Source organism: Oreochromis aureus, linkage group 17 (assembly GCF_013358895.1).
Source record: "Oreochromis aureus strain Israel breed Guangdong linkage group 17, ZZ_aureus, whole genome shotgun sequence".
NCBI lineage: Eukaryota > Metazoa > Chordata > Actinopteri > Cichliformes > Cichlidae > Oreochromis > Oreochromis aureus.
The window spans coordinates 20,004,243-20,075,764 of NC_052958.1; the positions used below are offsets into that span (position 1 = coordinate 20,004,243).

The window sequence follows — 71,522 nt, forward strand, 5'->3', positions numbered from 1 at the left end:
CTATTTGAATGTATCTGTATACATACACAGCTAAATATAAGTAAGCAGGATAACCTGACATAAAGATCAGATTTTGGATGATAAAGATCTCAAATCTTTAGTCACTTTAGAGGCATGATGGTCAAAACAAACAAAACAAAACAAAACAAACAACTGCAGAAAAATAGAAATGAAGCAATACATAATTATACACCTTTGTTTTTAGTAGACTTTGTATCCTAAATAGTGAATATAGTATATATAGTATAGTAAAATACAGTAAACTTCAAGTCTTCATAAATTAGAATATTTACATTTGACTTATTCCCAGAAAATGCAAACCAAGCTCTTGCTATAGGCTATAGGCTATAGGTATTATATAGAGACTGCAGAGCCCATAGTAATGGGCCATATACTCCATACTCCTGAAGGATCCTCCAGTGGACAAACCAAGAAGTTGATACCTTCAAAAAAGTGCACAAAATACATGTAGACTGGTTGAGCAAACTTGTTTCAAACCAAGACTTGAGTTTCGAGGTTTAATGTGCTTCTTTAGTCACTTCTTTGTTGACATGGAGGTATGCTTTGAGTCACTGTCGTGATGGAAGTCCCAACTAATACCCATCCTCAGTGTTCTGGTTGAAGGAAAGAAGTCTTCTGTCTGATGGTTTCCTTCATCTCTGGTGTGTTTAGGTGTGTTCTACTCTATGTGCTTGACAGGTTATGTTCAAAGAAGTGTGAGTTTAACCACATTTCCATGAAGCACATCCTACTATACTCGTATCCATTCTGGGTCTTAATTAAGGCTCCAGGCTTTTTCATCTTTCGCAAGTACCACATGTGCCCCATGTGCCCCATGATATCTGGAAAGCTTGCATGTTTTTCTATCCATTAAGTTAGGCTCTGCAGCCTTTCCATGCTTTGTGATAGGCTCCAACAGCCCACTACAGACTTAGCATGACCATGACATATATATTTCAGTGCTAGTATTAAATTTTAGTATTTCTGGCTTCACTGTGTTTCGTTCTGATCAGAATAATTTTTCCTTGTTTTTCACAGTGTGGACACCTGTGGATGCATTCAGAGAAGCTATGAAAGTAAGACTGAACCTCTGTCTGATTATTTCATTTCTGAAAGCTGGACTTCTTGTGTTGTTCAGGTATTAAAAGCTAAAATAAAATGTGGTGTCTTGCCAAATGAGCAAATGATAAAGCACAAAATATACATAAAGGGCCTTCATTCTTGACAAATTGAATTACAAAAAAAGCAATTCAAACCTTAGGGAGAAAACATTTCTGAGTGCATCAGCAACTACAGTGGCTTGTCTTCTTCTATTACATTGCTTAGAGCCCACTCACAAATGCACAGCTGAAATGGTCCAAACACACACACACACACACACACACACACACACACACACACACACACACACACACACACACACACACACACACACACACACACACACACACACACACACACACCCCTCCTCCCCATTTTCCACCTGGGTACATACATTAAAATTAAAAATTCAGTTATAATATATAAATTTGCTTCATATGTTCATTGATCTTTTAGCAGATAGTCATCTGCAGAAGTTCTTAGACGAACACAAGGTCAGTCTGAGGAGGAGATGTAAACGTGTGACTGAAGGAGCAGGAAGTGGAACCCTATTTAACAGGATCTTCACTGAGCTCTACATCACAGAAGGACAGAGTGAAGAGGTTCATACCCAACATGAGGTGTGGCAGCTGGAGTCAGTTTCCATGAACAAGACCACCAATGACACTCCAGTCAGCTGTCATGACATTTTTAAAGCTTTGCCTGACCAACAGAGACCCATCAGAGTGGTTCTGACGAATGGCATTGCCGGCATTGGAAAAACTTTCTTAGTGCAGAAGTTCACTCTGGACTGGGCTGAAGGTTTGGAGAACCAACATGTCAGTGTGGTGATTCTGCTTTCATTCAGGGAGCTGAACCTGATCAGAGATGAGAAGTACAGTCTTCTAGAGCTGCTTCATGTTTTCCATCCAACATTACAGAAGGTCACAGCAGAGCAGCTCACTGTCTGCAAACTTTTGTTCATCTTTGATGGCCTGGATGAAAGCAGACTTTCATTGGATTTCACTAAAGGGAAGCTTGTGTCTGATGTCACACAGAAGTCATCAGTCAATGAGCTGCTGACAAACCTCATCGAGGGGAATCTGCTTTCCTCTGCTCTCATCTGGATAACTTCCCGACCTGCAGCAGCCAGTCAGATCCCTCCTACATATATTGACAGGGTAACAGAAGTACGAGGCTTCACTGACACCCAGAAGGAGGAGTACTTCAGGAGGAGATTCAGTGATGAAGAGCTGTCCAGCAGAATCATCTCCCACATGAAGACATCCAGGAGCCTCCACATCATGTGTAGAATCCCAGTCTTCTGCTGTTTTACTGCTACAGTTCTGGAGCACATGTTGACCACAGAGCAGAGAAGAGAGCTGCCCAAGACCCTGACTGACATGTACTCACACTTCCTGCTTGTTCAGACAAAGACACAGAAGCACAAGTACCATGAGGGACGTGAGACGAGTCCACAGGAGCTGATGGAGGCTGACAGTGAAGTTCTTTTGAAGCTGGGGAGGCTGGCCTTTGAAAATCTGGAGAAAGGAAACATCATGTTCTACCGAGAAGACCTGGAGCTGTGTGGTCTGGATGTCACAGAGGCCTCAGTGTACTCAGGAGTTTGTACAGAGATCTTCATACGAGACTGTGTGATATTCCAGAAATCAGTCTATTGCTTTGTTCATCTGAGCATTCAGGAGTTTCTGGCTGCAGTCTACATGTTTCACTGTCATACTAACAGAAAAACAGAAGTGCTGAAGCAGTTTCTAGGGAATGGTGAACATGTTTATTGTGGTGACATCTCATCTTTAGATGTCTTTCTGAGCAGAGTCATACAGAAATCCCTCCAAATTAAAAATGGACACCTGGACCTGTTGGTGCGATTCCTTTATGGTCTCTCTCTGGAGTCCAACCAGAGACTCTTAGGAGGTCTGCTAGGCCAGACAGAGAGCACTCCAGAAATTATACAGCGAATCATCAGCAACCTTTGCAAGATAACCAATGAGAATACCTCTCCTGACAGATGCATCAACATCTTCCATTGTCTGATGGAGATGAAGGAACTCACAGTACATCAGGAGATTTTGGAGTTTCTGAAGTCCAAAAACAGATCAGAGAAGGAGCTTTCTGAGATCCACTGCTCAGCTCTGGCCTACATGCTGCAGATGTCAGAGAAGGTTTTGGATGAGTTTGTCCTGAAGAAGTATAACACATCAGATGAGGGACGAAGGAGACTGATTCCTGCTGTGAGGAACTGTAAAAAGGCTCAGTGAGTAAATATCTGATTAAGATTGTGAATCAATGTACATTTGTAGTTAAGGTGTTCAAAATGTCTTACTATAATGCTCTCATTGTTCTTTTTCATTATTCCACTTTTTTATTGCAAATAATACATTGGTTAGATTTTGTCACAGATGCTGTTGAGCTGCTATGAAAATGTTGTTTGTTTCTTATGAAAGAATTACTGTAAAAATGCATTGTAATGATGCATCACTGTTTGCTTACAAACTCTAACTAATTCAGACCAGAGTAAATAGAGTAAATGTGAAATTTCCCTAAAATCTGCAGGTCTGAGAGAGACTGAGGAGAATTATTATTTCATGTTACACACGTTAACACAAATCTTTATCCTAATGAGGACACAGTTGCCATCGTATTTTAGTGTTTGTGTTTTTGGTGTTAATGTTTAAGCACAGCATCAAAAATAAAAACCAAAGATGAAATCTTGTCCAAAGAGACTTAAAATCAGCATAATGATTGTACTTTCGGAGCAGGCGCACCTAGAAATCGAGGCTACAATGCTACAAGCCTAACTGTTCATCCATGCTATTGTTACTTGTTGAACTCAGCCTCTGGCTGCAGCTAATGTCGCTCTGGAAATATGTTATCTCTGTCTGGATGCAGTTTGCAACATTGTGCTCTTTTCCTTTTGTTCAATGACATCTTACTTTGGAAGATGCACAAAACACTAGTTCTTTATAATAAATTGTTCTGTAATATGTGTCATCACAGACTCTCTGGCTGTAAACTGTCAGAGACTCACTATGAAATCGTGGCCTCAGCTCTCATGTCCAACCCCTCCCATCTGACAGAGCTGAACCTGAATGGAAACAAACTGCAGGATTTAGAGGCAAAAAACATTTTTGCTGCTCTGGAGAGTCCAAACTGCAGACTGGAGACTCTGAGGTCAGTTCACTGATTACTATTTCTGAAGATATTTCAATAAATTGAACTGTAAAGCTTTCTCCTTATAACCTGACTCGAGCACGGTCAGATGGAATGACCCATCTTTTTCCAGTTCCTTTATGGTATCTTGGTTTTGGGTATCCAGGACTCGAATTTCGGCACCAGATTGTGCACATAGCTTAATTGGTAAAATCCTACACTCTACACTACCTGATGCAATGCCATGTGTCAGCTTGTCTTGCCTTTAGTTTCTTCATGTTGTTTTCTGCACTAACCGCTTCCATACAGATCTCTATACTCAGACACTGAGAAAATATATAAACAAGGGGAAGATTAGGGAAGTGGAGACAGCTGGGAAACACGGTGGAACAAATTAGACATACCAAGGAAAGGGAAGCAAACTGAACGTTATACACAAGAGACAAGGACTATCAAAAGGAAAGAGGAAACCTGACAGACACAGAGTACTCAAAAATATTTTGTTTTCTGAATGACATATTTTATTTTCTGGGGTGCTGGAATTTTTAAAATTAAATTCAATTAAATTAAAATTTAATTCAATACTCAGATGTTTTTTTTAAATGTATCTATCACAAATTACAGAAAAAGATTTTTATGTTAAGACCAGTGAAATATTCAGGCTTTCAACTCAGTCAATAGTTTTAAATATATAAATGTTTAATCATTAACTCAAAGTTTAGTGTGCAAAATAAAGGCCTGAAAGTGAATTGACAGACCAACCAAAAAAATATCTTGAAAGGTGTTCTGTATGTATGAGTATGCACCAGGAGGACAACAGATAAGAACTAAAACTGGCTTGATAAACATGTTTGATAAATAAGCTGCCACTCCTCCCTCTCAGCCTGTGCTTTTTTATTCTAGGGTCTACCTTATAATATAAAGCGCCTTGAGGTGACTATTGTTGTGGTTTGGCTCTGTATAAATAAAATCGAATTGAACTGAACTAAATTTGAGGATTCTGAAAGTTAGTGACACTCAGTAGTACTGATCTATCTAAACTAAAATATTCATCATACTGTAACCAGGTTTCTGTAAGGCAGAATAAATCAATATGTTGAACAATCATTAAATCATTTACTCACAGTAACTTAGAGCGATCTAATGTTTAATAGTCCACATTTAATTGTTTTAGTCTCTGAATCATTTTAGGGTGTTATATTATTCTTTTTTATTATGCTGATTTTTGGTTTGTTTGATGATGACCGGCGAGCAGACACAGTCTCTTTGGGGATGGGGTTTCTCGAGGATAACATAAAGACAGAAACTTCAGAGAGGTGTGTGAGACTGCAACTCTCTTTCCTGGTACCAACTCAGGATAGTCACTTTGTTATTAATTTGACCAAATGATCAAATGATGTGATAGAAATGATGTCCTTTATATCTAAAGTAGTGTGGAGGTAAGCATCAACGACACAGAGGTCTCAGTTCTCACTCCTTCTTTATTCGTCTCTCACATCAACTGCTCATATCGCGCCACAAAACAGAGGAACACACTTCCTCAACACTGGGTGTGAGTGGAGCCCTCTAGTGGTCCACCACACATGCCCCCCCCGAACACCGAGCAGAACTAGTCCAGGACCCGGGGCTTAAGGAAACGGCCGGAACGGCTGAACCGGGGACTGACAGAGGGCAACCCAGCCCGGAAACGAGGCTGGCACTGGCGGTCAGAAAAAGCTGCAGACGACTCGGACTCCGTTGATTGCGGGTCGCTCCTGGGGGAAAAAACAGAATCCATCAGCCCGGTGGCAGGTGGGCGGCCGCGGCGAGGGGCCTGGGCCGGGACCACCTGATCCTCATGCATAACATGTGCAGGCTTAAGTCTGTCAACAGAGACAACCTCCTGCCGACCGCCAAAGTCCAAAATGAAATGTTTGTTGCCTGGTTTAAGAACCCTGTATGGCCCGTCATATGGGGGACGCAGCGGAGTCCTATGGGCATCGTGCCTGACGAAAACAAAACGAGCAGAGTCCAACGAACTCGGAACAAAAGTGTCAGGCAGGCAGTGGTGCACAGGACCAGTTCAGCCGGGGAAGCCCCGAGGTCTTCTTTAACCGCGCTACGCAATCCCAGCAAAACCCACGGAAGACGGTCGACCCAGTCGCCACCTGTCAAGGAAGCCCGGAGCGCAGCCTTAAGAGACCGGTGAAACCGTTCGCACATCCCGTTAGCTTGCGGGTGGTATGCTGTGGTGCGGTGGACCTTGACCCCCAGGCCGTCAGCCATGGCAGACCAAAGCTCAAAAACGAACTGGGGGCCCCTGTCTGAGGTAATGTCAGCAGGGGGACCGAAACGTGAAACCCACGTCGACAAAAATGCTCTGGCCACCGTCGCCGCTGTCGTGGATGCCAGGGGTACCGCCTCCAGCCACCTGGTCGTGCGGTCCACCACAGTAGGATGAATGCCATCTTTCCTAACAGTTTTTCCACAGAAACTTTCACAATTGTCTATGAAACCCATGTCTATTATTTTTTTTCACATAGGACTAGGTAGGTGTGTATAATATTGTTTGAATAATAGGTCGGGGTAATATTAAAACTAAAGCGATCATTTAAAATCACTTTAAATTTAAAGTATGACAAATATGCAATTTTAAAAAAAATAAATCAGGAAGAGGTCAAACACCTTTTCATGTTACATTTATAATATCACTCTGACCAAACATGAGTGTAAAAGTGAAAGTGAAAGAAAGACAGATACTAAGTACACATTAGATTGAGAGAAGGTAAAAACATGCTATTATATTAATGTGTTTTATTCCTGATTCAGTTTGGAGGGCTGCAGTTTGTCAGCGATCAGCCATGTTGCTCTATTCTCTGCTCTGAAATCAAACCCCTACCATCTGAAAGATCTGGACCTGAGCTACAACAACAACCTGGATGATTCAGGACTGAAACAGCTGTGTTGTTTTCTGGAAAGTCCACACTGTAGACTGGAGTCTCTGAGGTTAGGTCACTTACTCTCTGTTACTATTATATATTTCATTATTAATTCATTTCCATCGTGTAGCATCCATCCAAAAACCAATGTTTTATTTGAATATAAATTGGTCTGTAGTCACTAAAGACTAGTGTTGGGCACATATATTGAAGTGAATGGCCACTGTTAGTTAATAAAGTAAATAAATGTTTCATATGCCTGCTAAACAGTCACATCGGTGCACAGAAGATTCCCTGAACTTCACATTACCAACCTTTCCACATCTAATTTGTTTATTATCGTTTTATTCGTTACTTAGATTGGAGCTCAGCGGTTTGTCGCCAGAAAGCAGTGTTGCTCTGGTCTCAGCTCTGAAGTCTAACCCCTCCCATTTGAAAAAATTGGACCTGACTCATAATGACCTGCAGGATTCAGGAGTGAAACAACTATATGGTTTTCTGGAGAGTTCAAACTGTAGACTGGACACTCTGAGGTCAGTTTACCTATTCTGTGACTACTGAAAAACCAAAATTTGATAGACTTCCATCAGTTCCATGTATAAATGATCAAAATTTAGGTTATCTACATGTTTTATTCTCTATTTAGACTGGAGCTCTGCAGTTTTTCAGAGATTGGCTGTTCTTCTCTGGTTTCTGCTCTTAAGTCCAATCCCTCCCATCTGAAACACCTGGACTTGGGTGGAAACGAGATTCAGGATTCTGGAGTGAAGCAGCTGTGCAGTTTTCTGGAGATTCCTCTATGTAGATTGGAGACTCTGATGTCAGTTTGCTTACTGTCTGCTATTACTAAATCTTTTAATTTATGTGTATAGTATAGTTAACTTCTTTCTTTAAAGTTGAAAAAATTGTTTTGATAATGATTTATGAGTAAGAAAATCTTACTGATGAGGGCATAGTGTGGTATATGTGCAAATTTAAAAACTGTCCATATGTGGCTGGATTGTATTTGATTTTATCCACATTTGTAATTCTTTGTTCAGTCTGTGGTGCTGCAGTTTGTCAGAGATCAGCTGTGCTACTCTGGTCTCTGCTTTAAGGGCCAACCCCTCCAATCTGAAATGTCTGGATTTGGGTGTAAATAAGCTGCAAGATTCAGGAGTGAAGCATCTCTGTGGTTTTCTGGAGATTCCTCTCTGTAGACTGGAGACTCTGAGGTCGGTTCACTTTCTGTAATTCTGTAATACATAATTACATTATGGATACACACAGACACAAAGAAATTCAGAAATTAGGGATTGCTCATTTAATAATGATAAACTCATGTTTAGCTAAATCAGAATCGTTAGAATCTTTTTTTTGTCATTATGCCAAAAACACACTGATATTATATGCTGTTCTATTCAGTGCAAAGAAAAACAAGGAAAGCAAAGAAAGCAATCTAACTATTCATAACAATAAAGAAATATAAAATAAAAGTTTCTAATAAATAAATACAGTATAAGCATGATTAAATATGTACATATTTAATATGTACATATATGTGTGTGCTTGAATCATTCTTGATTGCACAAGTTAGAGAAAAGGACATACAACCCTAACAACATACAACATACAACTGTTAGAGTTGTTTCAGCGGGTGGGAGTGCAATCATGGGTGAAGTATAGAGTATACAGTAGTGGACTTAGCACACATCCCTGTTTCAAGTTTATGTTGGGGCTGAGTGGTGGGAAGAGGTGAGACCCTACTGTGACTCTCTGTGGGTGGTCTCTGAGGAAGTCCCTAATGCAGAGGCAAGTGAAGTGTGGGAGGCTAACGTTGATTAGTTTTGTTATCAGTCTGTTAGGGATGATTTTGTTGAATGCCAAGCTGACATCGATGAAAAGAAGCCTGGCATAACTGTCCTTGTATTCCAGATGGGTCAGGGTTCTGTTTAGAGCTGTGGCTATGGCATCGTCTGTTGATCTCTTATCCCTGCATGCAATCTGGTGGTTGTCGAATGTGGGTGGAAGTGCTTAGATGATGTAACTTCTGGCCAGTTTGTCAAAAGAAGCAGTTCATGTTCTCCTCTAGCACAGTGTCACCATCCACAGCATTGGGTCTGGGTTTGTAGTTAACAAGTCAGCCACACCCGATTCAAGTTGTTGCTGTGGAGGTGGTCCTCAGTTTTATTATTATAATCCAGCTTGGCCTATCTGATGCCCTTTTTTAGATTTGCTCTGGCTGAACTGTACAGTTCCACATGACCAGACCTGAAGGGAGTTTCCTCAGCAGGGTCCTAACTGCACTTGCCATCCAAACTTTTGGTTGGCATACACCCAGATGCAGTGGTGATGGTTTCTGTGCAGTACTAGATGTAGCAGAGTACAGATGTGGTGTAACATAAATAAGGATATTTGGTCCAACTAGCCCAGATGGGGTGTTGTTATGGTGCTGTATCCCTGTTTAATGTTGGGGTAGACTTTATTCAGTAGCTTTTCCCACGTGTAGTACAGTTTACATGCTGACGAAAATTGGGGAAGTAACCTGAACGCATTTGATATAATTATCACTGATTATATGTACATGTTTAATTGTTTATCCAGACTGAGGCGCTGCAATTTGTCAGTGATCAGCTGTGCTGCACTGGTCTCTGCTCTGAGGTCCAATCCTTCACATCTAAGAATCCTGAACCTGAGTGACAACAACCTGAAGGATTCAGACGTTAAGCAACTGTCTAAACTTGTGAGGAGTCCACAGTATAAACTGGAGACCCTGAGGTCAGTAAAATTTGAGTGGTATTGTACTAAACACAGTTATTATGAAAGGTCAACACATATGTAATCCAACTTTTCTTGTAAATCTGCATCATCCAAGTGTTGGCTTTCCTCAGTGAAACTATGAGAGACGAAAACAGTCAACCAGTGTGATAAGACAATTGAATTCAATTCATTTTTATTTATATAGCACCAAATCACAACAGCAGGCACCTCAGTATACCTTATATTCAACCTGATATCATAGCAAAGCGTGTAATAGACACGCTGGACCACTGTGTCCATTTCACACTTTGCCTTTCCAAAGCGTCAAATATATATACACACGCAAGTTGATTGCAGGTTGCATTACCAGCAGGGGGATATAATATATTTAAAGCAATAAACAAATGAAGTACATTCCATCAATCCATCAGTCGGCAGAAATTGTTAAGTTAGGTGGCTAATAGGTATTTACTTATAAATGTGTCAATAATGTCTTTTTAAATGCTTTACTGTGATTATTTTCATGTTGACTTTTAAAACACATCTTAAAACCCATTTTTATTCTTTGGCTTTTGATCTCAGTGAGACTTAGTTTGTCTTGTAATATAATTAGTTATTAACTAACTAATTAATAATTTTTTTTTTAATTTGGTTTTTATTTATATATTGTGTAAATGTTATTATTTAGTTCCAATCTACAGCGCTTTGCGTCCGCTGTGGTTGTTTTAAAGTGCTTTATCAATAAAAATGATGATGATGATGGCTTGATATATATTTTGCAGCCTACTGCAGCTTCTGCAAGCATGTCCATTTCATGCTTAGGAGAGGCAAAGTGATGAATGGACACAATGGACCAAAGCGTCTATTACATGTTTTGCCGTGATGCTGGGTTGTTATATTGTAGGGTAGAGACCCTGTGATTAAGGGTACTTAAGTTGTTTTTAGCCCTTTTTATTGTGAGCATGTGTTTGAGTTGTTGTAAAGATGATTGCTGTTGTTGTGTTCAAGTCTAAAGGACATAAACTTGGATTCTAGCTGACAGTCTTATAAGATTTAAAGAAACAATGGTCCTCATTCATCAGACTGTGGGAGCATTGAATCTTTTTGTTCTAAAAGAAGCCTGCAGACTGTTGTTCAGAGAACCACTGTTACATTTAATAATCTAGTATCTACATCTAGTCTTCATACAGAGCAGAAGTTCTTTTGAAGTCCAGAGTTACATTTGCATTTTTCCCCATCAGTGGCTTCATCTAGATATATTCGGTGACAGTCTGCATGTTTATTTATTAGCTGATGAGATGTTCATCAATGCGCAGAAACTCTTTGTTTCATTGAAACAGAAAGAAACTCATCATTAAAGTGCAACAAAGTATTAAAGATTCTCATCAGTTCATTTCCAATGTGAATTTGAGTGGAACAAACATGATGCTAAAATTCTGTGTGAAGTTCTCAGTGTTGGGAAGGTTACTTTTAAAATGTATTCCACTACAGAATACTGAATACATGCCCTAAAATGTATTCTGTAACGTATTCCGTTACGTTACTCAATGAGAGTAACGTATTCTGAATACTTTGGAATACTTAATATATTATCATGCTGTTTACAACTACATGAATGTCCTATTGCTGTGATTTATTACTGTTACTGAAGGTACGTAGTACGAAAACGTAGTAAAGGGACCTCTGGCTAACACGTCCGTTCCCTGTCGGGCTGGTAGCCGAAAACTAGCTTTACTTTGTTGTCTGGGTCAACTTTGCTTGCGGGAGACAGAGAGGCGTTGAAAGGCTGCTCCAACGGAACTTTTTTTTTCCGGAGGAAAACACGAACACAGTGTACAGTTGAGTCTTAATAGCTTACTTACAAATGGGCTCCTCAGGCACTCTTCTTGGCTGCAGTGGTTATTATTATATTTACATGCTTCCAGCTCCCGTTTTTGCTCCGTGACAGCTCGGACTTTTCCTTTCTCTCCCTCCCTCGCTCACAGACACATAATGGGTATGGCAGCCCATTCTCGCTGCAGCACGGACTACACTGCCCATCAGGCTACATGCTTTAGAGCTATGCCTGTAGCATTCTGCCTTTTAGCTTAGCACAACAACAACAACAAAAAAGCTCTCTCACCCAGGAAACACGCAGAGAGAGAGCGCGTCACCCTGTAACCATGGCAACCGTAACGCTGCCGCCTGGAACAACAGAATGTAGCTGTCAAACAAACCCAAACAATCCTGACCCGCGACAATATGAAACAGGAAAGTACCGCCGTGTATTCCATTTATTTCAACAAAGTAACTGTATTCTGAATACCACCTTTTTAAACGGTAACTGTAACGGAATACAGTTACTCATATTTTGTATTCTGAATACGTAACGGCGGTACATGTATTCCGTTACTCCCCAACACTGGAAGTTCTATATATTTACTCCAACATCTGAACATGAGAGCTGAGAGGACAGTGGTTACGCTGCCCATTTGCTCCTCTGCTGCATGTTTTACTGGCTGTGCTTCATCATTGAAGCGAATAAACTGAGTTTCAGTAAACAGAATATTCATCTCTGTTTCTTCTCTTTTTACAGCTGGCAATGATGATCTTGGCAATGGTGACAGTGTATAATGTAAGTGGATGAGCTGTGTTCTGATGATCCCAAGAAACTGAAGCAGCAGCAGCAGCGTGTGTGTTACTAGGAGGTGATATGGAGAGTTAAGCTTCATCCAAAGAGAAGTCGAGGTGACTGATAGTGCTGGAGAGTGAACTCTTCTAAGAGTCTTCTAAGTCTATTCTTCTGACAGCTGCACTGAAGAAAAGACACATCAAGGGGGAAAGGGACACATTCATTATTATTATTATTATTATTATTATTATTATTATTATTATTATTATTATTATTAATAATAATAATAATAATAAGAAGAAGAAGAAGAAGAAGAAGAAGAAGGAGAAGAAGAAATATTGCTATTACCAATAATCAATTTATATAAAAATGAATGAAAAAAATATCAATACTGAGCCTTTTAATGAAGGACACTGTAAATACTGGTGTAAGTATATGCTCATATTATTAGATATTATTCTTTTTATTTTGTTGCTTTTCAAATAAGTACTTTCAGTTTAACTTCATTTTAAATGTTATTCAGCTTTTGCTTTATATTCTGTGCTATAAATAAATCTATGATGACACTACCACACTTCAAACCAGCTATTTAAACACAACAATGAGTTAGATAGATTTTTTTTTTTTAAAAAAAAGTAAGAGTTCATTGTATTATGTTTTCACTAACTGACAGCTTAAATGCCATTCTGACACAATCATTTTCGTCCATGGTGGCGGAAGCTACCCCTTCAGTAGCTCTTGTTTGCGTTATATTTTTTTTTTTTTTTTTTTTTTTTTTTTTTTTTTTTGTCTGTCCCATTTGGTTCTTAAGCCGTCAGAATTGTTGTCTGAAGACCAACAAGGATACCAAATGGATTTATTTTGCCAAATGGATCATCATGGCATTGCCGTATTGGTCCATTTGATCAAACTTTGTTGTTATTATTTATTTTATTTTCAGTTGTTACAGATGGGACAGACATGACTGGGGGATAGGAAAGGGAGAAAGAAAGAGAGGAAGGAAAAGAAAAACAGAAGGAAAAGGGACAGTGAGAAAGGGCACTTATAAAGACAAAGAGAAAGAAAAAAAAATCTCTTGGATCACCTGTTGAGAGAAAAGAAGAAAAGACAAGCAAAAAAAAACCAAACAAAAACAAAGCAACATACTAAACACAACACCATCACGTTAATCTAGCTGAGTGTGAACAGCAGTAAATACTAAATATTGAAAGTTGTTGTGCAGCACATGGGACAGACAGCGCACAATGTGCTTTGAAGTAGCAGCTAAGAAAGGTGTAGTTTATGTCTCACGAACAGTGAACACCCGTGTGCACACCTGTGTGGATCAACGCGCTTGTATATACAAAAGGTTTCCCCATGTAACGGTCTGCTAGAGGGTGTGGAGGCCCATAGCCCCGTCCCCAGGGCATGAAGCAGGCATGGAGGAGATCCAGGCTCCAGACATCCAGAGGACCCAGAGTGCGAGAGCCCAAGGAGCACCACCGAGGGGCATCCGTGCCACCTTCCTGGGAAGGGCTGAGGAGATCCCCAGACGAGGGGTCACCCAGTAGCCACGGAGCAGAAGCCAGAGGGGCTGCACTGGCGTGCCCGCCGGCTCTGCCGGCAGCCAGCTGTGCCAGAGTGAACCGAGTTGCAGGCCCGAGGCCGGAGGCCCGAGGGCCCCTTGCCCGGAAGAGGCCTGACCGGCGACAGGCATCGGGCCCCGCCAAGTAGCCACGGGAGTGAGCCGGTGCATACCTGAGCGCCCAGCCCGGACACCAAGAACCACCAATGCACCAACCCCTGAGGGCATCAGCTACCAGCAGGGAGTGTGGTGAGGGGAGATAGGCCTCCACACTTGAGGGCCTGGGAGTACCCAGGGAGGTGGAGTCTAAGACCCGACCTGACATATAGACACAGACAAACAGGCACACACAGACATAAACATGCTTTCCCACCCTCATGCACACATATACAAACACTCAGCACTCACCCAACGTAGGGATAGACATATATAGACATGTACACACAATCATACTCCCCAAACATACTCTATGCCCCGGGTCCAGGTACCCTCGCCCCCAGAGGGGAAACGGCACCAGACCCAAGAGATGTGACCCTTTCCCCCGGGGTGGAGGCAAGCAGACCGCCCCAGGCTCCGCAGCAGCAGGGAGACCAATCGTTTGCGTTATATTCTTTATTGTCATTACATTTAACCTGATGGAGCAAGAAGATGGTAATAATTCCATTCAGTTCAAATCAATTTTATTTATACAGTGCCGAACTACAACAACAGTCGCCTCAAGGCGCTTTATATTGTAAGGTAGACCCTACAATAATACATAATTAGAAAAACCCAACAACCATATGATCCCCTGTGAGCAAGCATTTTGGCGACAGTGGGAAGGAAAAACTCCCTTTAACAGGAAGAAGCCTCCAGAAGAACCAGGCTCAGGGTGGGGCGGCCATCTGCCTCAACTGGTTGGGGTGAGAGGAGGAAGACAGGATAAAAGACATGCTGTGGAAGACAGCCAAAGATTAACAACAAGTATGATTCAATGCAGAGAGGGCTGTTTGGTACTTTTAGTCTTCCACTTCTTTGGAAAGCTGGTTCTATATACTTTGTTTAAAAAAAAACAACAAATCAATGATTTCAATGGGAAAAAATCATCCAGGGTATCTGCACTGATGTGGACTGGGTAATGTGTTAGGAATGAAAGGATGTCACATTGTTTGATGGAAATGAAAAAGTAAGTAAGTAAAACTTTATTTATATAGCACCTTTCAAGATAAAAATCACAAAGTGCTTCACAGACGCTAAAACATAAAAATAAAAATCAACCAAAAGTAAGTTTAAAAAGATTTTTTTTGCCGTTTTTAAAAAGCGACCACTGAGTCCACAGATCTCTACCTCAAAGGGAGAGAGTTCCATAGTCTAGGAGCCACAGTGACAAAAGTTCTGTCGCCTTGTACAAATTTTTTAGGAGCACAAACAAGGACTTCAGTCTTGTCCTCATTTAGTTGAAGAAAGTTTCCAGCCATCCAACCTCTAATGGAGGCTATGCACCTATGCAAAATCTGTAGCTTGGAAACATCTTGGGGCTTAAAGGAGATATATAACTGAATATCATCTAGCAGTGATATGAAATGTCCTTAAAAGTGTGCAATAAGTGCTGAAGAGGAAGTAAATACAACAAAAACAATAAAGGTCCCAAAACTTAACCTTGTGGCACACCATAGGCAAGAAAAATAGAAGAGGAACTGTACTTAGAGGTAGCCACAGAAAAGGATTGTTCATGCAAATAAGATTCGAACCAGTCCAAAGCAGCCCCTGAAATATCCACCCAGTATCTCAGCCTATCTAGCAGAATATGATGGTCCACAGTATCAAAGGCAGAGGTCAGGTCCAAAATCAACAAAACGGAGCATTCTCCTGCATCACATCTCATCAAAATATCATTGGAGACTCTAAGAATTGCAGTTTCAGTAGAGTGAGCTCTACGAAAACCAGATTGGAATTTATCCGGAATGTTGTATTAATCTAAAACAGCTATAAGCTGCTTAGTCACAACCTTTTCTAAAATCTTAGCAATGAACGGTAATTTTGAAATTGGTCTGTAGCTACTGAGAAGAGAAGCATCAAGCTTAGGTTTTTTAACAGTGGGTGAGTAACAGCATTCTTACAATAAACGGGGACCTGACCAGAAATTAGTGAGGTATTGATACCTGTAAGCACACAGGGACCGATAGACTGAAAGACATTTTTAAACAAAGATCCAGGTAAAATATCAAGAGAGCAGGAGGATGCTCTCATCGAATCAACTAACTTGACCAGCTCTGGTAAGAACACAGGTAAAAATCTTTCTAAAATTACACGCTTAGCTTGAGTTGGAGCTGACAACAGAGACACAGAAGGAGAGATCTTGTTCCTCATGTTACTGACTTTTTCAGTGAAGAAAGAAAGAAATTTTTCACAATCTTCATTTGATGAAATTGGGACAGCAGGTGGAGCAGGAGCAACAATATCACTAATAGTGTTGAATAGTACCTTGGGGTTACCTCTGATCTTAGACACATAGTCTGAGAAATAGGCAGCCCTCGCATCTCGAACTGAAGTGTTAAAAGAGACTAAAAGGTCCTTTAAATGAAGGAGATGGACATGCAAACGCGTTTTCCTCCATAAACGCTCAACCATACGGCAGCATCGCTTTAAAAAGCAATTGCTGTCATTTTTCCAGGGGAACGACTTTGAAACCGGAACTAGTCTAGTTTTGACAGGACAAACATTGTCTAAATAGAAAGACAATGATTATTAAAAAGATTTGTTAAAAGATGAACATCGTTATAAGGAGATAAAACTAAATTAAAAGCATCAGAAAATTTAACAGCAGTAGAGGAATTTAAGATGCGAGAGCTAACCACATGTGGAATAGGAGAGAGGGACAGATGAAAAGACAGGTTAAAAAGAATACAATGATGGTCTGAAATAAAAATGTCCTCAGTACAAATAAAATCAATGTTTAAACCTAAAGTAAAAACAAGGTCCAGTGTGTGTCCTTTGGTATGTGTGGGACCAGACACATGCTGTGCAAAATGAAAAGAATCCACGACGCTAAGGAAACCTCTGGATAAGAGGACAGAGTCATCATCAATGTGTATATTAAAATCCCCGACTATAACCAGTCTGGACAGCTTCAAGGTCAAGGATAAAAAGTCACTGAACTCCTTAAAAAGCATGCTGTTTATGCCAGGTGGATGATACACTACAGCACAGTAAAACGGATCTTTATTTCCAATTCTAACCAGCTGTAGTTCAAACGATGAAAAATGTCCGACCATTACTGAGCGACAGTGAAACCAGCTTCCAAACATGGCAGCGAGACCTCCTCCTTGACCCAATGTCCGAGGCTGGCTGATGAAGGAGAACCCACTCGGGCAAAGTTCAATGAGGGATGGATAGTCACCATCACGCTGAAAGAATAAAATCGTTCAGCAAGAACATTTTATTATTCATTGATCGGGCGTTAAAAAGTGCCACGCTCAGCGAAGTAGAAGTCATAATATTAACAGAAGCAGCCTGATTTGGGGACGTAGAAACAGAGGGTTTGATCCGCAACGCTCATAAATTCCACTCACCACGGGGATGGAAGGCCAAACAACCGGAGAGTCTGGATGAACACTCCTGAGGTAGCGCCGTCTCATAGATCCAGGCACAGCTAGTCCCTGCTTCCAGAACAGTCTAAGTTTCACCTGGACACCTGCTCTTTTTCCTGTCCTCCTCCGTGATTGCGTGGACCCAGAAAGGCGCCACTGATGACACCTAACAAAGAGCCAGACACCGGTGTCGGCAGCGGAGGATGGAAAATACCGCAGGAGGATGAGGCATCTTCATTTAACATAAAGGATTGAATGGATAACAGCGTCAGGCGATCATAGACAAGGGCAGCCAACACATTAGTGACAAAAAGCGAAAGCAAAAAGGCCGAGAAAAACAGCACAGAGAAACTACAGCCGGCAGCGGCAAAGCCAAACACAGGCGCCATCATACCGGAACCGGAAGTGGTCTGTTATAACCCCCCAAAAGATCAACCTTCAGAGGGCTGAATTTCAAAAAGACTCCTGAAATCAAAGTGATGCAACAAAATAATGCAACAGACTAAAAATTTCATTGCGGGAACTCAGAATGTTCCCGCAGTGAAATACTCAGTAGGTTCTACTGCCCCCACATGCTTCTATGCATGCCTGATAATGTCAGGGCATGCTCCTAATCAGATGATGTATAGTGCTGTGAGGATCTCCTCCCAAGTCTGGACCAGGGAATCACTGAGCTCCTTGACAGACTGAGGTACAGCCTGGTGCCATTGGATGGACCGAAACATAACGTCCCAGAGGAGTTCTATTGGATGTAGGTCAGGTAAATGTGGGGGGCCAGTCAGTGGTATCAATTGCTTCATCCGCCATGAACTGACTGTTACAGGCCGCCACAAGGCCAGGCATTGTTGTGCACCAGGAGGAACCCGGGACCTACTGCATGAGAGTAGGATCTAAAAATAGGTCCATCCTGATCCCTAACGGTAGAGTCCTGCTGCCTAGTCTGTAGGGTGTCTGTGTGTGGCTCCATGGATATGACTCCTACGACCACTGGGGGCCAGTGTTGGACCTGACAATTCTGGTATTCTATGCTAATTGGGCTTGAGAGTGAGCACAGTGCCCAGTCTACACTGCTTGTTATGAAGTTTGTATCTGATTTGGAAGTCATATTCTAGCTCTTGCAGTGCTCATCCCATTCTTCCTTGCACAAAGGAGTAGATACCATCCTGCTGATGGTCTAAGGGCCTTCTACAACCCTATCCAGCTCTCCTAGACTAACTGCCTGTCACCTGGATTCTCCTCTAAGCTCTTAAGACTGTGCTGAGACACAGCAAACCTTCTGGCAACGGCACGTATTGTTGATGTGCCATCCTGGAGGAGTTGGACTACCTATGTAAACTCCAGGTATCATCTCATCCCCCCAGCAGTGACATTGAGCCTAGCCAAATGCAAAACTAGTAAAAACAAAAAACAGTCAGAAAAGATGAGGAGGAAAAACGACTCAGTGGCCTCCGCTTGTAAAACCATTCCTGCTCTGGTGGTTGTCTCATTGTTGTCTCTGTATTGCACCAAAGCAGCTGAACTGATTAACAACCCCCTCTACTACCTAACCAACCAGGTCAATAATCCAGAAGTTTAATTGGCTGGATGCTAAACTCTGATTAAAAAGTGTTCCTAATTTTTTTTGAGCCCTGTATATAAAAGGAGAGGCTTCCAGTTGGATAAATTAGTAAATGTCTATTTGTGGTAATCTTCTTTATAAAGAAATGTTTCCGTGTGGAATTAACATTTTACTTTCAAATGTTTTTCTTTGAGGGTTTTAGTCACTAAGGATGATTAGAAACAAGCTCAGATTAAAGAATTTAATTTTACAAAGCACACCACCCGCACACTGACTTGCTGCAAAATGTATGCCACCACTGCCATCTTCAGGTTGCAGCTTGTAACACCAAAAAAAAACACAGATGATGCAGGCTATCAGGTGAATAGGAGAGAACTCATGTATACTAGTAATAATAACAACAACAACAATAATAATAATAATAAAAATCACTCTTCAAATATTGAAACAAAGAACATTTACCTCCTTATTTAGAGGTATGTTTGTGCCCCAGTAGTCTTTCAGTACAGCTGCTGGTGTTACTGGCACTGATTTTGCGAACATCACATAAATACCACAAGTGGAGAAAGTTTTCAAACATCTGCTGAAATACAGAGAAAAGAAACTTACACCCAGCGCATATCCTTAAATAAAAGTAAAAATATTATAGTCTGCTTAGAGACTTATTAATGTGTCATAAGTTCCATTAAATGGTTGCAAGACAAGACAAATAAGCCAGGGTTTAAATATGCTCCTGTAATAACAGGAGGCTGTAGCTCAGGTGGTAGAGCAGGTCATCCACTGATCGGAAGGTTGGTGGTTCGATTCCTGGCTTCCCCTAGTCTACATACCAAATATCCTTGGGCAGGATACCAACCTCCAAATTGCTCTCCGATGCATCCATCGGAGTACGAATGTGTGTGAATGTTAGCTAGAAAGCACTTAGAAAGATGTGCTTGTGTGAATGGGTGTGAATGGGTGAATGCACAAGTTGTGTAAAGCGCTTTGAGTGCTCAGATGAGTAGAAAAGCGCTATATAAGAACCAGTCCATTTAACATTTGCCTACCCAAAAAGTTTTACAACCAATCAGAATTAATATGGAGCAGATCCAGGAGAGCCGTTACACCCTCTGTTACTGTGATTGTTCAGAAAATGGTAGCAATTTGTCCAGAGACAGTCCTAAAAAACACAAATAATTATTTATAAGTGATTCTAGACCAAAAAACCCAGACTTTCTATTTTAGCATTTGCAAATAGAGTGATTGCCAATTTATCTTAAAAATATGTCTAAAACAAACTAACATCCTTTAGATTTTCCTCCAATAAACAATGATTATGCCCATAAAAGACTGTCATTCTGGAAAAACACAAATTACCTGGTAAGATTAATGACAGGACACTCTGATGGCACCTGCTTTGTGCTAACGAGATGCCAGAAGCATGTTTAAACAGTAACAGAAATTTCCATGTGGATACGGGTAGCAGCTGTGGTGGTTGAAGGTGATGCCATCAGGATGCTGCTGTTAGAAATTTGCTTCTGCTACTGAATACAGGAAGGTATTTTGCTACAATGAAAAAGTTTAAGGCATCTATTGTTTTGACCCCCTTCCATCAAACACAAGATGAACATTTCAAGAAGGATTTTTTTTTACACTATAAAATTAGCATTTTCAGGCAACAGCTCCATAAAGCACCATTTGTTCATTCTGGACCATCTCATCAGCACCAGAAGTCCAGAGAGTGGAAGCGCATTGGTATTGTTGTCTTAATTTTGGGTGAAAAGGGGTCAGAGGTCAGGTGAGGGAAGGTTTAGGTTGGTATTTCACTCTGTTGTAGTCGTCGACTGTAGTTTCAACTGGAGGCTTCTTCCAGTATTTCTCCAGACCCAAAGCCAGACACAGAGCAATGGCTGTTATCTGCAACACACACACACACACGCACACACACACTGTGTATAATATTGTAGTTACATTACAGTAAAAATTGCACTGCAAAAATCAGTGGTTGCCTGGTGACTTTATCTTGTTGCATTTTTGGCTGTTTGAGACTGAAATCAAATTTCTGTGTAACACCCTGAATCTGGGCAACCAATTTTGACTGCAAGGAGATTGCACAGGTGGACCATTAGGGTCAACCTGTTTCCAAACAATCAATTTTGCAATGAAATCACAGAGTAAAAACTTTTCTTGAAACTTCCAGTGTTTTTGAATGGATGGACACTATCAGAGAAACTATTCCAGAAATTCTAGACAAACACATCTATAAAGTAGACATTTCCAGAAATTAAAATTCATGTCTTGGGAACTTCTATGAACTTAAATTTGTCCTCTACTCCTTCCATACCCATATAAACAATGTTTATATGGGTATAGAACAGCATTTGCTTCTTCCTCAATCATGTAAACATATCTACAATCATCGTAACTTTTATATTTTAGAATTTTTGCATTCATGCATTTGTTAGTTTCTTTAAGGAGCTGGAGTTTGTTCTCTTTTCAGCTCTTTATATATTTTGAAGAAAAAAAGATATGGATCTTGGTTTTAAAGTAGGAAAAAAAGGTGAGTGTTTTTTTTCTTACTGCAATAGTGGTGAAAGCTGAAATGATTCCTATCCTGAGCTTGACTGGGAAACTCAAGTAGCTCTTTAGGATGGGACCACAGGGCTGCCAAAAATATGAAGGTGAAGAATCAACGTGAATAAAAACACTTCTTTTTTTGGCGTACATAAGTAAAATATCCCTTTGTGTTTATTTGCTTCTGTTTGTCTTTATAACTAAACAACATTATAAAAGATTAACTGAATTAAGGAATAGAAAAACTAAACCAGACTGCCACTGGATCAAAGATGTACAAAATATAAAATTAAAAGTATAATAGAAAATATTAAATAGAACAAAACATAAGAAATAAAGATAATCAGGAAAACTAGTAAAGGAGAGCAAGAAAAAATGAAAAAAATAACCAGAGAAAGGGAGAAAACACAGGAAGAATTGTAGAAAGAAAGATGTTGAGGAAAATAATAGAAATGTCTGAAAATTACTGATAGAAAAAGAAGAAAACCCCCCCAAAACAAATATTTACCTTGGAGTGCACAAACTGCACTCTGTGGTTACTGCCCACCATCACACAAGGCTCATATGAGCTGGAATTACCAGGCTGAGATCTGTGGCCAAAAAACAGTAAGCCAAAATTTAAGAGCCACGACAACCGATCCGTCCATCCATCCATCCATCCATCCATCCATCCATCCATCCATCCATCCATCTTTTTCCGCCGGGGCTGGGCTGCGGGGGGGAGCAGCCTAAGCAGAGAAGCCCAGATCTCCCTCTCCTCTGCCACCTCCTCCAGCTTATTCAGGGGAACGCCAAGGCATTCCCAGGCCAACCGAGAGATATAATCTCTCTAACGTGTCCTGGGTCTGCCCTGGGGCCTCCTCCTGTTGTGACATACCTGGAACACTTCACCCAGGAGGCATCCTTGTCAGATGCCCAAACCACCTCAACTGGCTCCTTTTTATGTGGAGGAGCAGCGACTTTACTCTGAGCCCCTCCCAAATGGCCAAACCTCTCACCCTATCTCTAAGGGAGACGTCAGCCACCCTTTGGAAGAAGCTCATTTTCACTGCTTGTATTCACGATCTCCTTCTTTCGGTCACTACCCACAGCTCATTACCACAGGTGAGGGTAGGGACGTAAATCAACAGGTAAATCAAGAGCTATAATTTAAAAAAATATTTAACTTAAACTTCAATTCAATTCAATTTTATTTATACAGTGCCAGATCACAACAACAGTCGCCTCTGTTGTTGTGACCCTATATTGTAGGGTCTACCTTATTCTGAAAAACAGCTAAAAACTCAAGCAAACTGCACATTTTCTAAACTTATGAAATAGAAATTATTTAAAAAAATTAGATAGAAAGTGACTCTGCAATTCAATATTGAGCTAATCTATGTAAAAGCCAATCTTCACATACCTTGACTCCCTGGTATAGGTGGTTGTGGGAGGTGTGCAGATACAGGAAACAGGAAGCTGATTCTCCCAGTCTTCAAATTTCCTCAAACCACAACAGGAGTCCTTGAAAACACAAATATTATGATCGGTTAAAGCTCAAGGTTATCCTTAGTGTTGGTGTTGGATTACTCATTCAGGTCATTTATATATATATCAGTTATGTATATATATATATATATATATATATATATATATATATATATATATATATATATATATATATATATATATATATATATATATATATATATATATATATATATATATATATATGAGTGTATAAAATTAAGTCATAGTTGTTGCCATAACAACAGGACAAAAAAGAGTAGAAGCTAAAAAGTTTTTTCTTTTCTTTTCTTTTCTTTATCCTAATTTTTTTCTTTGTTTCACTTACCGACGTCTGAAGCTTGTTTAATTCTTCCTTGATGTCATCAGCTGCTTTGTGTAGGGGTGTTACATTGAGAAACAATTCATCCACGGCAAAGTCCATCTACAGTAAATAATATAAACGTTTGAAGAGTGACACACAAAAACAAACACAAGCAGAGTTTTAAGAATAATTAACTTTCATCTGTATTACTTTCTTATTTAGTAAGTTTACAGCCCAAAGATAACAGTTTCATATTTCATAGTCATTTCATACCTCCAGGGGGCACTGGTGACAAGAAAGCAAGGACTGTATAAAAATACAAAAAATGTATAAAAAAAGTTACCTGAGCTTGAACCTGAACCAGCGGTGAGGCAACGATCATTAGTGCCACAAACTCCACAAATGTCAGAGCAGAAAACTGGAAAAGATTACAGGTCAATGCCACTACTGTAGTGTGTGTGTTTGTACTTGTATGTGTACTATGTGTGGGGACCAATTTAGAGTAATAACCTTTGTAGTGAGGACATTTTTGGAACACAGGGGCATTTGGGGGCCAGTCTCATTTAGGGACAGCAGCTTCAAACTTAGCTTTAGAATTTTGGTTAAAATCATGTTTTTGTATATATGCAATTAGGGATTAGGGGTTGGCAATACTTGTATCAGCTAGGATCCCTACAAAGATGCTAGTTTTGAACAAACGCATGTATGAATTTGTGTTACTCACCACCAACAGCAAATATTTGTAGTCCAAAGAGGCAGCAGATATGCCCAGAACAGACAAAACCATTGTGAGTGGACCAAACACCTGCAGGACCAGTAAGCCATTACTACTGGACAGCTGGTCAAACAACTGAAAGAGAGAAAGTCAGATGAGAAAGATATTTTATTCAACGTAAACAAAAGGAATAAATAACAAATAACATGAATATGCAGGACAGTATCTGAGACCATTTCTAATGAGGCAGTGAACAGGGGATGGATCACCAGAAGGTCCAGATGCATCTTTTAGATCTTGTGCCAGGTCCTTGTAGGCCCTTTTCCTATTTAGGACATGACTTTGAGATACCATTCATCTGCTGTTGTTAGTCTTTAAGCCTGCCACTTCTTTTGTCTACTACTTGTCCAGTTTCCTCAGATATTTTAAGGACAAATAGCACACCATGTTGAGATATGCCAAGTTTTCAGCTGATAGCTCTCTGGGAATCACTTTGTTGGTGCAAAACAATACCATTTTATGTCTGTAAAACTGTGCCATCTTTGGCATTTTTATAGATTCACCTAAAGAAATAGGAACATGTTTGTGACACACTTCTGGTAATAAAGTGCCTGAAGATGCTACTGAAAATTGATTTATTGGTGAAGTTGGTTGTAATTATAGACATAACACTGGTTCATTGTTTGAGTTAGGTGCCTTTTTGTGCTTGAATGATTCTTAAGTTGCTGTTCTGTGGCTAAAAAAAGAAATAAATCCTCTAAAATGGTTAAGTATACTGGCTGGAATGAAAGTGAGGATAAAGCAGCCAGTGTCCAAAGAAAACTGAAAGATTCTCAGAAATCCTGAAAAACTATATCAAAGACCACTCTAAAGACTTCAAGAAGGTCTGGCTACTTGGAAGCAAACTATAACCAAATGACAGGTGATGGGTAATACAGTAATGTAAATACAGGAAAGTAACATGAATAAAAATTCAACTAAAACAATTTAACAATAATATAAAAGATAAAATATATCAGAATGAAAATGTACAAAATAACTACTAAATGTAGAAACTAATGACAGCACAGCAATACACAATGACATCAAACTTACTCAGTAGTTATTTATTCACATCTGCCTTTATTTAACCATAGTCTGTTGTTAGCAAAAAATAGAAAGAACTTTGGAAATCATACGTATATATATATATATATATATATATATATATATATATATATATATATATATATATATATATATATATATATATATATATATGTAGCCACCCTTGGTGTCTCTACAGGAAGCAGTATGAAGTCTTCAGTAAACAGTCTCACTGTGTGATGACACTAGACATTTTTAGTCTGCTTCCAATCTAGAGTCCAAGCTACATTACATATGGCAGCCTCACAGTTACATTGTGGATAATGTACACACCAGAATCTGACAAGAAAGTAGAAGTTGTGTTATAAAATGTCAACTGTGAGTCTGAGGCAATATAATGTGAAATTAGAGCTGTTTCACTACATAGTTGATTCTTTCATAACAAAAGTGTGGTAAAAAAAAAATCCCATTTTACCTCCGCAACAGGCATATCATCAATGGAGGAAAAAGCAGCACCAATCATCACAAACCCAGACACCTGCATAATAAAAATGAAGAATAAAAATAGTAAAAGGCAATGACTCAAACTGGTTTACACAAAAGTGGCTGCTGGTTGGGTTCACAGATCAGGAAGTCTTTAACAGCAGAAACATTCCTGTGAAACGCATTTTCTTCCCCAGAGAGACTGGGAACTCTGACAGCTTTATATCACAAATGTAATCTGTCTCACAGTCAGCAAGTTGAAACTTTCCAAAACAGTCCAGCTACACCTTAAACTCTCATTGTTTCTTTTACTTCCACATTCCCATTTTATAATCTGACCATGCACGCACATATTACAAACTACTATTTTTTTCTTTTTTCTTTTTTTTGTGGTGGGCGTTGAGGGCAATTTTGACTGTGGGCATGTACTGAAATGAAAGTCATAAAATTATCCAAAACAAAAAACACTGCAAATGCATCTGACTATTTTCCAAAGTGGTTCTGGTTTCATGAGTGATGATAACAACAAAGACGTGAAAGTCACTTGTGATTTAAAGTTGGGCTGAACTGGAACATACAAAAATGAACATAATCAGCTGATAAAGAGTGCACACTTAACGAAGCAGCCACAACAGGAAACAGGAAAGAAATACCCATGTTGGAGTTTTTGTGAAATAATCTCTATTTATTGCAAACTGGCAACAAAAGCTGCTGTAATCATACCGCAGATTGTCATTTTAAGCATTAAATTTGATTGCAGGTGGTGAAGAGAAGTTGGGAAGTAAAACAGGAGGAATAAAAAAGCTGATGAAATCACTGACTCAATACAAAGAAGGTGAAATATGAAGAACGAATGAGTAAATAAACAACAGTAAATAAAGGAAAAGAGATTTTAAAAATGAACAAAATGAACCTCTAACAAGTTTTCCATCCACATTGTCATGGTCTGGGTGTGTGGCTGGAAAATTCAGCTGAAGGTCTGGACCTCCCTGGTATCCACCCATGGGCAGGGCCTACAGCCTCCCTCACCTGAAGCTGATTGAGGCAATTAGGTTGGAGATTTAAGCTGCTTGCTGACACTGCTTCCTCGCTAGTTCGTCAACTACCCTATGTTGGTAACCAGGCCTCACGCTTCATGTCTATGATTCTCAAGTGCTTTACTAACCTTGCAATCTTGTGTTCTAGTTACTCCTGGAAATTCCATCACACTGAACAACTCATCTTGGAAATCTGGTTAACCCGCCTGCTTTTAGAATCATCTCCTTGCCTCACCTGCCTGCCCTCCTGCCCTTACACCACCACGGGATCTTCACCACTCAGGACAGCTGACACACACCACCAAACCCACCCGGACCGCACCACCTCTCCTTCAACGCTTCCATCTCCCACCTGCACATACGTCATCAGCCAGCTGCCGTTGCTTTCTTGGACCTGTCCCCTTGCTTTATCCCTCTCCCCTGGCCAAGACCCTCACGCCCCATGTGTCAAGCCTGAAGTCAAGTGCCATCGTAAACATCATTCTTGTGCTAGTTAATAAACCTTTGTTAAACCCTTTCCTCAGCCTCCGCTTTGGGTTTTCTGCACGTGGGTTTGATTTTTGGTACTCGGCCTCCGGCCGTTTTGTGACACACATTTTACTTAAAACTTACTTTCTTAATCTTTTTGGTTTAAAAGTGTATGAACTTGCTGTATAAGAAGTTATAATGTTATGTGGAAAGTGGGACTGTTCTCTGATGGATAGTAGCTATATTAATAACGCTGGGGCCTCAAAGATAATCTTTGACAATGTCTGTTCTACAAAGTTGATTTGCATTGGTCAACTTTACTTCGATCTAATGTTTTGTAAGAAGAAATGTGCTTGACTGAAACACAAGGAAGCACAAAGACACTGATAAAAAATAGACATAACGGAAATAACAGTTAAAAGTATTGAGATACTTAAAAGTGATAAGAAAAAATTTGAAATTATTTCCTTTAACGATGTGGTTGTTTTCCCTAAATAAATCTAAAACTATATCTAAAAAGGAGGGCATCAATTGGTCATGAGTTATCAGGAGCAAAGACCACATATAGCAGTATATCATCAGCCTAGCTGTGGAATGAATTTTCTCTTAATGGCACAAATGTATTCACATATATAAAAAATTGCTTCAATCTTGGTCCTCTACCAGAGGCCTGGGAGCTTGAGGGTAGGACTGCGCTCATCTGGATAAAAATCTCAGAGGTTGTTCCTGGGATTTGTTGCAGCCAGTGCTCCGATGAACACCGGGACCACTGTTGGCTTCACCCTACACATCTCAAGCTCCTCTCAGCTGTTGGTGCTTCACAGCTTCATAGCTACATCTTTCACTAAAGGCCTTCTTCCTTCGGTTGTCCACCACTGCTATGTCCGGTTGGTTTGTCCGTCTGTATCTGGAAGTCCCACAGAATCTTAGCTTGGTCATTCTACACCACCCTAGGGGTGTATCCCATTTTGACTTTGGGATGTCCAGGCTATACTCTGCACAGATGTTCCTGTATACTATGCCACCCCCTTGGTTATGGCATTTTAATGTTACCCTGCCTGCTAGCATCTTGCACCCTGCTGTTATCCGCTGGATTATCCGCTGTCTCAGGGGCGTCTTTACACAGCCCGTACTTGGAATCTTCCTGGTGTGGTAAACCTCAGTCTGTATGGATCTCGTGCTTAGTGCTTTTTCCTGTGCTGCCACGATTAGTGGCTCCGTGCTGTCTTTTAGTCCAGCTTTGTTTAACCACTGGTTGGATTTCTTGATAGCCACTTCTTCTATCTCCTGGTGGTACATACAATGCAGGCGCCTGTCCTTCCATGATGGTTCCTCTTCTTGCTCCTCTCCTTTCTCGGGTTTCTGATGCCTGAGGTATTCACTGATCACACTATCAGTTGTGTGGCCATCTTCCTGATGTACTCATGGATCTTTGTTGTTTCGTCCTAGACAGTGGTTATGACGCTCCCTAGTCCTCTGCCTCCTTCCTTCGTCTTATGAACTTAAAAAGTGAAATTCTTGCTAAAAGACCTCCACTTTATTTTAGTGTTTTAGCATTTTTGTGAAGAGAGATTTATTAGTAAAGAGATTAAATCAAGACTAAATGTTTACTTTAAATAAAAGAAAATCTATTTGAGTACCACACCTTGCAACATTGTGGCAACATAACACAGCACCTAAAATATTTTAATGTTTAGATAAGTATTAAAAATACATGAAAACAAATACTTCACCAAAAAAGAAAAAATAGCAAATGCTTTTTTTTGTTTGTTTTAGTTTTATTTTAGTTGTTTTAGTTGATTCTATGCTGTTTTATCTCATTTTAAATATAGGGCTGCTTTAATTTTTATGTATTATGTGTTTTATTTTTGACTGTTTTGTTTTATTCTGTTGTTCTTAACCTATTTATTGTACAGCACTTTGGTCCTGTGCTGGGTATTTTAAAGTGCTTTATAAATAAAGATGGATTGGATTTAAACACAACACATAGTCACTTAGTTGCAAAAAAACATCAAATTAGACAAATATAATCTTGCACCTGCTACCAGAAAACAGTTGCTAGTTATTACCACAATTATCACAAATATGTATTTAAACCCAATATGAAACAAAATTTTGAGTGTGCTAAACGCAAAATAACTACATGTCTACAAAATTATAAGTAAAAGAAAAAAAGTTAAAAACAAACACAATGTTTCTGCTTTTCACCTTCTATTTACAAGACAGTAGTTACACTGAAATGCATTAATTAGCACATGTAATCAACACCTGAATGACACACTGTGTATTTCAAAAATAGTAGATTAAGATTTTAGACAATTAGAATTTTAAAACTTTCATTTTTTAAAGATCCAATCACCTCCGACAGCCCACACAAACATGCAGTTAACAATTAGCAGTGTGCTTACCAGTAGCAATACAGTGACACAGATAGCAAGTCCTCGCAAGTAGCTCCTGCAGCGAGCCATGGCTGCTGTCTGAGCGAGTCCAGTTAAAATAGAAACGGAGTAAAGACCAGAGCCCACTCCTGTGTGTGTGTGTGTGTGTGTGTGTGTGTGATGGATGTTGTTTAAAGCTCCGTGTTTGGCGGCAGAACGAATAACATGACCAAGTTTGGAAGATTGGCTGAGAGAGCAAAAGAGAGAAGGGGAGAAGAGGAGAGGAGAGGTTATTCCAGGTAACAATAACAACTAATTAGGCGTGGAGGGTGATTGAAACAGAGATATGAATGTCAGTAAGAAAACAGGAAGGTAAGTGACAAAGAAATATGAAAAAGAAAGTGAAAGTGACAGGAGGAAAGGGAGGAAAACAAGTAACAAACGTGATGAAAGGACACAGGGAAGACAAATAGCAAATAGCATTTCTAATGTGATAACGTATTTACTTTTACACCATAAACAAACACAGCAGCAACAGCCCAACTTCATTGTTGCATGGCAACTGCAGACCCAACAATGCAACAATCTTGCTCCACAACTCCTTCCTTCACCTTTTCCTTCTCTCCTTCCAGCACTGATCAGAACAGCATGTGATGGGCCAAAAGCATCTCAGCTGAGCATAAATCATCATTCTACAGGACAGGTGAGCTGCAAACTTACATTTCTTACAATTATCTTTACCCAGAAGAAGAGGAAGAAGAAGAATCCTTTATGGTCATTATGTGTTCACACATAACAAGTTCTCAGCACACACCAGAAGGTGATTATATTAGTGGATCAGTTTGTTTGTGTCTTTATGAAATACTATTATGGGCCATCACACATACGACCTCCAAAAGTGATTATCTTTTTAAACTGATTTAGATCCCAAACTGCTTCCAGGATTTTTTTGGAAGGATGTTTTAGCTGTAGTCAAATTGAACATTTCACATTATATTGTCACAGTCTCGTTTTTACCTACGTTTTAATACCAGGGACATCTTCTAGCTGTGATTGATGCGGTTTTGCTATGGAAAACTGGATTCCATGATCTTGATGCACAAAGTCAGCTACAATAAAATGCTAATTTGGCTTCAGTTTGATTTGCATATTTGTGATCGAGTTGTTTGCATGGACTTGGCTGTTATCAAAATAATATTTCGATTTCATATCAGTGTTATTTTGTAGTAAGTGCTGTACCAGGACGGGAGTAAAATAGACTGGAATCCAGCAGAGTCATTAAGCTGGGTGCTGTGTTGACTTTAGGTTAAAAATAGCTGCAGGGGATGGACCAGCAGAGTGTGTTTATGGCCAAACTTATGTGTGTTAGAGAAACAGTCATAAACAGTGTCCCTGGTTGTTTCCCAGCAGACATTTACAGATTTGGATAGAAATATAAAAATATCTCTGGAATCAGCCACGTTAGCCAAAACAGTGGTAATGACGTGTGCGGTGCAAACATCCATTGCAGCTGTGAGATACCAGACGTAACTCTTGTTCTATGAGTAATTAATACCATAAGGATTGGCTGCTTTGTTATTCTGACTGTTCCAAGCTTGTTTCTGTAACATCCTCCTGATTGTTTTTGCTGAACGCAGGTGGTTTTCTTTCTGAGGAGTTTAAATTTTATGCAGAAGGGGGAGGGGCCAGGTTTAGTTTCCAAATTTCACGCCATCACACAGTTTGATTTTGACTCACTAAGAACAGTGGTGTTGCTTGTCCTGTCATTTCTGTTTGGGTATCTTATTTTCTTTAATTATGGTATGAAATAGATAAAAACTGCACTGTCAACTTAAACACCTAAAGTACTCAAATTGAAAGTGTAAAGTGTAAAATGAATATTTTTTTAAAAAATCCTTACTTTGTTATGTTACATTACATATTTTTATTTTTATTTGTTTATTTTTAACAGGCACAGTGTACATTAATAAACACTGGTATTTATTTTCATCTGCAATCCCTCGCTAAATATCTAACCCGATGGTAGTTATACACTGACACATACACATAACCGCACTGTATTAAGCATTAGTGAGATAATGGTGAATACTTCATTTATAAAGCATTATGCCTTATTAGTATGTAATTTATAGATACAGATCTAAATGGTTTAGCCTTGATTAATAAGCTCATATATAATGAGACTAATGATAGCATTTTTATACAACATCAATTACAGATTTGCCATTTTGACAAAGGACATTTCGACAAATCTGTGCAAAAATGTGGATTCATTTTCTGTCTGGTAGTCGCACTGTCATGATGTTCTGATGGCAAAATTAGGTTCCCTTTTTGAACGTTGTCGGGTTGTTGAACTACATAAGCAGGGTCTCTCGCAGCATGCCATCGCTGCTGAGGTGGGAGGCAGTAAGACAGTTATTTGGAATTTCTTAAATGGGTTATGGAACATAAAAGTCAAGTGGAAGACAAAAACATTTCCATAGCACTGAGCCGGAGGATCCAGTTGGCTGTCTGTCAAGACACTGGACAATCCTCGACCCAAATTAAGGCTGTTACTGGTGCCGACTGCAGCCCCATAACATCAGATGGCATTTGAGCCCGAAGGGCTTCAAAAACAAAAAGAGTCTTCAAAGGCCTCGTCTCCTTGAACGCCACAGAACTGACCGTTTGGACTTTGGAAGATAGCACCAAACATGGGATATTGAAACGTGGAAGAAAGTCTTATTCTCTGATGAGAAAAAAATGTAACCTTGATGGTCCTGATGGTTTCCAACTTGGCATGACAAGCAGATCCCACCTGAGATGTATTCTACGCGCCACAGTGGAGGGGGCACCATGATGGTCTGGGGTGCTTTTTCCTTCAGTGGAACAATGGAGCTTCAGGAGGTGCATGAGCGTTAAACGGCCACTGGCTATGTCCAGATGTTGCAGAGAGCATCCCTCATGACTGAGGTCCCTCGTTTGTGTGGTAACAACTGGCTTTTTCAATAGGACAATGCTACAGTACACAATGCCCGCAGGACAAGGGACTTCTTTCGGGAGAATAACATCACTCTTTTGGACCATCCTGCGCGTTCCCCTGATCAAAATCCAACTGAGAAACTTTGAGGATGGATGGCAAGGGAAGTTTACAAAAATGGACAACAGTTCCAGACAGTAGCTGCCCTTCGTGCGGCCGTCTTCACCACTTGGAGAAATGTTCCCACTCACCTCATGGAAATGCTTGCATCAAGCACGCTGCAATGAATTTTTCAAGTGATCAATAATAACGGTGGAGCTACTCATTACTGAGTTTATGTTTGGGACTTTGATTTCTGTTTTGGGTGGGTTTATGGTTTTTTTTGGAGGTGTGGTCCTAAACTTTTGAACAGCTCGAAAAACAGCCTATTTTAGTTTAAGCATTGTTTTCAGTAAATTGCAGGCTCAAAAAATGTTTTGTCTCACTCCCATTTCTGCTTGTTGCATGTTGATCCAACCATGCAAAATATGATTTTTTTGACATTTTTCAAGTGGTCTTAAACTTTTGATCGGGACTGTATGAATATAATAAAAGGGGAATAAACATGTAGAGCAGGGGTGTCAAACATAAGGCCCAGGACTCAGAACCAGCCCAACAAAGACTCCAATCTGGCCCACTGGACAGTTTTGAAAAATGTGAAGGAAGGCATAAATTTTGGACTTTAAACTGTATTTTCAGAGGTTTTACTGCTTTGGCTACTGATAAAGACCTCCCCCAAGCTAAAGTAAATAGGAAATACATGACATGACAGAGAAGTTCCTGTTTTTCAACTTTCTATTACAATGGTTTCACATTTTAAAAATGCAATTCTGTGAACTAATAAAATGTTTCTGTTTTGTAATTACAGGAGAGTCTGTACAATGGGCGACAAGAACTTTTTCTGTAATTTTACACATTTATTTCTTACAATTTAAGCCCAAAGAGTCATGCTGACAGATTTCTTTTGTTTACTACTGCAGCATTAACCATGTAGAAAAAGAGATACTCTTTAAGTTATATTAATGTAATCCCACTGAAGAGCTGTCTGAAAAGTAAGTTCCATAATTTAAACAGTAACCAAAAGCTGTATGAAGTTAATCCAATATTTAACTTTAAACTTCATCACCTAAAAAGGCACCCACAAACCAACCCATCCTTCCTGAGGTACGAATTAAGTTATTTAGGGTGCCTAGTTCTGCTGGAGGTTTCTTCTTGTTAATAGGGAGCTTTTTCTTGTCACTGTCACCAAAGCACTTGTTTACAGGGCATCATATAACACATAATTAATACGATCCACATTCTTGCTAGAAGTTACTGGAAAAAATGCAGAAATCATTGGACAATTTTCAAATCCTCCAGCAATTTGGTCCACTAATTTAAATTCATTTAGGCACACCCCTAGGCACTCCAATAGCATCTCTGTATGTTGGTGATCCTATTGTAAGGTCAAACGATCCTGGTGACTGTTTGGCCAACACATGACGTCTGCACGTGGCTGTCTGTTGAGCGGTGCCGGGCTTAGCCAGCCGCACCACCTTTTCTCCTACTAAAACGAGAGGTGCACCTAAACGTACCATGGCACAGAGACCAAAAGTCCCACTAGGAATTCTAACATACAGTCTGTAGCCACCATACTAATAATACAAACCAGCACGTGCCCACAGGCCTATTTCAGTGCCGGTGCCTTTTGATACCTTTCCTCTGGCCAGGTACGTCACAGTGCACCAATCGGCATCAATCTCCCCGGCCTCATGCTCATGTCTGTCAGGGAAAGACACAGTAAAGTTAAAACATGTGTAGTTGGCTCTTCTCAGTGTGAAAAGACCAAGTACAGTATCATTACCTATTGGTGGAAACAAACTTGCTTTTTTTTTTTTTTTTTTTTTTTTTTTTTAACCTGTCCCGTTTGGTTCTTTTGCCATCAGAATTATTGTCTAAAGGCGAAGAAAGATGCCCAACGGATTTACTTTTACCAAATGGACCATCCCAGCCTTGCCGTAATGGTCCATTTGATTCACCTTTATTGTTTATTTTATTTTCACTTGCTGAATACGGGACAGACTTGACTGGTGGAAAGAAAGGGAGAAAGAAAGAGGGAAAGAAAAACAGCTGAGAAGAGGGACGGGAAAAAGGCAAAAACCAAAACCAACAGAATAAGCAGACAAAAAATACATATATCGATCATCTGGATCACCTGTTGAGAAAGAAAAAGAAAGCAAGCAGAAGAAAACGAGAGTAATAAACAACATCACAATGATATATGGGAATATGACAGTAAATACTAAATATTAAACATTATTGTGCAGCACGTGAGATCGACAGCGCACAGTGTGCTTTGAGGTAGGAGCCAAAAAGGGTGTAGTTTGTGTGTGTGATCACCCGTGTGTGCACCTGTGAGCATGAACGCGCTTGTTTTTAAAAGGTTCCTTCATGTAATGATCTGCTAGAGGGTGTGGGGGGCCACTGCCCCGTCCTCCAGGGCATGAAGCAGGTATGGAGGAGATCAAAACTCCAGACATCCAGAGGCCCCCAGAACACAAGAGACCAAGGAAGACCAACAGAGGGCAGCAGCATGCTATCCCAGAAAGAGCTGAGGAGAGTCCCAGATGAGGGGTCACTCAGCAGCCACGGAGCAGAAGCCGGGGGGGGTTGCAGTGACGTGCCCGTGAGCTCCGCCGGCAGCCAGCTGTGCCTGAGTGACCGAGCCCCGGGCCGAGAGGCCGAGGGCACCCCATCCCCGAAGTGGCCCGAGCGAGCCCCAGGCTCCAGGCCCCGATAAGCAGCCGCCAAGGAGGAAGGAAACAAACTTGCTAATGTAGTACAATTACCTTCAGAAACCGCTTCTCTAGTGAGTCTGAGCATGCACTCAAATCCCCACTGGTCTTTGGGATGTAAAGGAGCCAGTTCTGTGAAAAGATGTGGGCGGGCAGCTGCGCACGCCACACAATCTGAAACATTCTGTTCTCTAGCATTTTGGATGAGCCAATCTAGCCATACATTGCTCTCACGGTAGCCAGTGGCCATTGAAATGAACTGTTTAGGTTTGAGTCTCGTATAATCTACCTCAAGTATTTGTGGGCCCGATTCTGAAAGTGACAATGGTGGGGGAGGTGTTAATACAATTATTTCAGCCACATCAGGTGCAAAATCTCTAAAATTAATTTTAACCAGACCGTATGGGTTCTTCCCTGAGACGGCTACTCCTATGAATAAGTACACCACGAATCGAGCGGGCCCAGACATCATATCCCCGCCATGAACTGTTTAAACCTTTACATTTAATGACAGCACAAAGATCAAATATATACGAAGCTGTGGACCCTTTAACGTGGTCCAACTCTATACCGCCATAATAATCAAAACACTCATCTGATTTACCTGTTTCCCTACGTTTGGTTCACTTCGCCATGGCCTGTGATGGTGGAGTCGCCGGAGTGGATTCGGGTCTGTCTCTGGGCAATTCACTTAGAAGAAAAATCACAGTTACAATAGCAACAGTTATCACACCTAACACTACCGTTTCTCTCCACTTTCCCCTCAACCAGCCTAGAGAAGTTGACATGATGTACATTTAGATGAAAGGCTTGTCTGTTTACATCTTTTCCCACACAGAAGGCTTCTCTGCAGAGCATCAAATCATTTGTACTGTTCACAGAATCACAATTCCATCGCTGGACTTCCTCTGCGCTGTCACTTTTGGAGCTTGGCACGCTCTCTCCATCCCTCGATTCTCATGTTCCAACGCTGCTGAAGATTTTAAGGCAGAGCACGTCGTACACCTTAGTTGTCTTCCTCAACGTCAATGTCGACACTCTTTCATTTCATTTAAAATTTTGCTGTGCAGAGTCTCCTCATGACGATCTCCTGTGCGATGTCTGCTGTGCTGAAGGTGATCTCTGATCCTCCTGATGACTCTCTCCTGGCCTCAGCTCCCATCTTGTAGACGATCCTCAGTCACTCCTTCTCGTCATGGCACCTCACGACATCTACAGATTTAAAAATAACACTCCTCTCCCCACATGGCTTTCACCATGTGTCAACTTCCCAATGAGACATAGAATGTTGCACAGTCTCCCTAAAACAATCTCCAGGGTTTCCCACTTGGAGCAGCCATACTCCAACCTGTAACCCTGTGTAAAAACATTAGTCGGCAGTTACATGTTTAGCTTGTCCAACTCCCAGCTCCACCTGGAGCCTGTATCCTGGAAGACAAATCTGTTAACTCAAACTTCACATTCTCAACCGACTATATATCATAAGAATAATAAAGTATTCAGCATAAAAGACAAGTATCATGTGCAGATTTTCTCAAATCATTAAATCACTATTATTACCATAATTTGTCCCAAATCATGAATCATCCCAATTAATTCCACAATTTAATTGGTGACTTTCCTTAAGCAATGTCACTCCACTCATTTTATCACTATGAGCTCAATAGTGGCCAGCTAATGAGCCCATATTCAACTATTCCATAAACACTGCATCTCTTATTTGTTTTCTCATGTCACTTGTCTGTTTTCTGCTGAATCCTCTACATGCACTCTTAGAAAAACAAACATTAACAACACACATGGACAATCCTGATGGTCAGGCGCAGGTCGACAAGTTCCAGAGGTGCCGTAAAAAGACCATAAAGTTAAGCCTGCTGTAAAAGGAATGACACTGGTTTCAACACAGGATGTGTTTCACACTATTTTCACTTCTCCCCTGTAACAGTCAACATTTTCCCAAGAACACAGTGTAATAGCATAATCAACATATAGCCTGTAAACACAGTTCCCTTCACTCATAAACCCAGTAATCCTGTAGTAGAAAGAACATTAACCATTAGTGTGTCCTGCTGTAACTCACATAATCAAACACATGATTAACTCTCTGCTGTAGAAAAAAATGTAAATGTTAACGCTGCGCACAAGCCCATGAATAACGCACCTCTGATAGATTCTCAAACACAGAAAGTGGCATTTAAAAGGTTAAATCGTCATGCAACCTAGGATGCTGCTGTCATCTTCCTGCTCCTGTAAAAGAAACACACATAAATTCATCCACCCTTTTGTCCTGTCTAGGTGGAGGTTAACCTTGAGTAGTGGTCAAGTCTTGTCAGCTATTGTCAGCTTTTACCAGTCAGTCAGTTTTTTCTCTCACTCATTCATTCATTTATTCCGTGATTCTTTGCTGATAGTGGAAACTATATCGCATATTCATTTCCACCCACAGCAAAATGACGTCATTTCAAAAAAGAAAAAGAAGAACTTTTAGATCGGATTATCTCGCTGAATCCTTTTTGGGCAGGGACTCATTTTCTAATTGTCCCAAATAAGCGGCTTTCTCCAGAGCCCATTGTAATTTTTGGAGAAACTCACTTGCAACGGTTTTCTCGACATGTTGTATAGTGCTTTTAATTCCCGTCGTGCAGATCTGCTTAAAGAAAAGAAATTCACAAACACAAGTCAGTGCACTTGTTCAAAACAAGAAATAAAATAAAAAATAACAAACAAAACTGTCAAACAAAACTATCAAACAAAACTCCCAGTGCACTGTCCAAAAAACAAAATAAAAATAAAAATAACAGATCAAAATGAAAAACAAAATTAAATAAAAATACAGAAGCCCGGTCTTAGGACTCATCCCAGAATATTATTTTTCTAATGGGTGAAAACACACCAAATCTAAAACTTGGTGCCATGATAAAACCTTCCCCATACATCAGAAACAAAAACAAAACAAAACAAAAAACAAAAAAACAAAAAAATCTGCTAGTTTTATTCATTTAAACTCTGGCTGCAGGATTCTGTTCACCCCTGTTATCATGTTCCCCAAAATAATACTAATTCAGTTGTCTATATATCACTTCTCAACCCACTCAATAAACCAGACAGGATGATGGTAACAGTATTGCCTACTTAAAATTGTGTTTGATCCTAATGAGCTTCATTGCGTGTGTGTGTGTGTTAGTAGGGTTAAGACATTTTCTATTTCTGTGTGTCCATTTATGTACCTTCCCCCTTTTTTCTGAAACAAAACTCCGTTCACTCCAAATTTTGTTTCAGAAACATCTAAATGAAAATCTCTGTCATAATCAGGCACAGCTAAACCCCAAATGCTTGCAGGTTACCATCGGCAACCACGCTGTGTGTTATTAACCCCTTCTACCAATACCCTCTGTTGATGTGTAACACTTTATGTATGATTTCATATTCTCTGTAGTGCATGTCACGTGCATGTGTGGTGTTGCCTTTCCATTTTCTGTAACAGTACTCTTGCAGACCTCAGTGCTTGTCTTCCTCCCCCTTTTGTGGTGGACTGGACACTTTGTCAATCCTCCACTTCAAGGCAGTCGTTTGTCTCCCCGGATTCCTTAACCCAATTTGATTCCCCACAGTAAAACAGCATTCCTCTGTCCTCACCTGCTCCTTTCTCTCCGTTCTTCTCTCCCACTTTGCAGTCCAATCGCAGTCAGTTCTCTTCAGCTTTGTCCCGTGTATTCTCTCACAGTCTCTTTCATTGCCATCTTGCTCCAAACATGGCAAGTGTCAAACTCCAACAATCTTCCCACAAGTCCTTCACACACAGTGAAGTTGCAGCTTGCTGGAAACGCATCTCCATTCATCCAATCAAGATGATGGATCTTCTCTTTCTGATGCCGTTTGCCCATAGTGCTGCTGGACCTCTCTGCTCAGGTCTCTGGTATTGTCTTTTGGACTGCTGTCCACTGTTGATGTTCATGCTTGTGCTTCTGGTAGTGCACTCTGTGTCTTCAGGGAGAGATTAGCTTCTTTGGAGCTTGCTTTTTCAGGATGAGGACGGGAAGCTGCAAAAACAATTCAGCCAAAAATTCTGGCTGGGTGTTTCTTTTTTTTTTTTTTAATTTCTAATGATCTTAACCTATAATTTTCTTCCGACTGCTGCCGTGGAGAATTGATCCAGGTCCGTTCCCCACCTGTAATCGACAGACTGAGAGACTTTCGTTATTCACTGTGACTGAATATGTTTTCATCACTCCTAAATTAACAGATCTCCACTTATTTTGTTTTGAACTCCACTAACTTTAAACCCCGAAAATAAAATTCCTATTCGTTCTTAACCGCAAACACAAAAAATCTTCTTGATGTTGTTGTTAATTATTTTCACCCACAATACTCCAAATTATGTTTTCTTTTGTGTCCAGCAGGGGAAGAAGATGACCTGTAGTGTCACTGCTTCCTCCAGTTGGAGACAATTTCCCACTCACACTTACACACTTTTTATTTTTCTTTGTTTTCATTATTTTCTTTCTTTCATTCTTTTCTCTTTTTTTTTTTTTACCCCATTGTTTTACACCCACACATTAACCTGTAAACTCACTCCTCCAAGCGCATTTTCCTTTCACCCCAACAGTTCTCATACAATCAGCAAACAAATTCTCCATTCATCCTTGAGTACTTAGTCACCTTTAAATGTCACTGTTAATTTTATCAATTTTATCAATTCATTTATCATTACCTTAACACTAATCCACTGTTTAGTTTTTTTAGTTTTTTTGTTTTTTTTAGTTACTTTAGTTCATTTTCTCCTATTTGATCACTTTGATTTCTTAACTATTATTATTTCACAGACAATCAACTAATCTACTTTGTCTCCCTTTTTCCTCAAGGGAGCTCACACACACACAGCCAGGTCACTTGCCCCCACCTTTCTTCCTCTCTCACACACACACACATTTTACTCCTCCTTTGTTCCACCTGTGAACCCGCCCCTCGAGGCTGGCTCACACACACCTCATGCTTCTCGCAGTCCCATTCAAACTTTCTGTGAGACACCTTCTCTGCTGATACAGGACAACGCCCTGATCAGCACAAAGGGCGGGTGCCGTCCGCTCTTGTACCCCTCAACCTAACTAGGACAATTAGGCTCACGATCTTCAGATCGCGCCACATTTGCCTCACGAATTATTCAAACTGCGCCACGGACTGGATACCGCAGTTTCTCTTCCCCATAAAAAATAAAACCAAATTAAACCCCCCAATTGACTTCACAGTTTGCAACAATTCGCGACACGGCCTCCTGCCGCGATTTCTGCACACCACAAACACACACTTTTAGACCCAAATTATTTTTGTTACTTTAATTAATCCCCGTACTTCAGACGAGACACAGAACTGCGCTTTCAAACACACTACACAGTCCTTCTGCATCAGGCACTGGTTCAACTCAGCTCGGAATCTAACCGGCGAAAGCAACCGATCCTGGTTTTATGCATACTTCAGACTGTGACAGGGACCTCTCCCCGACTTAGTTATTTAAGGAGTCACCAATCCCCAGGTCACCACCCTGGATCTCCTGCCCTCACAGGTCCTAGCCCCGCGTCCGAGACTAGGTGGGGCTACCAAGCCCATGACACACATGGCCCTCACCGGTGACGAGGCCTTTCAGCCCCGCTTTCTAACTAATAGTAACACGTTTCCTGCTTTAACGCACGGAGGACGGATCACACACCGCCACTTTTCCTAATAACTAAGACGGATCACACACCGCCACGGATGAAACACCGATTCTATTAATTACTAACTAAGACGGATCACACACCGCCACTAAAACGGATCACACACCGTTTCTTTAACATACTGAGTGAAATTACACTGAGATACGCTCAACTTGGCGAACAGATAATTTAGGCTTTAAACAATATGCACGGTTCGAAAATAAACAGGTCGTGCTTACCTTTTAATCATGTGAGCTAGCTCTCTGTTCGCCTCGTTTCACGATCTCAGCTCTGCCAATTCATCCTCTCTGGGCCTCGAGCGAATCCCAGGGTTTCGGCACCAAAACTGTTAAGAAATCAGTTTCGCCCTGATTCTTTGATTCGTCGAGGGATCCAGAAAACGGCACCGGAACTCAGTAGTCATTATTACAAAATCTTTATTCATCTTTATTCATCTTCATTTAAGCATGCACTTCTAGAAGGGAAGACGAGGCCGGTGTCCCTCTGAAACAATCTTCACCCCTTTGTTAGTCACAGCCAGCTTTATACGAGCGACCCCATCATAAATCCCCCATGGTGTGCTGGAAACTCCGTATGTCTGTGTGTGTATGCACGAGCACGTGAATGCCTGTGTGTGCGTACCCGCGTGTCTATGTGAGTGCACATGAGTGAGTGTGCATGTGGATGTGTGAGTGTATCAGTTAAAACACTGTGGGTGTGTATCTCTTCCTAGGGGCCATAAAAACCATCTCCCTTCCAGACCACAATTATCAAGTTACATGTTGAGACCCCCACACAGGTATCCTCTGGGGAATTTCCACTCAGCATTAATGTTATGTTGTGGCAGGGATTTGTCCACCAGGGGGCAACAGTTGTTGGAGAGTTTTCAGTCTGTGGGGCGCATGCCCCGTCTCCCGCAATAAAGAAGTAACTGTGAGTTAAACATGGTCTCCGTGGTCCCTTAATCCTAGGATATTACATATGGCGACGAGGGTAAAAGCCAGGTGTGGCCGTGAAGTTACGCCGTGATAAGTGACTTATGAAGTGAGGTTGACAAGTGGTACAGCGATAGCATCTGTTGGAAGCGGAGCGTAACCCTTGGTGTGGAATAATGGCTACCACAGTGGGCTCGGTGGCACCGTTCGACAGCGAGCTGCAATCCTGGGAGGAGTATTGTGAGATTTTGGATTACTTCTTTGTGGCGAATGATATTAAGGAGGAGGAGAAGAAGCGAGCGGTACTGTTGAGTTGCGTGGGCGCACAGACCTATGCCCTGATTAGGAACCTACTCAGTCCGGTCAAGCCAGGGGATCGTTCTTATGCTGAGTTGGTGGGATTGTTGAACAATCATTTTCACCCTAAGCCGAGTGAAATTGTGCAGCGGTGGAAGTTTAACACACGGAATAGAAGGCCGGAGGAAAGTGTGGGCGATTATGTAGCGGAGCTGAGGAAGCTCGCACAGGACTGTAACTTTGGAGATTCCCTGACGGTGATGCTGCGGGATCTTTTAGTGTGCGGAATAAGCGACGACAGGATACAGCGCAGATTGTTAGCAGAGGATTCCCTAACATTTGAAAAGGCGCTGAAGTTTGCTCAAGCAATGGAGGCGGCTAACAGAGACATTGTGGACTTGAAGAGCATGACGGAACAGTCGCGATTCGCTAAAGGATTAGGAGCGGTAAACAAGATGGAGGACGGCGGCTCGACGTCACAACAGGTTATCAGGAAGTGCTACAGATGTGGAGGGGTAAATCATGTGGCCAAGGACTGCAGGTTTGTTTCAGAAAAATGCCACAACTGTGGAAAGGTGGGACACATAAAAAGGGTCTGCCGAATGAAAATGGAACAAAAAGGAGGGCGTGGCAGACAAGGTAAACAGGCCCATTTCTTGGAAGAGGAGAATGTGGACAGTGAGGAAGAAGGAGCTGAAATGCACCACATAAAGGCAAGTAGTGTGACTATGTATAATGTGCATGAGGAGATTAGCATCCCAAGGGAGGAACTCATCAGACAGAAGCTAAAAGTAAATGGACAGAATGTGACATTTGAAGTAGACACAGGCTGTGGCTACACTATCATGTCGAAGGAGTCATTTAAAAAACTTTTTGAAGGCAGTAATGCACCCAAAGTAAGCAAGTGTGGAATCAAACTGAGAACGTATGGAGGCCACAAGGTACCCGTGTGGGGGGCAGCCCAAGTGCAGGTGGAATTCAGAGACAGTAAAAAAAAAACTGGACGTGGTGGTGGTTGAAGGGGCTGGAACTAGTTTGATGGGTCGGGGATGGATTAAGGCCCTCCAATTAGACTGGCAACCTGTACATAAGATAGAAGGCAGAGATGATGCCTTACAGCGGATACTGGCCAGACATGAAACAGTGTTTAAGGATGAGTTGGGAACACTAAAGGGGTTTGCAGCAAAGATACATGTAGCCAGTGATGCCAAACCGTGCTTCTATAAGCCCGATCAGTTCCATTTGCTATGAAAAGAAAGTGGAGCAGGAACTGGAGAGACTGTTGAAGGAGGAGATCATCCAACCAGTGAAATTCTGAGAGTGGGCCGCACCCATCGTACCCATACTAAAGCCAGACTCCAGCGCCAGAATTTGTGGTGACTACAAGCTGACTGTTAACAAGGTGTCACCTGTAGAACAATACCCCATTCCACGAATGGAGGACATGATAGCGGGGCTGGCGGGAGGAGAAAAATACACCAAGTTAGATATGAGTCACGCATATCAACAGGTTGTACTTGATGATGAATCTAGAAAGTATGTCACAGTGAACACACACAGGGGTTTGTTTACATACACCAGGTTGCCATTTGGTGTGAGTTCAAGTCCTGCCATTTTTCAGCGCACCATGGAGAGTGTGTTGCAAGGTCTGACCAATGTCGCAGTGTATCTGGATGACATCATCTTGATGGGAAAGAATGACAAAGAACATCTTCAAACACTGGATGGAGTGCTGCAGCGCTTGGAGGAGGCGGGCCTGCGCTTAAAAAGGAGCAAATGTCAATTCATGGAGAAGGAAGTGACATTTTTAGGACATCGGGTGGATAAGACCGGTTTACATCCAGTGCCAGCGAAAGTGAAAGCAGTGCAGGAGGCGCCATCCCCAAAATCAGTGACAGAGCTGAAAGCTTATTTGGGGTTGTTGAACTTCTATAATAAGTTCTTGCCAAACTTGTCCACACTGTTGGCCCCACTGCACAAGCTTCTGAGAAAGGGGGAACCGTGGTGTTGGGGACCAGCACAGGAGAAGGTTTTCTGCAAATCAAAGGAACTGTTGCAGTCAAGCAGTGTATTGGTACACTATGATGAGCAAAAAGAATTAATTCTTTCGTGTGATGCCTCCCCCTATGGAGTGGGAGCAGTACTAGCTCACCGCATGCCAGATGGTCAGGAAAAACCCATTGGGTTTGCATCACGTACCCTGAATGCAGCAGAAAAGAACTACTCACAGCTGGATAAAGAAGGATTGGCTGTAATATTTGGTGTACAGTATTTTCATAAGTACCTGTACGGCCGGAGGTTTATGATTATCACGGATCATAAGCCATTGATAAGTTTGTTTCATGAGTTGAAGGCCGTCCCTCAGATGGCGTCACAGCGGATCATGCGATGGGCGGTGTTATTAAGAGCCTATGAGTATGTCATTAAATACAGAGAAGGCAAAAATAACAGTAATGCTGATGGTCTGAGTCGTCTCCCTCTTCCAGAGAAACTCCCTAAAGAGGTGGCAGCTAAGGACCAGGTGTTGATGGTAGATCAGGACCAGGAGGGAGTGATGACATCTGAGCAGCTGCAAAGATGGACAACCAAAGATCCCATACTCTCCAGAGTGCGTGAGTATGCTTGGAGAGGATGGCCCACTACGCAGCATCCTGATTTTCAGCCCTACAGACAGAGACAACAGGAGCTGAGTGTGCAGGATGGGTGTGTGCTGTGGGGTGCGAGGTTGGTGATACCAGAACAAGGTCGACGCCCCCTTTTGGAACAGCTACATCAGTCACACCCAGGAATGAGCCGCATGAAGGGCCTGGCCAGAAGCTACATGCGGTGGCCGCATATGGAAAATGACATTGAAGACAAGGTGAGGTCCTGTAGTACATGTCAAGAACTAGAGATGGCACGATACCACTTTTTTATGTCCGATACCGATACCGATATCATAAATTTGGATATCTGCCGATACCGATATGAATCCGATATTGTGTTTTTAATCAATAAAACTGTTTTTTTAATATCTTGCTGCATTTTGTATAAGTTCATACTCAAGTTTAAATAAACAACAACACTAAAGCTATTCTGTTATACCTGTGTGTAAAAAATACACTGCACCCAAAATATTTCATAGTTCAGCAACACTGATCAATCTAATAAACCTTACCTAACTTAAAACCTAACTTAAACCTGCTCCATCCTCCCTATTCTGGTATTTTAAAGAGTGCTTAGCAGAAATATTAAGCAACCTAACTAATAGGGTTGCAAACTCCCAGCAAAAAAAAAAAAAAAAAAAGGGAACCACCCACCCTCCACCTCATGATGCTTAATCGATGTAATCAACTTTAATTTGATGCAGGGTGAAAAAAAATGCACAGAAACAAATTATTTTTCAAGAATAATTAAATAGATTCAAAATCTTTCTTCTACAGAATTGCAGAATTCACAGACGGTACGTTCCCAAAGGAAAAAGTACTATAGCTTACTAGGGTATATAGACTTAAGAGTTACTATATATAGTAATGGACTTCTATACATTTTACATCAGATTAAAACTTTGGGTGTAAGATTCAGATAATTATTTATTAAAAGCTAGACATTTTAAATGAGAATAAGAAAGAAAAGTATGTCTTTGTGCCCCCTTTTCCCTGTTCATGCCCTATCGGCCCCCCTGGCTGCACTTTGCTAGATCCGCCCCTGCACAGTTACCAGCCGTCAGCTACGTAGAAAAGGATCCTGGTGTAGAAAGTAATATTAAATAAATTCTAACAACAGCTTATCAAGCTTAAACGTGCTGCTGTTGTTCAGCCGCTGGTTTCCTCTTTCTGGCGCGAAGTGGGCCAAAAACAAAGAAGAGAGACAGACTCGCGACAGAAAAGCCGATCAGCTGATCGTTAAGCAGTTTCACGATTGAAGTAGCAGCAGGAAGGTGAGGGAGAGAGAGAGGCAGTCGCTCCATATATCGGTTGTTAAGCTTAACGCGGGAACGCTTTACAAACATTCAGAGATGAACTTACACACTTGCTTTACTTCTCTCTGGGATAACTTCCTCGGAGATGAAATGCTGGTTTGGTAGCGAGGCTACAAATACACACAGCCGCTCTATCACATGAGGCATACTGCTGCAACGTGCTACGGTTATGAGCCGAGTTACGCCGTGTTGCAAGTTTTGTGAGATGCTTTTTTTGATATTTAATGGATCGGAGTACATTTTTTATTTTTCGCCGATATCCGATCCAGTAATTTAGGTCAGTATCGGACCGATACCGATACGTAATATCGGATCGGTCCATCTCTATCAAGAACATAGGCACAGGCCGCAAGAGGCACCGCTACACCCCTGGGAGTGGCCAGAAAAGCCCTGGAGAAGGATACATATCGATTATGCTGGCCCGTTTTTGGGTAAAATGTTCTTAGTAATAGTGGACGCCCACTCCAAATGGTTAGATGTGTATCCAGTTCCATCCGCTACAGCAGCTGCAACCATAGACTGCCTGAGAAACTGTTTCAGCACGCACGGCCTTCCTGAGATGGTGGTCTCAGACAATGCCCAGTGTTTTGTAAGTGCACAAACTAAAGAGTTCATGGCAAAGAATGGAATCACTCACGTCACCTCCGCTCCATATCACCCAGCATCCAATGGGTTAGCAGAAAGAGCAGTGCAAACGTTTAAAGAACTCATGAAAAGAGTACTGGAGACACACTGGCAACCAAGTTAAACAGGGCTCTGTTTAGTTACCGAATCACACCACAGTCCACAACAGGGAAGTCTCCCGCTGAGTCGATGATGGGCCGGAAGTTGAGGTGTACTCTTGATCTTATACACCCTGATTTGAAACAGAAAGTGACAGCAAAACAAGATAGCCAAAGACTGTATCATGATAGACATGCCAAGGAGCGCATGTTTGTTATTGGAGACACAGTATATACCAGAAACTATGGCAGAGGACCCAAATGGATACCAGGACTTATACAGGAGATGACAGGGCCGGTTTCCTACTTGGTGATGCTGGGCAATGGGACAGTGGTGAGGCGTCACGTAGATCAGCTGTTTGCCCGCCTGGAGCCGTGCCTGGCAGCAGGAATGCCTGAAGGCCACCCAGGCGAGCCGCCAAAGGCAGCCCCAAACATCAGCGCTGAGACAGGAGACACGGATGGAGGTGCAAGTTACACCGGTGGTGAAGCCACATATGGAGAGTAGTGATTCACAGGAATCACCAGCCACTGGGTTACGGCGATCGCAAAGAACCAAGAGACCTCCGGAGCACCTGAGAGACTTTGTGCCGTGATTGATGATAATAAGGAGATTACGGTGAACTGTTATACGTTAACCTAAGACTGTTGGACTAAAGGTTCATTATTACAGAGTGAAATTTCAATAACGGCTGGGGACGGGGTTGTTGTATTTTTACAAAGGTGAAGTTTTTTGTTTATGGGTATTTTCTGTAGTCAGTAAAACTACAGAGTAGTTTCAGTTTAAGGGGGGAGGAATGTTATGTTGTGGCAGGGATTTGTCCACCAGGGGGCAACAGTTGTTGGAGAGTTTTCAGTCTGTGGGGCGCATGCCCCGTCTCCCGCAATAAAGAAGTAACTGTGAGTTAAACATGGTCTCCGTGGTCCCTTAATCCTAGGATATTACAATTAACTCCTCTTTGTCTTACTTTTCACAGTTCAACTGGGGAGGGTCTCCTAAGATCTACTCCTAAGTTCACGACACAGTCAGGCCTTTATTTATATCCAGGGCAGTGTCAGTGTCTCTACCATAATTCTACATTCTATCTTAACACATTTCTAAACTCTAAAGCAAACTAAACATTCCTACATGTCTAAACTCTAAAATAAGCTAAACATTTCTACACTGTGTATTATTGTTATTACTTTACTAGGGATGGGAATTTTGATGAATTTAGCGACTCTGATACCTTTATCGATATCACTTAAGGATTCGATTCCTTATCAGTTCTCATATCGACTCTCATTGGGTTCTTGCTAGCTCCGCTTTGAGTGTTACCACCATCACTAAGCAGCATATCAAACATTACATTTGTGCAAATTAGCTGCATGTTGGTCAAATGTTTGTGCATTTTGGATGCATTTCCTCAGTGTTGGGTCATTACTCAAAAAAGTAATGTATTACAGATAGTACACAGAACACATTTATTAAAAGTAATGCAGTACGCTACTTAATTACTCCAGCGAGAAAAAGAGTTGAAAGTGTTAGTTAGCAGAATAATACAGCTGTTTATGTTACTGGATGCAGTTTGCAGTTCAACATTATGCTTTTGTCCTTTTGTGCGATAAAAATAAAAGTAATGTCCACATCCATGCTGTAAACTATCCTGCTATTTTCCTCCCTCAGCAACTAAAATCAGCTGATAGTAGCACAAGTACAAGAACCAAAAAGCGGAACTGATAGGCAAGCAGATTAACGATTCCAAGGAATTTGACTACTAGGAACGGTTCTTGTCGATTCCCATTCCTAGTCTTTACCTTACAACGTAAAGCACCTTGAAGCGACTGCTGTCATGATTTGGCACTATAAAAGTATAACTGAATTGGGACCCCATTTTCCACTTGCTAAGCTAAGCAGAGCTATCACATCATTTCACATGGAACACGCAGCTAAATAAACAAATGTTTCTATATACTGAGGTGTCAGAACTCATTGAAGGCACAGGGAAGGTCGTCAGATTTTGTCTTTATGGAGTAAATAGTTAAGGCAGCAAGCTTTGGAAATGTATTCCACAACTTAATTTCTTTTGATTTAAAAGTCCTGTTTCTGTCCGTGTACCAAGTTAGATTTTGCTTTATCTGATTTCAGAATTAATGGGAGTAACCAGATTCTGTGTGATGTCCACTTAAATAATGGTTTAATATAATAGAATTTTCTTTCTCAGATCAAGTCCATCATTACCTGTCAAGGAGTGGCTGCGTGCAGGCAAGAGAGGACCCAAACGCACGGCTCAAGACACACGGGGATGAACTCAAAAGGCAGGGCTTTATTAACAGGAACACAAAGAGCGATACAAAACTATAGCTAAGGAGAAAGCTAAGGCACAGGGGAGACACAAGGAAACGCACACAACCATGAGGGACGACGCAACACAGAACAGAGGGGGACGCTGACATAAATACACAGAAGGTAACGAGGGAAGTGGAAGCACACGTGGAACACGACAGAGCGGGGAGGAGAGAGAGAGAGAGAGAGAGAGAGAGAGAGAGAGAGAGAGAGAGAGAGAGAAAACACGATGGAAAGAAAAAAACAAAAACACGGGACACAAGGAGTGGAAGCAAAGCACGATAACTCAAATCAATATATGCATTGTCACACAGAGGGAGAGACAGACGACAACACGGGGGGGGGGGGGGGGATCTAATAACCAATACTGAACAGAAAACCTAGGGATCTTAAGAATACAAATGAACTTAATACAGAATGTCAAAACTCAAAACATCGGGTCAGAAGTCCTGGGACCATGACAGTACCTCACTTTGATCTCCCCATCTGATAGTTGATTGGAGCAAGTAAAAGTAAACCACATCAGGAAGGTTTCTGTTCCTTGCAATTATAATGGGAAGGAAGCGAGGGAAGGAAATGTGAGCAGTGTGCGGATATAGGCCACTTCCTGTCACAGTAAAATGTTCTGCATTGCTTGAATACAAGTAAAGCAAATCAGGTGGAACTACCATAAAACTCAAACTCATGACAAAAAGAATAATAAATGAAAAAAAAAAAACTTGGTTAGAGTGTACATGGCCCATGAGAACAACATTTATCTTCAATTTGAATTCCCCTTTTTGATTTGTTTAAATTTTTTATTTATTTATTTTAAATTGTGTTTGACAGGTGGAACAGTGGTTAAAACCTCTTTAAATAGCATCAGGAGCACAGCAGATTCATCCAGGCAAACACTGAGCATCCACAGGCCTGAGGACATTCATCTTTGGTTTGAAACTTTTTTTGGGAAATTCATGCTTACATGGAAAAAACCCCTCAAACTTGTAAAGTCTCGGGATTCAGTTTTTCTTAATAATTATGGGATACGTGAAAGTTTTATTTAGTTGGCTGAATGTATTTTTATGCTTTTTCTACGTCTTTCCTAAAATGGACTACAAAATAAATGAAGCAAAACAAGCAAATGTTGGAGCACTCGAGAAGCTTGACATTTGATATAAAACAAACAAGAACCCCCCTAAAAACCTAAATTCCAGCATCCCTTATTATGCAGTGTGAGTTTTTAAAGAGCACCAACAAGAGAAAGAAGAAGAAACGTTTATATTAATAATAATAACCATGATGGGGTGCGAGATTTACTGATGGAGGTATGTTAGAACAATTTCAACTTCCTGAGGATTTTTTTTAATTATTGCAAAGACAAAATAAAAAAAAATAAAAACACCCCCAAAATAATATAAATAATATGGCAGCACACACTGAGAAAGATGTATGGAAGCCAGCTACAACCAGAATTAAAATGATAAAAAACAACAAACAAACAAAAAACTAAAACTAAAAATCCAGACTATACACTCACCTTTTAAGAAGAGTAAGAAAACTTAGATTTAAAGTGTCCTCCATATAGCCGGACTGCCATTTTCAAAAGTTTAAAAAAAAAAAAATAAGAGAAAAAGAAAGCTACAAGCAAGGGAAAAGTCACTTTTACGAGAACATGAGAAACTAATTTTTATTTTGTGCATCAACTTGGCTATTGATTGAATATTTTTGGCTTAAATTGGCTTCCATACATTGTCAAATACACAATCAAATCATAACCAACATACTCATAACAGTTCAAGGTTTTGGGAAATTTTAAATCAACAGAATTTAATTATATTGCAGTTTTTTACTTTGCATTTACTGCGTGATTTTTAAAAGCTGCTCGCTTCACCTCTCTCGGACACAAACTATTTTATCATTTCAGGTAACATAATGCCTTTTACAGAAAATACAGATTATATGAAAGGTCTATTTTTTTGGTAACCATTGGGACTCCATACTCGTGTATAAGAAGCTTTAATCTCAGTGTGCTCCTTCACAGTGAAAGCACAGGATGAGTTACATTAGCACGGAGGATATATGGTGGTTACACTTGGGCAGAGATGATGGTGCCTCAGGCGTTGGTGGTAGGTCCGTCCTTCTTGCCGATCTGACAGTAGAGAGCCATGGAAAAAGCCAAGCCGAAAATCTGCAGGAACAACAAATGACTCATTATTAAAACTTTAATAAAATAAGATAAAAGAAAATATAAAAACGGTAACTGTTAATCTCTGGATCTTTTCCACACAGCGGGTCTTTTGCCCCATCCCCCTCCCCTCACCCCCAGCTGGTCGCAGCAGATAGCTGCCCCTCCCTAAACCTGGTTCTACAAGAGGAATCAGGCACCTCCAGGCAACTGGCGATATATAAATAAAATTGACCTAATGCCAATCAATCAATCTCCTTTTTGCATGTTCCACAATTTTTCTATCAAGAGAAAAAATAACAACAAAAAAATAATTAAATTAAAAATTAGAAGATGACTTTTTATCAAGTGAACTCAAATGTCCCCTGAAGTGATGTGGTGACTGTGTGTGTCAGCTGACCAGCAGGACGGCGATGCCGAAGGCGATTCCCAGCACTATCACCATATTCTCCTTCATCAGGTTGACGATTCGGGTGGAGCAGGGCTGCAGGGTGCGAGCAGAGCAGCATGGGTTATTATGGTTCATTTAACTGTGTCTCAACGATGAGAGGAAAGTAAGAGTATGGGTGTATTGTACAGATATAAAGTGAAATCAGATTCCTGCTGGGATGCTCAATCCAGTGTTCAGCAGTCACAACCTTACCGTGCTGTAGTAACGATCTGAGCCACACTCAGCACCGGGGACAGGGGTGGCACTTATGGTATAGTTGCAGCGACAGGATTCTGGGAATGGATCTGGGGACCAGTCTGTCTTTCCGTTCACAAGACCACAACACTTGAGCTGGGAAGAAAATACAAATAGGATTGGAACTAGTGTAATAGTCTTAGTAAACCCTTCAATCCTTTTCAGCCTGTCGCAATATTAGCAGCCAAGAGATAGGACTCTCCTTTTGACAACCTCAAACATTTGTAACAGGAGTTTGGAACAGTCCATTTTTACTTGTTTTTACTTGATAGGTAATAATGATAACTGCCTCATTAGCTTTAGGAAATTATTGTTCAGGGTACAGCGTGACTTCCATAGATTCTGGTTTTTTGGGCAGCCTTTGAGTACTGAAAACAATCCCTATTTTTAAAATTGAGTTTTGAGTCAGTGAAACAGTATAAAAATTTGCTGTAATTCCAAAGTATTTAATTATTTAATGGATTAAAGACTGCAGTTCAATTGCATCTTAATTGATTTCAAATAGACTGTGGTGGTGTCACTGTCCAAAAACTTATGGACCCAAGTGTTGCAATTGAGCTCATATAGATGCCTCAGGGTCGGGAAACTGACATTTGTCATCATGTATTTACACTGCATCATACCGCTGACCAACTTACAGGCAGTTGAACGCACAGTCGCCCTCTGGTGGATGTGTGCAGTAAGCACAGTCAGTCACATAACACGTAGATCTGTTTATCTTAAATTTGATGTTCCAGCATTTTAGTTTACGCCCCTGGTCATGTGTGAGCAGCAGTTAACTGGTTATTCATTTTTGGATTACATGTTGTGCTTCAGTAAATGTAAACCATAGTACAATAAGATACCCTGTACACTGCCAGCACATTCTTCTTAAATACCAAAGGTGTGTTTCAAGATTTAGGTTAACTTGTGTATCTGATTGACTGCTTCTAAGAGTGTCTTTCTGCATTACAGAAGGAAAACTGTATGTGTGTGCAAGTGCGCGTGTGTGTGGGTGTGTGTATTACATCTTTCTGCAGATTCTCCAGGTCACTTTTCACCGACTGAGGTTGGTTTGCGAGTGGCAACATAGCTTTCAACTGCTTGTTCACCCAGTCTTCCATCTGCAAACAGAAAAGCAACATGATGTTTGAGCCTCATCAAAAATAAAAATAAAATTAAGTAGTCACACAGTTGCTATTTTACCTTATTCTGGCTCACAGCTCCTGCGATGCCGGCTGCCACCAGTAGGATGAAGATGATTAGAAGGAAGATGAAGAACTGAGGGAACACACATGATATAGAGCAACAATTTTTGTAAGACTTGCTGAGGTGGAAAGTTCAGTAAAGCTAAATGTGTCCCACCTTAAGTTCACACATCTTTTTAATCGACAAAACATTTGTGTGATAGTGACAAATCAACATATTTCTATTTTTTGATCTAACAAGTTAGCTGAAATAACTTCAACATCTGGATGGAAACCCGCCAGCTGTTGGCAAAAGTTTCAGTTACTGAAGATCAGGTATAATCCCTCAGTGTAGGTTTCATTAACTAAGTGATAGGGATGCACCGATACCGATACTGGTATCGGGTATCGGGGCCGATACTGTAAAATGTGTGCGTACTCGTACTCGTAAAAGTTAACCGATACCATGAACCGATACTAATGTAGCCCGGATGGGAATTTGGGAGTGGATACTCATAATTCCCATGGACTTAAACGCCACGGTAACATAAGGTGTTCACAGTTGATGTTATGTGATGTAACTCTACCCTGAATGTAATTTGCCCTGTAATATGTCGCAAGGTAAATACAGGTAATTAGAGCAATCAAACTGTTATGTTAATCATAAAAGTATTATTTTATGGTATGTAACTCTGAAGGGAGTTAAAATATTTTTCAGAGTTCTCATTTTCTGGAGGCCCGTGAAGGTAGCATAAAACGGGACCTGTGTATCTGTTGCAATGGAGGAGGAGAAGAGAACGGCATGGAGAGATGAACGAGGTTAGCTGAACCAAAGTGAGAGACCCGGCTAGTTTTACTGAGGTTAACCAGCACAAAAGAGTGTGTGACTAGAAAGCTGACCGTGTGAGAGCTTCACAACAGAGTGTGGGTGAAGTGACTTTTTGTTTCAACGGTCGCACCACCGTGGAAAACTGTTTCCAGCTACGACCGCCGAGGCTAAAGGCTAGCCCGGACTGCTTGGCTTCGCCAAGGAGGCAGCCGCTATGGACTGTCGGAGAGCTGGACAGTGACTCGCTAACGTGCTGTAGCAGAGACAGCATCGGGTCCGCAAGGAGTGGATTTATTGTGGGACTGGTGAACGGCGATCTACCGGGCAACGGAACTGTAAGTCAGACTTTTGTGCTCTTACTGGGGAGAAGAGGATTTTTCTCCATCGTCCGGCGTGAGCAGCAAACAGGCCTGCAACAAGTGTGAATGTGAGTGTGTGGAGCCCATGTGTGAATATTGTGTGTTTAGTGGATTTATATAACGTGTTTTGGAGTGTATATTAGTGAGTCACTTACCAAAAGGTGATAACATAAGTTGGGTTTTTTAATATAATTTGAAAGGGAATTATGTCATTTATACAGTGTATTTCATTTGGTTAAGGAGTTGGAATATCATTTGAGTTTAAAAAAGGGATGTGTTGTACAGTATTTGTCTCTGCCCTTACGTTCAGTAAACGTTTCGTTTGGGTTAAAGAGTTGTCTGGGGTCGTTTCTTTACTACTGGTTAAGTTTAACTTGTGTGTGGTAGAAGTATCGGTTTTTGTACTCGGTATCGGCAAGTACTCAGATCCAAGTATCGGTATCGGATCGGTTTGAAAAAATTGGTATCGTTGCATCCCTACTAAGTGATGTGTTTTGCTCCAAAAACATAATCAAAATGTAATGCTCACCAGCAGCAACATGCAGCGGCTCTCTTTGAGGGCTCCACAGCAGCCCAGGAAGCCAAGAACCATGATGATCGCGCCGATGGCGATCATCAGGTTGACGGCAGGGAAGTACTGATCGGTGATCTGTGGACAGATGAGGTGGAAGTCAAAGGCAAGCAGAGGTTGATCTAAAGTTTTAAAAAGCACCTACATGTGTTAGAGAGGATGTTGAGGTTTGTCTTTATGGAATAGTTTACGTGTGATCACAGAGAAAATGTGATGAATGTCTGAGTGACAGATGGGAAAATACACAACGATATAGGTTTCAGAAGTTTCAGATGACTGGTCCTGGTTTCTGAGCATGAGAGTAGCTCTGATGCGATACATAAAGCTCTGAAGGCAAAGCTGGAATCACAGTAACAGTTTTATTTACCACATATTCTCCCTGAAGAATGAAACGAAGTCACCTTCTGAGTGTTACCACAGATGATATAAACACAGTAAAGACTTATTGTGTGCGAGGTCCACACATCATCTGGAATCCATTGAAGAGACCCACTGTCACACCACTATACTACACCATCGCCTGCCCGAAGCCCCAGAACATGAACGTCTGAGCTCATCTATGCAATACTGCAGTCTCTTTAAAGTCCATCGCTGACTCACCTCGTTTCCACCCTTGCTGACTCTCAGGTAGATGGAGACGGCCAGGATGAGGCAACCGCTCAGCTGGAGGGAGAAGAAGACTGAGATTAACTGAATGAATTTTTCACAGAATCTGGCAACATTTGGTGGTGAAACTCTGCAGCAGCGCAATAACAAAATAGACATCGTGACATTTAACAAGCACTTCAATGCTCCCTGGAGGACAAAGCTCTAAAGCTTTCCTTTAACATCTCAGTCAAAGGAAAGAAACGTTTTCAGAATTTGTAATGCATGGCAATATTTCCAGGTATATACATGATCATATTTAATATAAGGCAGACAATTGCCAGCAGGAATTAAATGTACATGTCTACTCAAAGGTGACTTTATTGCGAGTACAAGATTGTATGTGTTGTGTTGCTGAAATTGCTTATTTTGGTGCGAATGAGGAAGTGAAGAGATCCTTTTATCTTCCTTTTAATGTTTTAATTTTGATTTTCTTATTATGCTATTATCAGTCCTCCAGTAATGAGAGTCAAAGCTGTGCAGCAGCATCATATGTAGACATGACACAGCACTGCCACCATCAGGTTAAAGTAAAAATTACAACATTGTCCTTCATTTTCATCAAGAATACTGATTAGAATAAGGTCAATACATTTAAAATACATTGATAAAAATCATAAGAGAACACTTATAGGAGGAATACAGGGAAAGACTCCAAAGAAATTAAGAAAAAACAATAAATGGTTTGACTAGGGTTACCAAAACATCTACCAGTTATAAGATCCATTGTCACGTCCAGCTAACTCTGAGGTGAAAAAATAAATAAATAAATAAATAAATAAATAAATAAATAAATCTGACACTTCTCATGTTTTCAGAGTTTTATATATCTGAGGTCCTGATCACATGTGCATAAGTAAGCAGAGATTGTCACAGCTGTGAGCCAAATTAAGCCACATTTGTCTGGTTAGCGTTAGCTGCCAACCACATGTTTCTGACCGAAGAGCAGGAAGTTGGGACTGAGCAAAGAGGAATGAAATAACCCTTTTACACTCCAACAAATGCATCAAAAGGCAGAAATAAAAGGTTTGCCATTATTAATAATAATAATTTAACAAAAAATAGATTACATTTTTACTGATTATTAAATAAATGAAAAAAAAAAAGAAAGAAATGATCATAAACTGAAATTAATAAAATTGAGCACTTTGGCCCTCTCTGGTTCCAGCTGAATCATTAGATATAAAATGAAATACAATTAGGACTCCAGCTTCATGTATGAAAGTTGGGTAAATGGTGACCGGACAGAATCAAAACAATTATTTGGAGTCAGACTTTATTATGTCTGCGATGATGTCAGAGTGGTTCAATCACGCCTGTTTTAAAGATAAACATCATGTCAGCACCAACACGCCTTCATGTGATCTTCATTTACCCGTTGCCACGGTGAAGCCTGATATAGGAACTCTATTCATGGCAGCTCTCTTTCCACACACACACACACACACACACACACACACACACACACACACACACACACACACACACACACACACACACACACACACACACACGACTGAAGGCAAGCAGAAAGTTCATTGTTGGAGCTCCAGCCAGAAGCAGGAAGTGGGAATTTGCAGAAGATGCTTTAAAGAACAAAATCATTCATCAGCAGCGGGAGGAGTGAGGTCTTTATTCTTTAACTTCAGTTTTATTTTTTAGTTTAAAAACAGTTTCGTGCATGTATGAAGTGAAGCGTTGGGGATAACATTTAAAAAAACGAAAGCTGAATTTCCCGCTCCGCTTCTGAATGAACGGAACCTGGTGAGGACAAACAGGGAAAAGGTTGTGACCTCCGCGCACACAAATATAACAAATGGCACCACACCCTGAACCTATCCTGACTCACCGTCTATCGAGGTTTTACACACACACACACACACACACACACACACACACACACGCACGCACGCACGCACGCACGCACGCACGCGCACGCACGCACGCACACGCACGCACGCACACACGCTGATTGTGTTTGCTGTGCTTCAGTTTCGGTGCACAAAGATTTTTTTTTCTAAAGCTCCCAGAGCAGAAATGCTTCAGCTCCTCTGACTCAGGCAGAGGAGCTGACTGATGCAAGAGAAGGGAGGATTATTCTGAAATGAGCAGAAGCGAACACCAGGATGTCCGATGGCCATGTGCTGCAGTGATTTATCTGATATACAGACCTGCACGCTGCTGTAAGCAACCACACATTTAATGCTTACAATCATAAGCCGCTGAATTAGACCTCAGTTTAGTTCGTAATGAGAAACTGAATGAGTGATTGAGGTGATTCAGGACTCTGCTGGGTCAATTTACTGTTACAATTGAATCAGGTCTTCAGTTTTGGTTGTTTTGGGCGATTTCAGGATGCAACACCTCAAAATGCACTGGGGAGATAACCAGCTGTTATCTCCCCAGTACTGATCTGTGTGGACTGTGTCTAGGATTTAGGCGACTGGAACAAACATTGTTCAAATATCTCTAAAAGTAAAACCCTGGTTAACTTTAAAAAGGTCACAATTAGTGATTAAAAGTGGAAAATTACAGTCAGCTCTTTCCCTGTACACGTGTTCTGGGTCAGTTCCTGTAAAACACGCCCAGTTGTAGGAAAAGTAGGTTTCCGTGATTAAAAAGGTCACAGACAGATACACAGCAGGGGTCAGAAATGATCCCAGTTGATCACAGGAATGTTAAGCAGCAGCATATGATTGACTTCCTACATCGTCTGTTTCCTGTAGTACATTTGAACACTAACCCCCCCCCCCCTACACACACACTGTTTTCTCCTCGTGGCTACAATTAGATTTAAAAGACAAAAGATGGGCTTTTAGATGAAGTCGGAGGGACGTGCTCATTTCTAAGAACAGAGTCATTAAAGGTCATAATGGCAGGAAGGACTCGCAGTTCAAGTTCTTTATGGGGAAAGATTAAAAAGGACCTTTTCTATACTGAAAAGCGTTTGCTCATTTAAATTATTCTCATTTTTCTGCTCAAAGCATTTTAGCTGTAACCCCTGCATATTGACTTGAAGTGATTTAATTCACTTAAAAAGTAAAAATGATGATTAGAAGCTTGAGAAGGTTTACAGTTGTGTCCGATTCCAGCTGCTTCTTTCCCCTTTTAAACTCATTTTGCCTGAAAATCTGTGACGGGAGAAATCTTGACTACGTGCGCAGCGGAAAGTTGTACAGATCATTTTGAGATTAACAAAAATGGCCGTCTCATAACATATGCAGAATTAAAACATGTCGGTATTATTAAAGGATCTCCTCAATCTTTGGGCCAAAAGAAAACGCACGGTGTGTCATTTCCCACGCTATAGATCGTCCTCGATGTCAGTCACTCACTCACACACACGGACATGGTTAAACTTTAGGGTGCATGACAGCAAACTGACGTTCAGGCCGGTTTAACAACAAACAAAAACCTGCTGATGGCGATACTGCCCGAGGTGAAACAAAACAAAACTCAGTTTTTGGACTTTATGTTTGCTGTTGAGACATCTGCCCTCATGCAGTAAACAGTGAATAGAGGCCAAAAACACAGACGTGTCCCACATGCAGAGTGTGTGCAAATCAGTACAGAGAACTGCGAACCGTCCTTTGTCAGGTGAGTGGGTGTGCAGCACAGGAGTGTTTCACCTCCCATATCAGTGGAACAAAAAACCCACACACCCAAACAAAGTCATTGTTTTCTTTGGGAGGCGTTGGCGACGGTTGCAGGGGATCATCACAGGACATACATGCAGAGAGACTTTCTGTTAGCATGTTGCTCTGCAGGTTTTCTCCTATCAGAGATGAACCCGCCCCAGGGAGCAGCGCAAATAAAGGCCGAAGCCTTTATGAACTATAAACTACGTCAGGAATTCATCCCAACTTATTCTCACATTTACCACATGATTTCCTCAGGGATTAATAAAGTATTCCGATTCTGATTTAGAGCCTTTTTAACCTCAACCCACAGAGGCAGACAAGTGGGGCCCTCTCAGCTCTGTTAATGTAATGTGAAACCGCTGAAGTCCGTTCACGTGTTATTGTCACACAGTTTTGTCCTTTGTATGAGTGATTTCACGACATGCACAACTTAACCTTTAAGTGCCTTTCAAGGCTAACGTTGCCTGTTAATTATTTACCATGACTCCACCACAATGGGAAAAACGAGCAGCTCAGAAAAACCCAACAAAGATTAAGATTAGAGATCCCAGTGACAGGGTGCATGCACACAGGTTAATCTTGGCCTCAGAGTATTAGTGCTGGAATATTATTTAAAAAAAACAAAAACAAAACAAAGCCATGGAATAAGAACCGGAGCGTCAGTGACGCTGCAGCTCATCGGCCTCCGACGGCTTTCTGTAAAGTGACATTGTCGTGATTTTAAGGACAACTTGGGTGAAGACCAACCAGGTCCAGTGTTAGTTTTTCCTCACAATTTTTCCTTTTACTTCAGATGACAATAATTCTAACTAAAAACTACAGAGGGATACAAACATCGATATCATATCAAATTGATGTGTGCTGGATATATGCACTGACATTTTTTGTCAATGAAGAAAAACGAGACAAACATATTCTAGACAAACAAGATCCAGAGTTTATTAAGTTACGCAGAAAGGTGGGAGGAATTTGGAAGTCCGCCAATCAGAAGTATTTTCTCATAAAAGCACGACAAAATGTCAATGCGTGGGAGGAGGAGAAGAGAGACGTGTGAACACATTTCTCAATGTCAAAGACAAGAAGACTAAACCGTGTGGAGCAACTCTCATCAGTAAAAACACGACAGATTTCTACACTTTAGATTTAGTTGACAGTAATCGTTTGAGATTTAGTCGACTCAGACTAAAAGAATTTAGATGGCTTAATTTCGGAGTAAAACTAGTAGGCTAAGTACGTCATGATTGGGCATGTTCCCAAAAGCGAGGAATGAGGGTGGTTAAAGCAGAGATAGTGTTGTTTAATTCCTTAGCACTGATTCACAGTTGGAGACTCAGCGTCATTGCACAACAACAACCCCACCCCCCACCACCGCCACAAAAATGCTGCAGTGTGGCTACTAGTTATCATGTCATGCGACTACCGAAACTTTAAACACCTCCCTCAGTGAGGTCTTCAAGACACTGCTTGAAGTGGACTGTCAACTCACATCCGATGGTAACCCACACCCAAACTTCCAGTTATGTTTTCTTTTTAATTATTATTACTATTCTGGAAACAATAAAGCTCTTCAGATAAACGGGAAGCAACATTTCAGTACACTTCCTCTTTTTTACTTGTTCAAACATCCCAACAAAGGTGACATTTGGACTGATTTGTACAAATGTCGTCCCTGAACTCAATTAAGAATTAAATCAGATTCAGAAAGTGCTCACAGAGAATCTGCTGGATTTATGGCAAGGATAACAGAGGAAGGACACAAAGCAGGCCTCACAGACACAAAACCCAGAGGAGAGCCAGCTGTGTGGCTGTTTTGCATTTGGATCTTCCTTTAGTTCATCTCTGTGGTCATTCAGGATGTTCTGAATCTCATTCTAATCATTTTTTACCTAACCTTTTACTTTTTTGCATCTAATTTCAGTCATTTTATTTGATCTATAAGACGGGGGAAAAAACAAAAAAGAGTGGTCACCCGTTTTGTGGTACTGCATCTGTGCCTCACTTCACTGTTAACCATAGGTGGCTTATTAGATTTCCTTTGAGATGTTCAGTTCAGCAGCAGGTTTACTGACAACTGCTTTAGCACTTCTGTTTTTAATACATATTAGAGGATTAAATAAACTGAAATTTCATATCAATAATGATGCATACAAGCTTTTCTTCTTGTTTGAGTTATATAAAAAAAAAAAAAAAAAACAAAAAAAAAAAAAACATAAAACATTAATAAAGCTCAACACTAATGCCACTCGGCTCTGTGCCTCTGGTCGGTGCTGAGTGCTGCAGTAATGCTTCCTGAGGGCTGGTCTGCAGTGGTTTCTGTGGCTGAGTGCTTTACAGACAGACCTTAAAAGTTCCTCGAAGAACAAGGCGGAGTGGTGTTTGAGCCAATAGGTGGTGAGAGAGGATCTTTCTTTGTTGTTTCTCACAGCAGAGCACAATATGAAGACCAGCATTAAATGAGCTCCACAGAAAATAGGCCTGCTCCACCCTCACCACCATCATTAGGTAAACACATCACGTCCACTGAGTGGCTGTAATTAAGTTGGGATCGATTTGACTTCAGTTCTGGGAATCTGAGAGAAGACCTGAAAATAACCACAGCAGGCTGCAGGAGGAAACCTTTGAAACAGGACGCACTGCTTGATGAGGATTACAAGATGCCAGAGGCTACATGCATGAGTTTATGACTGAATAACTTTTAAATATCTTTTGAATATGTTGGTTTGGTTTCTGAGCCGAGCCGAAAATAAGCAGCAGAAACTGTGGACGGGAAGTCAGTGGAGCTGGCTGGTGCACGCAGCAAGCTCAAAACACACACGTGCACTGAAATGTTTCAGTGTACATCACACAGCCCGCGGAGATGAACATGATAACGTGCTTCTGCTTGTTCTGACTGGCTGTGCTCCAACAATGACATATTTGACTTTTCAGGCTGTAACGACAGAAATGACTTCATAACTGGGAGACTCAGCCAGACAGATCCTAGTGCAGATCATCATGTACAGCATATGAAGCCAGCTTTATGAGCGCTGTCATCATTTTACACCAGAATCTAAAAACTTCGAGATTTCACTGAAACTACGGTCTGCTGACACGCCTGAAGTGACACAGAAGAGAATAAGACTTGTATTCATTTATTTTACACCAGTTTAATCTGCGTGATCTTCAAACTGGCGACAAAATGAAATCGTCAACAGCCTTGGCTTTCATCATCAAACAAAGATCGGTTTAAAAAACAAAAACACCGCTTAGCCATTAAAGTCACTGAAAACGTTTCTCAGATCTGCATTCCCTCTGAAGGCCACCAGGTGGCGACAGCTGTGGGTTCAAAAAGACTTCAGGCCCTGTAAAAGTTTATAGTAAACCTTAATTTTTGACTTCTGAACACTTTACTGCTGAGTTTATCTTCGCGGTGATGCTGAAGAAAAATTCTGTTTTGTAAATCTTGATCACGTCATGGTTGAAAAATCAAGATTATTTGTGCTGTTCTCATTGGCTAACAGTGTAATTAACTTGTTGGGGTATTGATGGTGGAGGAAAAGCTTCACAATTACATGTGAAGTTAGACTAAGACTAAATTTTACATTTCTAGCAAACCAGCGTTTGTAGTTCTGGCACTGATGGGGAAAGCAAACTCTTGCCTTGCACAAATAGGTGAAGTCAGGAAAAAAAAAAATCTTTCCTGGTCTTAAAGTCTTTAAACTTTTTAGTGGGAGCGGCTTGTCAAATACTTCAGCTCCACAGCTGATAAAAGCCTTTCATTCTTCCACCAACAAAAACAGAGATAATGTACGTTTCCTGGCACCACCAGGTTGGTGTTGAGCAACAACAAAAATTACTCAGTCAAGCTACACGTTAAGCCCAGTGGAGCATTTGTTTTTTTTGGGGGGGGGGGCAAACATTGCTTGGAAAATATGCCAAAGACCTACACACAGTGATGTTTAAAAAAAAAACCCAACAACAACAAAAACCATTTAAATCCATGGACCATCATGCTGGATTGCTCAACTCAGGGGCGGAGGGGACAGCCACGCCCAGAAACTGAACAAATGTCCATTTGTGGAGCAAGACAAATCTGATACAACCTGTTTTACTCATTGACGGAAAGACACAAGGAGGTCAGGACGCACAAAGAATGCAGAAAAGGGAAAGACTGGGGATTAAAGAGACCAAATTTAAGAACAATCTTGATAAAGTTTGAAAAAAGTAGAAATGAATTGGAAATAAATAAATAGATAAATAATAATTTTAGTATTGAAAGCTGCATCACAGCTTCCTAAACCAGCATACCACACCTACTGTGCCAGTTGTCAAACTAATTTAGAGACAAGGCACAAATCAAATAAACTGAGCGCTTCAACCACAAGTCAAATAAAACCGGCAGGTTTGCAAACTTTTATATCAGACTCAGTTGAAATCTGGTGAACAGCCTCTAAAACTCAGACGCCACCTGTAAACACCTGCCCAATCCATCACCTGTGAATAAACTGTAAGAACTCAAGTTGTCTTAAATACTCACCCAAAAAAGAAGGTTAAAGAAGAAGAGAAGGTATTTGACACACTTGTTAACAGCCATGGTTTTCCCCTCGATTCACGTCGACCGCCTGCTTCAGAGTTCTCGAGCTTCCTGCACAGTGAACACACACAAACACACACAGTCCGTCAGGCCAGTAAACACACCAGCCTGCTCTGTTGTTTCCACCCATACAGGGTGCGTCCCTCACTGCACCCTGCTCCTCCTCCCACATCTCCTCTCTCTTTTCCTTTTTTTTTTTTTTTTTTTTTTTTAAATCTTTTCATTTTCCCGGCAGGATTCCCTCGTTTTTTCCCCCCCACCAGTTTACTATAAGCAGATAAAATTAAGATCAATGTATGGAAAGAGCTTGTGTTTAAACTCACTGCTCGGCTGAGACAAGAGTCTGAATGATACTTCAACAACTAGGATAAAGGAGAATAAACAAACTGTTTCACTTCAGTGTCTGATAAGTCAACTGCTGTTGGATGGATGTGTTCAAACATTCACATCCATCTGGATCAGTTTCATACTTGTAAAGCAGCATCGGCTGATCTGAATGATCATCTGCCCGACATCAGCAAAACCAGCAATGTAAATCTGACTTTACGCAAGAAGAAGCCACTAAGCCAAAATTCCAGCAAGATTAATGGGATTAGTTTAAGCATGAGAAGGTTATTTAGTCTTAAATAACCTGTAAAACAAAGCCAGAAAATCCTGACTAGGTGGCTTTCAGTTGCAGGGATAAAACGGTGGGTGTTTCTGTTTCCAGCTGCCTGGTACATTTTCACTCAAACATAAACTCCTGAACCTTCACAAAGTCATTTCCCCATCAGCGCAGACTGGTTTCAGGGGAAAATCAGATACCAAACCACAATTTAGACCCCGGTTCTTTTATACATAGATGAAGACACAAAGCGTCAAAAACTTGGACACCAGGCCACCACACTGAAAAGAAAATTATTTCAGGTTCTTGTTTCATGTGTTTGTGCACCCAAATTTCTGCATAGTGTTCTTCCTGGTTCCTCTATCACACATCCCATAATAAATGAGAACAAAGCAGCAAGCTGCAGATATCATCTCGGTGTAAACCAGCAGATGGCAGATTAATCATTCACATTACCTTCTGTTTCCGTTCTGTCATTCATTCATTCACTCACTCAGGCCTCTCCCAGCTCCGCTCTATTCCCCAGCCTTTCACTCCTCACCTGCTCCCAGTTTCCCAATCAGTGCACCTGCCTCCTTGTACCTGATTACCTCTCCAGTACCTCCAGCATTTCTCCACTCACTGTCGGGTTTTCTGTTCTGCCCTAGTGAGTTTTTCTCTCTGGTTTTGACCTAACACACACACAGAGGTACACCTTATTTTCTCACTCATCTCAGAATCAGCCACCTTATGTGTCAGTAGATTATTACACATGTTATCATCACAAGTATTTTAACCTTTTACTGTAATTTAAAAACAAGATCCGAATCATTCGAGCTCTCCCGTGATTTTCAGCAGCTCTTTGGGCTTTTACCAAACATCAGGTTAAGTTAAAAGTAGAATGAAAACAAAGTTCCCCGGTGAAAAATGGAGACTTTGGATAAAACCGCCTCATGGTCACTGTTTCAGCAGTTAGAGAGGTGAGGCTGACATGGTTTAAACATAATAGTGGATATACTTGGCAAAGGATGATGAGGATGAAGCTGTCAGGCAGGAGGAAAAGAGGAAGACCCCAGAGGAGGTTCATGCAGAGGGTAAGATTCTAGCAACAGGCTGAGATGGAGCCAGATGATCTGTGGTGGTGACCCCTAAAAGAAGCAGTGGAAAATAGAAGAAGACAACAAACTAATGGCCTCTCAGACTGGTATTAATTTCCAGCAGACAGTGTAAAAATTAATTAATTACAATCACCTTCACTTTATATTACTATAATATAAACTACTATAACTATAAATACTGAAAAAAACACAAAAATAAAGAGCTTCCTCAATATATGCAAACATATACTTGTTTGCATATATTTGTATATACTGTTGGTGTTAGAATGAAAACGCCAACAGTCGAAACATATTTAAAGTCTTTATCAAACCAGTTGATTCCTTTAAAAGAAGGGCATTCAATATGTAGTGAATAATTAGCCTATTTTAATCTTATAGAGTATGAATGAATTAAATAAAAACTTCACAGAGTTGTTGAGAAGTTCTGTCAGTAAAACGTGTTTGTAAGTCGCCATCTATCGGCAGCTGTATGAAAATGCAGCAGAGTGAGTGCACACCTGTGTAACTGCAGCTCCCCCTTCACTGTCTGTGAGCTCACAGATACCCTCACAGCTGTGAGACTGCAGTCAGGCAGGTGTTTGACTGCTAACAGCCGTTTGCATGTGTCTGGTCATTGTTTCATTTTGTAATATCACTTCCTTCTTGTTTTTTAATGTTTAAATGTCTCTCCTCGATCTTGGAGTTAATTGTCGTTTTCCCTCTCGTTGTCACTTCCTGTTTTATTCTGGTAGACTGCTGCTGATTTGGCTCGTCGTCTTTCTTGTTCCCGCTTCCCCCCCCCCGGATCGTTTTTGCCCTTTTCCCCGTTAGTTCTTCATATTACAGATGATGAAAAAATCATTTAAAGTTTTAGTCAAAAATCCCCAAGTACTTTTTTTTTTAACAGATTATTTCAGAATTATTTCAGGAAAAAAGATGTCAGTATTATTAGCCCTCTATTTTTGAATCACAAATCACTGCTGTGCAATGATGCTTTAACTTTGTAATGCTCAAACTTGTAAAATCAAGCTAAAACTGAAGGTTCTGAGGATCAGGGGCGAATCTAGAAGGGTGACATGGGGTGGCAAGTGCCACCCTAAAATGATCCCTTGCCACCCCAAGTGCCACCCTAGTTTTGCATATAACAGTCTTGTTTATTAAAATAAGATAGCATTAACACTTTGAGCGTAGTTACAGTTAACAGTGAATATAAATGCTAAAACTGAATATATTGCATAGTGTTCCCCCCCTCCACCATTAACAAATGGTTCAGGCCATAGTGCAAACCGGTGTTTTTTTTTCTTGTTTTCAGTAGTAAGCCAGAGCACATTTTGAACAACATCCATGGGAATTTCAGATTTCGCACAGGTGGTTGGTTGTTACACTCTGGAAATGGAATGAAGGTTAGTGTTATTAACCCTCTGGGACACGCTGCACCTCCAAATCACATGACTGATTTAAGCTGACGCAGCAACAAGCTGCAGCCACGTTGACTTGGTTTTTCAACTCATAGTGAAAGTTCGGACTTCAAAGTATACACCGGTTTTTAAATTTTAATTACAGGCCAGTAAATCCAGAGTTATGTTAAAAATATATATATAAGCCATGCTTTTTTCTAAATACGGTGTGTGTGTGTTTTAAAGCGTTTTCTAAAGACAGCGCGAAAACAGTAAAGAAAGAAAAAAAGGCACCTCTTTCCTATCGGTGGAAAAATGTACCATGTCGACCAATTTTTAAAAAAAAAAAAAAAAAAAGTCAGGTAGGATTAGGTTGTTTCGGAAGAGGGCAGAGTTCTGGGAGTGACGGTAACGGCAGAGAGACAGAGTGAGAGAGATCTCCAAAAGTTGAATCTGTTCATCTGGACGTAGCGTTTTGTGGGAGAAACGTTTCGTCACTCATCCAAGTGACTTCTTCAGTCTCAGCTGACTGCAGGTTTCCCCAAACCTGGATGATTGAGAATGCATCAAGAAGAGTGAGAGAGAGTTTAGATGTGGGAGATTTGTGACGTTTAGCGTGGAGTTAGTGTAGTTAGTCTGTCGTGTAGTCGTTGTTTTGTTTTGTGTGTCATTGAGGGGAGTAAAGAATGTCACAAGCACATTTGCAAAGTAAACACTCTCACCAAGTAGCAGCGGAGTGATACACCTCCTGTTGTCAGGCCTGCAGGTTTATCCCTCTGTCTTTTTCTTTTAACTGGCACACATAATTTGTGGGGCATGTTATTGCGACACCTGATTGTTCTCTCATTTTAGTTTTAGCAATATTTTTAAATGGTTGTACGATTTTTTTTTTTTTTTTTAAACGGCAGGTGTATTGACTGCATTTTTAGATAAATAGTTGTATATGCTTACAAAATGTGTGCATAAGTTTTCATAAGTTTATATTTGCATTTCAAGTTATGAAAATAATAATTGACTCAACATGTCTGTGTTTTTTTACAGTAGAAAAATACTACTGGGATTTTACATTTTTTGTGTGATTTCAGATCAGTAATACTAAGTATGTCAATGAAAAAACAACTAAATTCAGACACGTGAGGTTGAGCCGCAACAAATGAACCCAAACAAGGCAAGGGGAAAAAATAAAATGAAACAATTTGAGGGTGAAATACAAATGTAAAATCAAAAGGAGTCAAAAATGGCCGGTTATATTTTGGACCTCAGAGGGTTAATCCAACAAACCATGAAAAATTAGGTTTAAATTTTTGTTCATGACGGTGCAGATTTCTGACATTTTGTGTAATTTAAGCATGTAACAATTAGATTTTTTTTGCTAACAAAAAACAGTGTGAAACTTAAGTTGAACTTGTGTTTGTAAATGAACCGCCCCATGTTGTGATGTTATTGGGCTACATATTTATTTATTATACAGGATATACAGTACATAAAATTAAAACTCACATGTTTTATGTAACTAAAGTGTTTAATTATGTGGGCTACAGAAAATAATTAAGTTATAGACTATATTTTTATGAAAAGCGTGTATACTTACTGCATTTCAATCATTTTAACCATATGTAACCACCTGCATATGTGTTTGAAAAAAAGGCTTTGGTTTTGCCACTCCATTTGATTTCTTTGCCACCCTAAGAAAATTTCTGTAGATCTGCCCCTGCTGAGGATTCTTTTAAAATAAAAACTTACACGAGGGTTTGACCTGTTACTAAGAAGGCATCGATGCTATAACAAAAGACGTCAGTTTAGACTTGAATTAAAAGAATAGATGCTCATACAGGAGGAGATTGATATCTAATTGTCAGGAACTGGAGTGAGAAGTGTCATTCAAAGAGAGCCACACAGTACAGAACAAACCTGGCAGATGTAGGATGCGAAAAAATTTAAAGACCCTGGAAAGAAAACAAGTGAGAGACATCTAAAGACTTCAGAACAACTGCCCAGACACTCGTGAAGGAGTTGCTAATGAAAACAATCAGTCAGACTCTGCACAGGCATGAACTGTGAGGTCGCAGACCAAGAAAAACTCCACTTTTGCAGAAGAGACTAAAGTGTGCTAAGGACAACCTGGAGACAGATTATTCACGTTAGAAGTGAGTACCTTAGTCAGATGAGATGAAACTAGAGCTCTTTGGTCACAGAGACGCAGCTTATGTTGTTTTTAAAGAGAAAAGCGAGAGAAGTACAACCCGAAGAAGAGCGTCACCACATTGAACCACGGTGGTGGGAATACTGTGAACGTTACTGACTGACCTCCACAAAGCCCTCACTGAAAATGTGTGAGGTGAACTGAAGACCAAAGTCCATACCAGAAGGCCATCAAATCTGAAGGAATTGGAGAGATTCACAGGGGGGCGTGTGAGACTTGTTTCTGTGTGTAAAAAATAAATAAATAAATAAATGAATAATGTGAGCATTTAAAATAAAACTAGGATGTTTGAAAAATCGGTGAACCGCTCTGGATCAGCTCTCCACTTCTCTCCCTTCTTGAGTCTCTGAGTCGTTGCTGGTTTTTCTTTGCCAGTTTTGCCTCAGTTTTGTTTTTCCCATCCTTTATTCAGCAATGATCTTCTGAACCCTTCATCCACCCTGACCTTCTCCCTTTTGCTGAAGGTCCGTCTAACTGTTCTCCAAAGTTTGGCTGGAGATGATATACATTGTCAAAAGAACTGGGGGTCATTTTAAGCTTTATTCTATAATGAAATATTAAATGTTTCATTCTTTGTCTTCTCACTGAGTGTTTTCTTATTTTTAGAAAATATCTGCTGGATTTAGTGGGTGTTCCCCATGTGCTCACATGCTGTCCGTCCTGTTCCTGCACTCTTATAGTGCAGTCTGGTCTGCCCGTACACGTCTGACACGTGGAGTGTAACAACCTGAGTTACCGTTTAAATGAAGCGCAGCTCATAGGACAGTCCAGAGTGATGTCATACTGACATTTTTCAGGCTGTGAATGTGACGTGTAAGAAGCAGGCAAGGAAAGCAAGCTGTGGTGACTTTCTCTGGGCACGTTGGAAGTGGTAAGAAGATTTCAACATAAAAAAAGTCAAAAAGACTTAAATATTTAATGTTATGATTAATTTCAGTGGAGCAGTAAAGAAAACTGTAAGGAACTGTAACATAATCTGGATTCTCTGAGATTTAGCATGTCAGGACTCGTCTCACAGAGCCCGACACAGATGATTGTCTTCTTTTTTTCAGAAGAAAACACCCAAACCTTTGTATAAATCAAGTAAATGAGCAGTGTTCTTTCCTACTTTTAGTGGAAATTTCAGTCAAATTAGTCCATGGATGGCTGTAAATGTTCAGTTGTGTGGAGTGAACAAAAACACACTCAGCAGCACTGAGACTCACACCTAAAACGAGAAAAGGACTAAAAACACTGAGTTTGCATCCGGTGATTTGGTGTCACTGCTGCGTTTGTTAAGAATCCAGAAGGTTTTCAACACTGCAAAGCCTAAACTTAGGACATAATCAAAGCAAACTGAATCATTGTAGGTCTTAACTGCACTTTAATATTGCTCTAATATTTATTTAAAGTATGCAAGCAATTCACAAGAAGACGCTTTTATCACAGCAGCGTAATGCTCATATTCATACAAGAATAACACTTACACGAACATCCCATCTATTTCTGCTCTTTGGTTTATCAGGAAGCCACAATGACGTCTACTAGAGAAGATCTTTGGCACATTCTTGAGTGTCTGACAGCTGAACAGTTCAAGAACTTTCAGTGGTTCCTCAAGGAGGAGGATGTGAAAAACAAATTTCCAGCCATCGCACAGGCCCGACTAGAAGGAGCGGACAGGCAAGATACGATTGATCTGATGGTGCAAAAATACCGCCCCTCAGGAGCTGTGCAAATAACCATGAAGATCTTAGGGAAGATCAACAGAAATGATCTGGTGCAGGATTTGTCAAACAAGTCAAATGAAGGTAAAAATATGAAGAGCTGAAAAATAAAGGTTCACATTAGTTGCATGAATGATTGCATTTAATACAGCTCGAGAAAAATCCTCACTAAAAAAGTTGTTTACAGCTTTTCCTGCTTTGGCTTGTTTTAGACCACAAGATCTCTGCAGCGCTCCCATGTGAGGATGAGACAAGGAGGGCCAAACTGAGGGAGATGAAAGCCCGAATTGATCTGATGATCAAGGACAGGCAGATGAAGATCTGTGAAGTCAGACGCACAGCAGAGCTCAGCAGGAAGTCTGCAGAGCGACAGACCTCAGACAGCATGAGGGCGTTTGAAGCTCTGGTGGCCTCTGTCCAGAGCAGTCTGGATAAACTCATCGGAGAGATCGATGAAAAGCAG

General features: G+C 40.8%; 4 protein-coding genes and 1 pseudogene across 8 annotated transcripts in view; 3 read left to right on the forward strand and 2 right to left on the reverse strand.

Moving 5' to 3' along the window:
• Positions 1 to 2,415: 2,415 nt before the first annotated feature.
• Positions 2,416 to 13,088, forward strand: LOC116318217 (ribonuclease inhibitor-like). 3 transcript variants are annotated; one of them, XM_039600596.1, is made up of 8 exons: positions 2,416 to 3,355; positions 4,099 to 4,272; positions 7,060 to 7,236; positions 7,529 to 7,702; positions 7,816 to 7,989; positions 8,210 to 8,383; positions 9,753 to 9,926; positions 12,484 to 13,088. In XM_039600596.1, the coding sequence occupies exons 1-8, from the start codon at positions 2,436 to 2,438 to the stop codon at positions 12,491 to 12,493; spliced, it is 1,977 nt and encodes a 658-aa protein (XP_039456530.1). In that variant the 5' UTR covers positions 2,416 to 2,435; the 3' UTR covers positions 12,494 to 13,088. The 3 variants fall into 3 exon arrangements, with proteins under 3 accessions (XP_039456530.1, XP_039456531.1, XP_039456532.1); XM_039600597.1 differs by having other exon boundaries at positions 8,267 to 8,383; XM_039600598.1 differs by lacking the exons at positions 8,210 to 8,383; positions 9,753 to 9,926; positions 12,484 to 13,088 and having other exon boundaries at positions 7,787 to 7,925.
• A 7,033-nt stretch (positions 13,089 to 20,121) lies between these two features.
• On the reverse strand, positions 20,122 to 29,997 carry LOC116318221 (23 kDa integral membrane protein-like). Its single transcript, XM_031737164.2, has 9 exons — positions 29,771 to 29,997; positions 25,850 to 25,912; positions 24,298 to 24,423; positions 23,917 to 23,991; positions 23,598 to 23,693; positions 23,166 to 23,266; positions 22,272 to 22,353; positions 21,770 to 21,853; positions 20,122 to 21,106 (listed from the first exon to the last, which is right to left on the reverse strand). Exons 1-9 carry the CDS (start codon positions 29,828 to 29,830, stop codon positions 20,984 to 20,986), a joined length of 810 nt encoding a protein of 269 aa, XP_031593024.1. The 5' UTR covers positions 29,831 to 29,997; the 3' UTR covers positions 20,122 to 20,983.
• Positions 29,998 to 42,313: 12,316 nt separating this feature from the next.
• Positions 42,314 to 48,016, forward strand: LOC116318216 (annotated as a pseudogene).
• Positions 48,017 to 49,403: 1,387 nt separating this feature from the next.
• Positions 49,404 to 65,240, reverse strand: LOC116318222 (tetraspanin-8-like). Of its 2 annotated transcripts, XM_039600927.1 has the most exons (9): positions 65,137 to 65,240; positions 64,020 to 64,127; positions 55,818 to 55,880; positions 55,176 to 55,295; positions 53,478 to 53,552; positions 53,300 to 53,395; positions 52,251 to 52,388; positions 52,008 to 52,091; positions 49,404 to 51,610 (listed from the first exon to the last, which is right to left on the reverse strand). In XM_039600927.1, the coding sequence occupies exons 2-9, from the start codon at positions 64,074 to 64,076 to the stop codon at positions 51,536 to 51,538; spliced, it is 708 nt and encodes a 235-aa protein (XP_039456861.1). In that variant the 5' UTR covers positions 64,077 to 64,127; positions 65,137 to 65,240; the 3' UTR covers positions 49,404 to 51,535. The 2 variants fall into 2 exon arrangements, with proteins under 2 accessions (XP_039456861.1, XP_031593025.1); XM_031737165.2 differs by lacking the exon at positions 65,137 to 65,240 and having other exon boundaries at positions 64,020 to 64,182.
• Positions 65,241 to 67,079: 1,839 nt separating this feature from the next.
• Positions 67,080 to 71,522, forward strand: part of LOC116313039 (E3 ubiquitin-protein ligase TRIM21-like) — a 7,228-nt gene continuing 2,785 nt past the window's right edge. The window contains exons 1-4 of one of the 2 annotated variants that reach the window (XM_039600926.1): positions 67,080 to 67,159; positions 69,963 to 70,227; positions 70,861 to 71,143; positions 71,272 to 71,522. The exon at positions 71,272 to 71,522 is cut by the window's right edge and continues 2,785 nt beyond it. In XM_039600926.1, the coding sequence (XP_039456860.1) occupies positions 70,870 to 71,143; positions 71,272 to 71,522 (525 nt within the window). In that variant the 5' untranslated portion in view covers positions 67,080 to 67,159; positions 69,963 to 70,227; positions 70,861 to 70,869. The remainder of the gene's footprint in view (positions 67,160 to 69,962; positions 70,228 to 70,860; positions 71,144 to 71,271) is intronic. The other variant, XM_039600925.1, reaches the window with a different exon arrangement.

Coding starts and splice junctions, on each gene's coding strand:
- LOC116318217 (XM_039600596.1), top strand. CDS start 2,436: ATGTTGACCACAGAGCAGAGAAGAGAGCTGCCCAAGACCCTGACTGAC. Junction 4,273..7,059: donor TGCAGACTGGAGACTCTGAG/GTCAGTTCACTG, acceptor TTCCTGATTCAG/TTTGGAGGGCTGCAGTTTGT. Junction 7,990..8,209: donor TGTAGATTGGAGACTCTGAT/GTCAGTTTGCTT, acceptor TTCTTTGTTCAG/TCTGTGGTGCTGCAGTTTGT.
- LOC116318221 (XM_031737164.2), bottom strand. CDS start 29,830: ATGGCTCGCTGCAGGAGCTACTTGCGAGGACTTGCTATCTGTGTCACT. Junction 25,913..29,770: donor GTGTCACTGTATTGCTACTG/GTAAGCACACTG, acceptor TTTATTATGCAG/GTGTCTGGGTTTGTGATGAT. Junction 21,854..22,271: donor TGCAGTTTGTGCACTCCAAG/GTAAATATTTGT, acceptor TATTTTTGGCAG/CCCTGTGGTCCCATCCTAAA.
- LOC116318222 (XM_039600927.1), bottom strand. CDS start 64,076: ATGGCTGTTAACAAGTGTGTCAAATACCTTCTCTTCTTCTTTAACCTT. Junction 55,881..64,019: donor TCTTTAACCTTCTTTTTTGG/GTGAGTATTTAA, acceptor TTCTCCCTCCAG/CTGAGCGGTTGCCTCATCCT. Junction 53,396..53,477: donor GAGCTGTGAGCCAGAATAAG/GTAAAATAGCAA, acceptor TTCTGTTTGCAG/ATGGAAGACTGGGTGAACAA.